At 34.0% G+C, this 72,089-nt stretch overlaps 1 protein-coding gene and 1 long non-coding RNA gene across 2 annotated transcripts; both read right to left on the reverse strand.

Moving 5' to 3' along the window:
* Positions 1–12,681: 12,681 nt before the first annotated feature.
* On the reverse strand, positions 12,682–15,411 carry LOC137624855 (antifreeze protein Maxi-like). Its single transcript, XM_068355806.1, has 3 exons — positions 15,326–15,411; positions 14,812–14,849; positions 12,682–13,585 (listed from the first exon to the last, which is right to left on the reverse strand). Exons 1-3 carry the CDS (start codon positions 15,363–15,365, stop codon positions 12,893–12,895), a joined length of 771 nt encoding a protein of 256 aa, XP_068211907.1. The 5' UTR covers positions 15,366–15,411; the 3' UTR covers positions 12,682–12,892.
* Positions 15,412–40,362: 24,951 nt separating this feature from the next.
* On the reverse strand, positions 40,363–59,067 carry LOC137624856 (uncharacterized). The gene is made up of 3 exons (XR_011040765.1): positions 58,954–59,067; positions 43,411–43,646; positions 40,363–40,508 (listed from the first exon to the last, which is right to left on the reverse strand). It is a non-coding gene; the product is annotated as an uncharacterized lncRNA (long non-coding RNA).
* Positions 59,068–72,089: the final 13,022 nt, after the last annotated feature.

Consider the following 72,089-nt stretch of genomic DNA (forward strand, 5'->3'; position numbering starts at 1 on the left):
GAATATGTCTGAGGCGTTTGTCATAAAGTGGATTAGAAACGGCTGCATTTGTTGTTGTATATATATATATATATATATATATATATTATATATTATATATTATATATATATATATATATTTTATATATATATATACACATATATATGTGTCCTAATTCTTGTATGAAGATATGTGTTGTACGTCAAGGTAAATGAACTCTATAATCATGAGAATTCCTCAAAATCTATAACTCAGCATGTTGTTGTAGCAAGATTGCATTTTGATAGCAAGGGGTAGTTATTTGCCTTTGTGCTTTCTCTGAGACAAGGCTCTCGCCTGAGAGTGTCTGTTGTTCAGTGTACTTACGAACCTTTTGTAATAAAGTGAAAAAACCCATGTTCCGATGTCTCATTATCCGTGGACATAGGACATATGTATGTATGTATGTATGTATGTATGTATGTGTATATATATACATATATATATATATATATATATATATATCCTATTGTCACTAGCCATACATTGAAATTATAGTCGGTACTGATATTTACTCATGCATATTTTTTTTTACATATGAAATTTGTATAATACGTATCATTCTTATTCCGTTTTTGTATTTTGTTTTACAGTATGTAATGTAATATCTAAGCCATGGCTATGAATAGAAACGTCCTAGGTTAGCTATTCCGAACGGGCGTGATCAAAGACATATTTTCTCCCCCAGGAATTTAGCATTGTTGAGGGATCTGGATAATTCGTTTTGTTTTGGTGCTTTCATTCTACAGTTTGAATAACACATTTCACATGTATAGATTATTTAAAGCTTTTAGTTCATTATGTGGCTTGTAAGATAGCTTGCAAGAATGTGCGAGCTGGCTTGAAAATAGATAGTAGTTCATTTTTCATTTCTTATACGCTGAGAAAAAATTGTGGCTGTTATGCACTATACTTAATTTTTTTTTAATGAGGCGCATTTGCACCTGTTCGCAGGGGTGCCATTTTAGCTCGGAAAAGTATCCCACTAGCTGATTAGGTTGGAATTATTTAGTCCAACCAATCAGCTATTAGGAAACCTTTCCGAGCAAAAAGGGCACCCTAGCGAGTCAGTGCAATTGCACCTCAATAAAAAAAGTAACTATAGTGCAATTTAATGATGGATCATTACTATATTCTTTTCCTCATCAGTGACCTTGTGGTGGCCTATTGGAAACGTCCCTACCTGGCGACCTGTTTGACGGAAATTAAAGACACATTCAATCTCGCTAGATTCTTGCTGTGTCTGCAACCTCACCATCCATGTGAGCCAGGGATGGGGGGATTTTGGGGGAGCCTATAGGTCTACCTTCTGAGTCATCAGCAGTCATTGCCTGGCCCACCCTGGTCCTAGCTTGATGGAGAGGGGTTTAGATGCTGGTCATTAAACCTCCTTGTGTTTACATGGTCAGTCTTTAGGCGTCTAGGACATTGTCACTGTCCCATGCCTCTGCCATACATGGGTGACCTTTAAACCTTTAAAACTATTTTTTAATCCTTTTATGATGATTCATCTTCCCTTGATTACTGTCAATCTCAAATAGCTTTATTATCTATTCTATTTTCACATCTGCTTTGAGTTTGGCCTAGAGAAAGCGCATTTAACCTATAGGGACACTCAGTAGAGCGCAGACCTCCTCCGCGGCAGCCTATTTCTCGACCATTTGCTTGACCTCCACCTTGACCTTTAACCTTGACATGTATTAGTTGGCTTGGATTTACATACATACATACACTCAAATATGAAACAAGACTGAAGTCTCTGTGACAACGATGTCCAAACTTATGGCTGATTACGTGAATTGGACATTTTGCTTGACCGTGAACTTGCCTTTGAAATTGACCTTCCAAAATTTAATCATTTCCAGCTTTTTACATAACAGCCAATCTATGCAAATTTCATTTCTCTACGATTAAAATTGTTGCCAGGAAGCTGTTCACAAACACACACAGACACACGCACACACACGAACAGGTGGTTAAATATAACCGCCTTCCAACTTCGTTGGCGAAGGTAATTCAACAAATAAGTACATTCGAATAGAGCTGGTGAACCTTCCCCTAAGAAATTTGTCGTATAGTTCAACTCCGTCCTTTCTTCATTCTTTTTAACGATCAGTGTTTAGTAAACATTTTTTTTAAACACATTAATTATCTTTCGCTTTTAGGATGTATAGAAAGGATTCACATCTTTATATTGTACAGAATAGGATACGTTCGAAAAAAAATCGTAGGTAGGTGTATTCTTTTTAAAGCCAGTGGATTCGTTTCACTTTCTTTACTTTGAGAGACGTTATATCATTCAGTATAGATCAGCACTTCTGTCTGACTCTATCTTTCAAAATCTGTTTATATGTAAACTGATTCATATAGTTGAATGTTATCTGTATTTAAAATTTCATTTTATCAAGTATGATAAACTACTATAATTTTTAAAGGCTATGGTTTGGGTTATATTCTTGGTAAAAGAAAAACCCTAACTATAGGGTTGCTGTGTCCTGATTGGTAACGTCTCTGCCTGGTGTTTGCCAATCGGGGGTTCGAGTCCCGCTCAGACTCGTTAGTGCCATTAGTGTCTGGAACCTTACCATCCTTGTGAGCTAAGGTCGGGGGGTTTGGGGGAGCCTATAGGTCTATCTACTGAGTTATCAGCACCCACTGCCTGGCCCTCCCTGGTCCTAGCTTGGGTGGAGAGGAAGCTTGGGTGCTGATCATATAATATATGGTCAGTCTCTAGGGCATTGTCCTGATTGCTAGGGCAATGTCACTGTCCCTTGCCTCTGCCATTCATGAGTGACCTTTAAACCCTAGGTTATATTTACGAAGTATATGAGATCCTCTGCACTATTAAAGCTCACAAGATTTATAATGATTAAACACATATGACTCCAGAAATAAGATTACAGCTTCCACATTGAAAGACAGACTTACTGTGCTGAAGTTCATTTACTTTCTAATGTTTCAAACTTATAGTATAAGAATTTATAAAAGTCTATGACGAGTCTATCTCTACATGCAAAGTCTATGCCAGGGCATTTAATCCTGGAAACCCTGGGCTTATTTACATCATTAAAGTGCTCGTTCACTGAAAGAAATTCATGCCCAAATAGTTACATTTCCCATAGTATTCAATATTTCTCCGTAAATTTATATATATATATATATATATGTATATACATATATATATATATATATATATATGTATATATATATATATATATACATACTCACACACACACACACACACACACATATATATATATATATGTATATATATACATATATATATATATATATATAGTGTGTGTGTGTGTGTGTGTGTGTGTGTTATGTGCAATTATTGCAGAGTAAAAGGTTGTTTTGCTTAATTATGTTGTGATGACTTTGGAAAATTGTTTATTATTTATTGATCCATTAGCCATAGTTGTTTTGGTGGTTTCTGAAGTCTTGATTGATATAGCGTTGGTTTTGCTACCTAATGGGTGGGGTGGGGGGGGGGGGTTGCTAGTTCCATGAGAGCCCCACAATGTTCTAGAAAACCATTACAGATTGTATATTAGTTGAATCGTGTAGACACGAGAAGTTAGATGCTTTCAAGTTATTGGACCAAAGATGTAGAGAATTAGATGGTGAGATAAGGTGAAGGATGATATGGAGAGAAGAGGTTTGGTGGAAGAGGATGTTGGAGCATCAGAAAAACTAATAATCAATCCTTAGCCATCATATACAGACATGAACTGTGTATTAGAGATTGGTTGAAAAGTCAATCTATTTGTATTGTTATTTTTTTCCATAATAATATATATATTAATCTAATTTACTACAAGGGCTGGTTCTATCACACAAGGAACCCCTACGCACTGCAAGACCTACTCAAGACCTCTTTGTCGTTTACATTCGCAGGCATTTGGAGTATCACTCAGCATATTTCGTGTTAATTGTCAAGTATTATTATTATTATTATTATTATTATTATTATTACTTGCTAAGCTACAACCCTACTTGGGAAAGCAGAATGCTATAAGCCTAGGGGCCCCAACAGGAAAAATAGCACAGTGAGGAATTGAAACAAGAAATATTAAAATATCTTAAGAACAGTAACAACATTAAAATAAATTTTCTATATAAACTTTAACAAAACAAGAGGAAGGGAAATCAGATAGAATAGTGTGCCTGAGTGTACCCTCAAGCAAGAGAATTCTAACCGAAGGCAGTGGAAGACCCTGGTACAGAGGTTATGGCACTACCCAAGACTAGAGAACAATGGTTTGAATTTGGAGTGTCCTCCAAAGCTCTTAGAAAACTAGAAAGTCTTACACTTTTTGAAAGCCTTAATATCTTCAGGCTTTCGGGTGTCCCGAGCCACATATTTGAAATCTCCACAACCCACGGTAAACATTCATCTTGGTTTCAATAATTTGACACCATCTGTAACTATTCTCTTATCTGACGATTTGAGGGGTGCACGACGTGTTGCAATTTCCTTAAGTATTTTAAACGTCTGGTCCTGAGAACTTTATGAGTTACAGTGAACCCTCGTTTATCGCGGTAGATAGGTTCCAGACGCGGGCGCGATAGGTGAAAATCCGCGAAGTAGTGACATCATATTTACCTATTTATTTAACATGTATATTCGGACTTTTAAAACCTTCCCTTGTACGTAGTACTGTTAACAAACCACCCTTTAATGTACAGAACACTTAATGCATGTACTACAGCACCCTAAACTAAAACAGGCACAAATATTAAAGGCGATTTTATATCATGCGTTTCCTAAACACCTAAAAAGCACGATAAAAAATGGCAACCAATGTTTTGTTTACGTTCATCTCTGATCATAATGAAGAAACAAACTCATTTAGTGTACACATATATGTATAGGTTAGTTTTTGCATCGATTATATTGATTATACAGTACTGTATGTTGATTTTTTTATTACCAATGTTTTAGTTTACGTATTTTTCTTAGGACTTCCAAATGAAATCTTTTTCTTTATGACGCCGCCTGAAACGACGGCGTGTACGCTCAGTAAACAACCACGCTCAGAACAAACAAGGCATTTAACGCGCATGATGATAGTGATAAATAATGATACAGTACATACAGTATTTACAGTAAAAGCATTTACAAAATATGTTACCTTACAAATATAAATTATACAGTATTGTACGTAGCAAAGCAGGAAAACAATTTACGAGAGAGAGAGAGAGAGAGAGAGAGAGAGAGAGAGAGAGAGAGAGAGAGAGAGAGAGAGAGAGAGAGATTGTTTTACGTACGTAAATGTAAATTTTAAACAAAAAATATATGATAGGTTACAACATGTAGACTTTTAAAACCTTTCCTTTAACTTAATGCATACAGTACGTACATTACTAAACTATAAAACAGGCAGTAAGAATATTAAAGTAAAAAATAAAGATTGTTACTGTACTCACCACGAAAGAAGTTGAAGAAAAACTTGAATGGTGATGGCGATGAATTTGCTGCACAGTAGAAATGATGATGATGAAGCTGATGATGTGTTCTACTGTGCAGTCAATGATAGTATTTTACGTCTCTTCAGACGGAGGTGTCTTTTCCTGGGACACCTCTTCAACTTCTTCCTGGGAAACTTCTTCAATTTCTTCCGAAGGCGTACTAGCAGGAGGAACTGGCTCTTTTTTGCGAGGCTGGAAGAACATTGTGATCGGAAGTTGTTGCCGCTGCTTCTTTTTTCGATCCAAGAGCATCCTGTAGGGAGTCATGATGTCATCGACCTTGTTGGAGAATTGCATCGAGCGAACCATATCCTCGTCCCACTCTTGTAACATTTCTTTCGCCTCATTGATATGGTTGCAGAACTTGGCAAGCCGTTCTAATGTTAAGCCCGTTTCTTCGACATTTTCTTGGGTCTCTTCCTGGGTATCACTCTCTTCCTCACTTGCCGATTTCGTCAGGTCTTCGAGGTCTGCGTCAGTTAGGGGCTGGGAATGGCAGTCCAACAACTCGTCGACGTCTTCAGTCGTCATGTCGCCAAACCCGTCACCTCCAATTATGGCAGCCAACTGCACAGATTTCCGTATTGCAGAGTGTTGGATTTCCGACGGAGTAAATCCCTTGTCGTCGTAAACAATATCGGGCCACAACTTCTTCCAGCTCGCATTCACGGTTGCAGGTTTCATCTCTTGAAGTGCCTTCTGAATATTCTGCAGGCACGTGGCTATGGTGTACTGCCGCCAGTACGCCTTCAAGTTGAAATCTTCATCCTCGTCATCTTGGGCAGCATCCACACACGCAACGAGGTCCGCCAAGGTATTCTTCGTGTAGAGGGCCTTGAACGCCCTGATAACCCCCTGGTCCATCGGTTGAATTAATGACGTGGTGTTGGGTGGCAGGAACTCAACCTGAATGCCCTCATGCGACAGGTCAGTTGCGTGTCCACCAGCGTTATCCATAAGGAGAAGGATCTTGAATGGCAAGCCCTTCTCTACGAGATATTTGCTGACTTGCGGGATAAAACACTGGTGGAACCAGTTGGAGGTCAGCATCTTCGTAATCCATGCTTTTTGATTATGCATCCAGTACACGGGAAGGAGATTCTTATTTTTATTTTTCAAAGCGCGAGGATTTTTCGACTTATAAATAAGCCCCGGCTTTAACAAAAATCCAGCAGCATTGCCACACATCACGAGGGTAACGCGATCCTTGAATGCCTTAAAGCCAGAGGCTTTGGCTTCCTCTTTGAACAGGAAAGTTCGCGACGGCATTCTCTTCCAAAACAAGCCAGTCTCATCCATATTAAAGACTTGTTCCGGCTTGTATCCACCTTCGGCGATAATATTCTTGAACGTCTGGTTCACGTAAGTTTCAGCAGCGGCAGTGTCAGCGGAAGCAGACTCCCCATGCAGGGAAACGCTTTTCAGGGCGAAGCGTTTCTGAAACTTCGCGAACCATCCTTTGCTTGCGGAAAAACGTTTCTGAGGCTGGGAATCAGTGGATGTCCCTGGTTGAGGATCATCTGCATCATCATCATCTTCAGCATGGTTGCCGTCGTCGTCTTTAGGTTCCTTTGCAGCAAAATTCTCATATAAACTCAAAGCCTTTGTTTGGATGGTGTTCGTATCCAACGCTATGTTCTTCTTCCGGCAGTCGGCAATCCACACAGCTAAAGCACCTTCCATGCGTACGATCGTTTTATTACGCGTTGTAACGACTCGCTTCGCTGATCTGCTAAAGGTGATTGCAGCCGTCTTTCTAATGTTCGCCTCGTCCTTTTTGATATAGCGAACGGTGGATTCGTTGATGCCAAAATGGCGGCCGGCGGCCGCGTAACTTCTACCATCTTTTAACATGTCGAGAAGCGTAACCTTCTCAGCTATCGTCATCATCCTTCGGTGGCGTTTAGGCTCACTACCAGCCTTAAGAGAAGCAGAACGCTTGGGAGCCATTACAGTAGGATTTACGTACAGTACTGTAACAAAAAGTTCAACTTAAAAAGGTCGCACACAGCACAGATTAAACTTCACAAACTTAAGAACGTCTACTCAGCGATACGCGGTAAGAGAAAGTGAACGATCCAGCCCCGCGAGAACTTTGATGCTGCGGGTAGAAGATGCGGGCAAAACACCAATCACAGGCTAGATAACAAAACTTGAGTTCTGATTCGTCATCTATCAGCGCTTGAACCAATCACAACCCGTCTTACAGTACTATGATGCGTTGGTTACTCATAGAAGATGCCCCGCGCATACTGAACGTACGTAGATTAAGTACAATACCGTAATAATAATAAATAATGATAATAATACTGTACAGTAATAATAATAATAATAATGATAATAATAATAACAATAATAATTTTATCAACAACAACAACAATAATAATAATAATAACAATAATAATAAAAATTTACGTACGCTATTTTACGCCTCTCTCTCTCTCTCTCTCTCTCTCTCTCTCTCTCTCTCTCTCTCTCTCTCTCTCTCGTACGCTTATTCGAAATGTGATTTTTGCAACAAAGAATATTATTGGATGCAGTACTGTACTACGTACGTATACATACAAAAGATTCATGGAAAAGAAGCACATCCATTACAGTACACACCATTCTAATATGGTATGACTGCATCTGATTTGCGTTTCATGTTCGATTTAATTTTACTACGTACTGAATTATCGTATGATCACATTCTCTTTTCGTGTTTTATTTCTTTCTGTGCTGAATTATATATCATATGTAATGCAATGAACAATCAGTAAGAGCAGATATTACTAATTACAGTATTAATGGAATTACAGGTAACAAAATATCGTATTTGGGGGTCTTCAGATTTCGCGGTATTTTCGAATTTTCCGGAAAATCCGCGATATGTATATATATATGGGTTATGGAAAAACCCCGCGAAGTGGTGAATCCGCGATTGTCGAACCGCGAAGTAGCGAGGGTTCACTGTATTGCACATATTCTAACTTTAATAGGCAGCCAGTGTAATTCAATAAGTATAGGCGTAATCCTTTATTTTCTGAGTGGGGCACCTTTTATCAGAATGGTTAAAAATCTTTTTAAGAGTCATACATTACATTGCTGAAATAAAATGGTAGTTCACCATTGACGTAGGATAACTTAAGCCCAGTTACTGAGTTATCGTACATTTGTATTTTACGTCAGAGAAACCTCCATGTTTTTATTGACAAATATAAAGAATTAAGAAATTCGATGTATGATATTAAATTTTCATAGAAATTATGTTTAGTACAAGAATTGTCCAAAAGTACACATTTATGATCATATTAAGTATATGGCTTTAAAATGCAACCTGTTGGATTGAACTCTTGTTACAAGGGAACAAGCTGTCGTTAATCATTTTAGGTAAAAGCATGAAATGCTTTGTAAAACTATGCGTTGTTGCTGTCTTAGTTATGTTACCATTATATTCGCAAGTATTAAAACTTTCAATTCCCTCTTTTGAGAGAAAAAGCTTCTTTAACATTTTTTTTTTATAAACATCTTCCATATACTCATAATTTTTTTTTTATCTTTTTTTTTTTTTTGCATATCGTTAAATCTTAATCATTATATGCAACACCAAATAAGACTTCGTTAGAAGAGATTTTATCTTTACGTTCCAACACTATAAATATGAGAATCATGAAAGAATTATCTACTATGTTTTTCTGTGCATTAGATTTCATACTATTTGTAGGCAGTCCCATCTTATCCATCATGAAAAGCAACAATATATAATAAGTTTTTAAATATTTCCTTGATGTATTGTCGTATGGGAGATATGTTTTATTTGACTTGAATGATATACTTTGTTCAAGACTGGCAAGAGACTGTTTAAATTATAGTAGCATCGTTTGATGATACGTACACCTCATAATACTTTCGTGTAAAAAGTGGTTTGCAACATATTGTACTTGCTAATTTTATTTAACATAAACGTTGCGTTCAATTTGCAAATATGGAGAATAACATATTGGCGATATTTATAATTTTCACGTACCGCACCATAAACGGTGCGTTCAATTTGCAAATGTATTAGATTTCGTATCAGCAACTGCCTTTACTCTCAATTACCATACAATTTACGTTCAATTTGCAAATATGGAGAATAACATTTTGACAATATTTTTAATTGTCATGTACCGTACCAAAAACGTTGCGTTCAATTTGCAAATGTATATAACTTCATATCAAAAATTTCCTTTACTTTTATTACCATGAACCTTACGTTCAAATTGCAAATATAAAGAATTTCTTATTGACAATATGCTAATGTTCGTTGGTATCTGAAAACTAGACATTTTGAATTTCCATGCAAACTGTAAACCACATGTTTCTAATTTATTCGCATAGTTCCCGTTTCTAAAACTACCCTCTGCTGGATTCCTGAAAAAATCATTCGCATTTCTGTTTAGATTTTGTATCAGTGTGTTGTAAAGCCGAACATTCTTCTCTCCAGAAATATTGCATTCACTGGATAGCCTGAACGGCTCTTCTCATATCCAATCCGTGACCATATCAACTGGGGAAGTTATCTATCTTATCTACCAAGGCATTCTTACAATTTTGGGGGTAGCCGACTTAAAAAAAAAAAAGAAAGAAAGGGGACTTTTCTTCTCTTCGCTCCTCCCAGCCTGACGAGGGATTCAGCCGAGTTTGGTTGGCACTGCTGAGGTGCCACAGCCCACCCTTCCCCGTTATCCACCACAAATAAAGTTTCTTAGCTGAATCCCCTACTGCCGCTACCTCAACAGTCACAAAGGCGACCAGAGGAAACAGCAGGCCCTACTTTTAAATATCCTATCGCAAAAGATAATGCTTTTGTTTTAGCTACGAAAACTTAGAAAAGTAGCCTTAAGTGAAATTTCTTAGTCGAAAATGGGTAAAGACAATTAAAGCAAAATAGTTCATATAAACTTAGGAAATTTCAAACATACAGTACTACACAGCTAGAGCAAGATTGAAAAAAGCTGTCCCACCTCAAAAAAGGATTACTCCTATACTAATTGAATTACACTAGCTGCCTATTAAAGCTAGAATAGAGTTTTAAGATATGTGCAATGACTCAAGTTATCAGAAATGGTCGTTCAAAATATATAAGAGAATTGCTACACATCATGCAGTAAACGAATCGTGTAGACACGAGAATAGTTAGATGGTTTCAAGTTATTGGAACCAAGATGTAGAGAATTAATGGTGAGATAAAGTGAAGGATGATATGGAGAGAGGAGGCTTGGTAGAAGAGGATGCAATTGATAGAAGGCATTGGAAAGGGCGCATCAGGCGACAGACTCCTTAACAGTGGGAAAGAACGTGTATGTCTAATGTAGTTTCTAGATTTTTCAAAATTGCGTTCCCAAGAGGCGCTAGGTCAATTCGTCCCTGGTTAATTTGTCGTTGATCAATTTGTCTTCGGTAAATTCGTCTCTGGTCAATTCGTCCCTAAGTTAATTCGTCTATGGGCAATTCCTCCCCCAAAACGACACTAGGTTTGAAAACAAAGGTTTTTACTCAGATGAAATTATTCTCATAGAATACGCCCATTCAACAACATGGCTACCTGCAAGATTATAACTTCTGAAAAAGGAAAAAACAAAGTGGTTGACTATACAAGCTCCCAGTAGATATCTGAAAGACTAAAAAATATAAAGGACTTAAAGAATAAGATGAAGACTTTCCTGTTTTCTAAGTGTTTCTATAATGTGGATTTGACAATTGACGTGAAATATGCTGTATGATACTCTAAATACTTGAGAATGTATATGACAAACCAATATTGTAGGTCCTGTAGGGCACAGGGTTTTCGTTTGGGACAGGACCAGGAAAACAGCCCTTGAAGTAAATAAGTAAAGTAATCAATCAGTCTCTATAGGATTATAGGATCCGAAAGAATATATGCATAATGGCTGTATTCGCCACAGAAAAAAATCTTTTTCTCATAGATAGGGACCACAAATTTCAGTCTATCAAAACTACATGCATTGAATTATATTTATATATCTTGAGCTGCTAGTGACATATCTGTTGCAATGTGGCATATGTTTAAAAATGACCAATAACTTCTCCTATATATTCTAGATATAATTATCAACACTATTGTAGAAGCATATAATTATCAGTCATTGCTTTTGCAAATAGTTCCTTATTTCATCATCATCATCTCCTCCTACGGCTATTGACAATAAGGACCTCGGTTAGATTTGGCCAGTCGTCTTCATCTTGAGCTTTTAAATCAATACTTCTACATTCATCATCTCCTACTTCACGCTAATAGTCCTCAGCCATGTAGGCCTGGGTCTTCCAACTCTTTTAGTGCCTTGTGAAGTCCAGTTGAAAGTTTGGTGAACTAATCTCTCTTGGGGAGTGCGAAGAACATGCCCAAACCATCTCCATCTACCCCTCGCCATGATCTCATCCATATATGGCACTCGGGTAATCACTCTTATAGTTTCATTTCTCATTCTATCCTGCCATTTAACTCCCAATATCCTTCTGAGGGCTTTGTCCTCTAATCTACAAAATCTGTTGAATATTGTTTCATTGTCATACTACGACTCATGTCCATACAATAACACCGATCTCACTAAACTGATATATAGCCCTATTTTTATGTGATTTCAGGCGATTTGATTTCCAAATTTGCTTAACCTAGCCATTGTCTGATTTTATTTTTTCAATTTTTCATTAAACTCAAATTCTAAAGATCCTGTATTAGAGATCATAGTTCGTAAATATTTAAGCAATTCCACCTCATTAATCCTTTCTCCCTCCAATGATGTTTCAACTTCCATTGCATATTCCGTTCTCATCATCTCTGTCTTTCTTCTTTTCATCTTGAACCCAACCTCTTGTGATATTTCATGCATTTTGGTAAGCAGACTTTGCAAGTCCTGTGGTGTTCTGCTAATAAGGACAGCGTCATCAGCATACTCTAGGTCAGCTAATATCCTGTTACCAATCCAAACCCGTCCTTTTCCACCATCCCAACTGTTCTATGCATTACAAAATCCATGAGGAGGATAAACAACATGGGTGATAACACATTCCCTTGGAGTACTCCACTGTTCACTGGAAATTCATTTGATAAGACACCACTAACATTAACTTTGCACTTGCTATGCTCATGAACAGACTTAATAAATTTACATATTTAAGAGGAACTCCATAATACGCAGGACTCTCCATAAAAATGGCCAATGCACATTATCCATACCATTCCTTTATTTCTTATTTGTTTTACCATGAACTTACAATAACAGTATGATTTTTATTTGCATTAAGGATGTTTTATTAAATTGCATTATATGTATCAACCGTAGTTTAATATCATAACATAATGGTTCGTGTTTACACAGTCTTACTTATATAATTACAAAAGTCCATGCATATTTAATGTCCATAGCCTCCGTGGCCACTCTTAGCCTTAGCAATGGCCTTTGAAGCTGCAGCCTGAGCCTGAGCAGCTGCTTGTTCAGCTTCCTGCAAGTCGTTGAGAGATAAACTCTGCTGCTGGTTGAGAGAGTTGGCAGCCTGCTGTGCTTGCCAGGCCATAGAAGCCTGAGAGGCGCGCACCTGGCGGGCAGCGCGCAAAGCTTGGGCAGTCTGGGCTGCAATGGCCTCTGCCTCAGCTTGAGCAGCTGCAATGTCGTTGGCAGTGGCTACAGCCAAGTTGTAGGTGTTCTCTGCCTCCTGTTCAGCTGCGGCAGCTTCTTTGGTTTTCAGTTCTTCGGCAAATGCAGCAGCCTGGGCACCTTGAGCTGCGATGGTGATTTGCGCGGCTTCAGCTTTCTTGCCAGATGTGGCGGCTAATGCTTTCTGGGCTGCTGCAGAAGCTGCAGCAGCAGCTCTACTGGCGGCGGAGCCATAAGCAGCTTGGGCAGCTCCTGCTAGACCAGCAGCGGCAGCTGTAGCCTGATTTGCCGCTTCGTTGGCAATATCAGAAGCCGAGGGGCCATGGCGACCGGCTCCGCCAGCTCCAACGATGACGTATCCACCTCCACCACTGCTGTATCCACCACTTCCGTGACCTCCGCTTCCGTAGCCTCCGCTGTAACCGCCGCCAACGCCAACTCCTCGTTTCTCCTGTAATTGCAGTTAATAAGGCGAGATTTTATTTTATAAGTATTTCTTTGCATAAACATCTTTGCAATATTTTTTACTATATTTCCTTGAAAAACAAACATGATACTTAAAATCAGTATTCTATGTTCATGAAACATCTATAACATCCTTTTGAGGTTAAATTACTTCCTACTGATTCTTCTGTCAAATTATTGTTCATTCACAAGCAGTATAAGTTATGCTTAATGACTATATCCAAGTTTAAATCTAGATAGTTGGATCAAGAGTTATGGTAATACCTACCACCTCTTTTCTTCATATTCAATATAAACTTATCAACATCTGATTGGTAAAAGTCATAGTATCCCTTTCAAAATGTTAAAAACACTAATTATGCCGATGACTACTAATCATTGATTGAGATGAAAATATACAAAGGACTTTTCTTTAAGTGATTAAAGCCAAATATTAAGTCAGTGAGTTAACGATAAATCGCTATCAAGTGAAGATGATGGACCAATATTGTTACTTTGGCGGCTAGTTAATGATGAATGTGCTTTTTGTGAAGAAAATTAAGCATGATTGGGAAAGAAGCGAGATTATATTGTAAAAACAGAATTGTATTCCCCGAGGAAGGACATTGATGGCCATTTCATAAGCTATGTTTGTACTATTGTATTGTATGGATAGCAAAAGTCAACGATATTCTTAAGACGCTAGGAAATAGACTGGAAGTGCTTTGATATATAATTTTTATACGATGCTATAAGGAATAATTCATTTTGAGTTAGTTTCCTTTTCGCACTCCCAAAGAGAGATTAGTTCACCAAACTTTCTACTGGGCTCCACAAGGCACTAGAAGAGTTGGAAGACCCAGCCCTACGTGGCTGAGGACTAGGAGATTATGAATGGAGAAGTATTGAATTAAAAGCTCAAGATAGAAACGACTGGGGAAATCTAACCGAGGTCCTTTGCGCCAGTAGGCGTAGGAGGAGATGATGATGATGAATTACAACTTTATGATAATAGATTTGAGACACTTAATGCTCTTCTTCGACAAAATGTCTATATTAAAATTACCCTTAAGCCTGTTTTGGGTTACCGAAGTATTTCTTATAAAAGGAATGACAGATCTATTATTTTTCTATCGTCTGATGACCTATTCAGCAAATTCGTTCCTTCTGAAATTCCTTAATATTTTTTATGTCATCTTGAATTGACTTAATAATCCACTTCACACAACTTACTCTTTCAGAATCTTCCACTTCCTGTGCAGCAGCAAGACCTGGAATGATAATAATAATAACAAAAATAATAATAATAATAATAATTTAAATAGTTGATATGACCAGTTACATAACGAAAATATAATCAAACATAACAGCCCAATAGATAACAGCGTAAATTTACTGATTTGTCTTAACAAAACTATATATATATATATATATATATATATATATATATATATATATATATATATATATATATATATATATATATATATATATATATATATATATATATATATATATATATATATATATATATATATATATATATATATATGCATATATATATATATATATATATATATATATATATATATATATATATATATATATATATATATATATATATATATATATATATATATTCAAAGTATTTAAATAGAATTTAAAATACATTTCAATACTTCGACACAAAAAATGCGGAATACTTGTACAAAGCGATGGCCGCCCAACAGCCAACACTAATACTCACCAAGGAAGAGGAAAGCAACGAAGATCTTCAAACTGACCATCTTGAGAGGCTGTTAGAGACTGAGTGATCCAGTTGCACGATTCGCTTCCCTTATATACCTCAGCCGATTTTTAATCCGTGGCGCAATCCGGCGCCGAGACAATCCATTCGGACGAGTGAATAAGCGACTTTCGGATTTACTTTCTGTGGTATTTGATTCTTTGAAGCGAATGAAGGTTAGGATTGAGTTTGAATTATATATTAATTATTTATTCAAATTTTGTTGTTTTATTTTTATGATTCTTATGAATGAAATTAATTGCTAAGATGTCGTTAAAACCGTTCTTCAGTTTACTATGTTGATGGTCGTTTGATCATCGTAGGCTACTAGAATATGAGAATTTGCTGAAAACTGACAGTCTGTATACAAACACACACACACATATATATACAAATTATATATATATATATATATATATATATATATATATATATATATATATATATATATATATATATATATATGTATGTATGTATGTATGTATGTGTGAATGTATGTATGTCAAGAAAGGTACCCCATAAAATATAGAATAACAAATACATTTTATTATCAATCGTTCGTGTATGAACGGAGAGAGAGAGAGAGAGAGAGAGAGAGAGAGAGAGAGAGAGAGAGAGAGAGAGAGAGAGAGAGAGAGATTCTTTGATGGCCACAAACGTCCATCGCTAAGAAGTTTGGGAAAAAGAAAGATTGGGTCAGGCAAAGATTTCCTGATTGTTATGGTTTGAGGGACAAAGATAGATTTCAAGATAATTTCCACAGTCCTTAAAAGAGAATTATGCCTAACTAAGCTTTTGCCACCGGATTTACAGAACAGTATTCATTCTTGAATGACTCAAACGAAACTTTCAGCGGGAGAAAAACATGTGGAGTTGATATTGCCTAACTAGGAGGACTCTCTAAAATCAAACCATTGTTCTCTAGTCTTGGGTAGTGCCATAGCATCTTCACCATGGTCTTCCACTGTTTTGGGTTAGAGTTCTCTTGCTTGAAGGTACACTCGGGCACATAATTGTTTTTCCTTATTTTCATTTTCACTGGGCTGTTTTCCCTATTGGAGCCCTTGGTCTTATAGCCTCCAGCTTTTCCAACCAGGTTTGTAGCTTAGCTAGTAATAATAATAACTCATTGTAATATAGGTATACCCCAGTATATTACAATTAAAATTTATACAACATAAAAAAAGAAATTATCTTCCTTATTCACGAAACTTACACGTAGTTTAAGGAGAACTCAGTCAGATAATGGGACAATATTTATCTTGGAACCAGTTGCTGTCTTAACCCTTAGCGATCCCCGGTTGATAGCCAGTACCCCATAAAACAGCTTTTGCAGGGAAAGTAATTAAGTTTAACTTCATGTTAGTATTCAACAATAAAATTTGGCTATATGTCACTTGAACAATTTTATTTTATATAACTTAAGTCAGAAATAGTTTTATATATAGGAATTCTTCCTTTGGAAAAAAAGAAAATAAACATAGGGATTCCTTGAGTAGTAAAATTTCGCCAAACTAGTCAAAATCGGTATTTTTTTTGGCTACTCGAGTAGGCAATTCTCACTCTCGCTCACGGTCCAGATGTATCTGTACCGTTCTCTCGCTTTAAGCAGCTAATCCTGGGCAAGTTTTATAGGCCTTGATCGTGGCAGTCTATACACGAAGTACCAACCACCCTGGTGACCCAGACTACACTGGAAGCTGTGACAGGATCCCGTAATTGGGTACTTACATGACCTATCCTCAGTAAAGCTCTTCCCTACAGATGGCTTCAAACTATTGGAACCTAAGTAAATGTCTACTGTAGGCTCCAGAGCCTTAAGATATGCAGCCCCCAGATTATATAATAAGCTCCCACGAAACATTCGAATGATTGAAGACATTAAGACTTTCAAGAGGAAACTGAAGACTTTCTTATTTCATGAGTCTTTTGACAGTGACGATTTAACAGTAAATGAAGAATACGAGACGAAACGTCAAATACTCTGAACGAATAAGGTAAAATGACAGTGGAGGTCCTGTAGAAAATAGGGTTCTCCTGCTGTATGGGACCGGAAAAGCAGCCATCAAAGTAAAGTAGGTAAAGTAGTGCATCCAGAAAATTGCAGCTCCTTTCATTCCGTTTTCGCAGAGCAACAGAAGAGTCACGAGGTCAGGCCAAACAAACTAAAAATTCTGTCCTCTTTGATACTCAGACTGAACCGCACCTGATCCATTTGAATCTAAATCAAAGTGAGTTAAAATTATCAAGTGTCAACATGCGAGAAGATTTCCTCTTGGTTAAGACTTAATTTATTACCTGCGCCAACGAAGTTGGAAGGAGGTTATGTTTTTTCTCCTGTTTGTGTGTTTGTTTGTGAAAAGCTTCCTAGTCACACTTTTCATCGTAGGGTAATGAAACTTGCAGGGATTAACTTATGTAAAAAACTGGAAATTATTAAATTTTGGAAGGTTAATGTCAAATATCACGGTCAAGCAAAATGTCCAATTCACGTAATCAGTCATAAGTTTAGACATCGTTGTCACATAGACTTCAAACATGGTTCATATTTGACCAAGCCAATTAATACATGTTAATATCAAGGTCAAGGTCGAGAAATAAGCTGCCACGGGGGAGGTCTGCGCTCTACTGAGTGTCCGTCTAATTTAATTATAGATCACTGACTGATTTAGAACCATCGGGCGTGCGTGTGGAATTCTTTGTAATTTTTATGTCCATTGGGACGTTTGAATTTCTGTACTGTATTTTCTTTTTCTTTTGTTTTTTTTGATAATCTTGATAGACATCGAACACTAACCCTTTTATTCAGGGAATAATAGAGCATCTAAGTAGATCTCTTTATGTTTTTTGTTATCTTGAGTAACCCCTTATTTGGCATTGAACTCGGCACATCCCGTAAGATGACCTTATAGAAATAATATAATCTGTAAGAATAGAGGTGTGAGGTAGGTTAAAGGATTCTCCGATTTTGCTTAAACCCATTTTGATTGCATTTGCTTTTTCAATATGATATTAAGATTCTAAATTGATTTATCAGGAGAATTTCTAATTTTACTTTTATACACTCATTTGAATTCCTTCTTCAGTGGCAATTAAAATAATTACAAGCTATTATATTATTCAAAGGTTTTTTAGTAAAGGAAACCGATTAATTGTTGGTTGGTTGTAAACATACAACAGAAATGAACTCTGAAATGCTAGGTATGGTCAAGAAACTAGCTAGGAATGGATGCTGGATTTATCAAGAACAATATTTGGAAGAGGAAATAATGCCTAAAAACTGAGAGGAGAGTCTAATGGTATATACAGTGAAGCATTTGTTGACCGAATATCCCACATATAGTAGTGAAAGAAATAGATATCTGTTTGAGGCTCGAAGTGAGGATGGCAGGTTCATCCTTGCCAAGATTCTTGGGCAGGATGTGTATTACCATGCTAGTGGTATTTTTAGCTTTATTTCAGAAGCAGGTCTTCTGAAAGATATTTAACTTTTGAAATGACATCTTTGGTTTTATGGTTTTAATTAAATATTCTTTTATTTCTTATTTACAATAAACGATATCGGCGTCAATGACCTTAGATGCCTGGATGCCAGAATATCTCAAATCAGTCAATCAATCAATAATGGTATATATGTTTAAGCAGAATGGCGATTTCATGGAATGTGGTAACTACAAGGGAATTAAACTAACAGAGCATGGTTTACAAGTTTTTGAGAGGCTCTTAAATGAGAGACTGAGAGAGATTGTAAAGATTGGGAAACAGCAGTATGGATTTATGAGGGGTAGAGAGACTGTGGATGTCATCTTTATAGTAAGGCAGTTACAGGAAAAGAAGCTAAAGGGAAACCAGAAGCTTTTCTGTGCTTTTGTAGATCCAGAGAAGGTTTATGATAGAATACCCAGAGAAGTGATGTTTTGGTGCTTGAGGAAGAGGAAAGTCCCAGAAAAGTTGGATAGAATAGTAGAGATAATGTACAAATGAACAAGGACGAAAGTAATAACAGCTGTTTGGTTAACAGAAGCCTTTGAAGTTATTCTTGGATTACACCAGGGGTCAGCATTAAGTCCTTTTCAGTTGTGGGGGTCTTGGATGTTTTAGTGATGAGATTTGAAACGAAAAGTTGTGGGAGTTGCTATATTAAGATGATTTGGCGATTGGCGGTGAACATGAGGAAGATTTACAGAGAAGGGTTGTCGAGTGGGAAGAGACTTTGGAGAGGGTTATGGTGAGCAGTAAGGAAGGTAGGGACAAGATGGCCATACATGAAAGTAGAGGTTCAGTTATAAAACAGGTGGAACAATTTAGATGCTTGGGATCTACTATAAGTCAGGAGGGAGGATATGAGGCTGAAGTTGGGAATAGGATAAAGGCAGCCTTTGGGGGAAGTATAGAGAGGTAACGGGAGTGGTATGTCTTAAGAAAAGGCCAATCAAGGTAAAAGTCAAGATCTATAGCACAATAATAAGACCATTGTTAATGTATGCATATTGTTAATGTATGGATCGGAAATGTGGGCTCTAAGACGAAAAGAGGAAGCAAATCTTAATGGAACAGAGATGAGAATACTGAGGTGTATTATGGGAATATCACTGCTTGAAAGATAAGATTGGAAAATGATGAAATATGAAGAATGGTAGACGTTGTAAAGATTACCGAGATGATAAGAGTGTCACAACTGAGATGGTGTGGGCATGCGTAGAGAATGGATGGCGGGGAGGGAGTGAGGAGGGCTTGGGAGGAATCAGTTAAGGGGAAAAGATCTAGAGGGAAGCAGAGAACTGGATGTTCTATAGTGGACTAGTAACGATTGGATATATATATATATATATATATATATATATATATATATATATATATATATATATATATATATATATATCTATATATATGTGTATATATACACACAGACACACACATATATATATATATATACATACATATATCGATATATCGATATATATATATATATATATATATATATATATATATATATATATATATATATATATATCTATATATATATGTGTATATATATACTCACACATATATATACATATACATATATATGTATATATACATACACACATATATATGTATATATACATATATATACACAGTATATATATATATATATATATATATATATATATATATATATATATATATATATATATATATATATATATATATATATATATATATATATATATATATATAAATGAGAGAGAGAGAGAGAGAGAGAGAGAGAGAGAGAGAGAGAGAGAGAGAGAGAGAGAGAGAGAGAAGTAAATACATATTCAGGTAATTACAATTGCCTTATGAATATCAATCAACTAGGATTTTTCCCGTACTACTCGACTACAGTTGGCCACGTACCCATTGGACCATCCAATGACTAATTTGTTAATTCTATTATACTCACAATAGACTTGGATTTTCAGCTTTTTGTAAAACAGTCTGTAACAAAGAAACTTTTTTTGAAACTTTTTTTTTTATTGAGTATCGCGGTAAGTTTCCATTTCTATATCATACTTCAATATCCATGAAATAAACAAATCAATAATATTAAGCTCATATTGGAAACATTATTCACAAGGAAATATAAGATGTATTACTGTTTTGTCAATCACCAAAGAATTGCTTTTTCAGCTTTTCGTAAAAGAGAGTCTAACAAAGAAACTATGTTTTTTATATTAGTATCTCTACACTTTTTCCATTTCTATATCACACTTCAATATCCATGAAATAATCAAATCAATAATCTTAAGCTCATGTTAGGAATATTATTCAAAAAAATTATAAGACAAGTATTCCTGATTGAAAGTAGATGAAAAGAATTAATTGAAGTCGTTGGAAACGTTTTTGTGAATGTAAAACATTGTGGCAACTTTTCAGTCACTCGCTATTTACAATAGAGCACATTTGTGTTTGTCACAGCCACTCTCAAGAGTCTCCTAAAAACCGAAAAGAAAAAGACCGGAAAGAAAAAAAATAATGATAATGGGTGAGGGTTCACTAGTCCAGTTTCGTTTCTGATCTATCGTCTGTATGTTGTAATCACTTTAGATTCTGGTACACTTTCCTCTCCGTCAATGCCATGTCACATTAAATGCCTTCTGTTTCAGTGGACTTTATTTTCTTTTATGAAAAGGTTTTAGCTTTCAGGTCGATGCGTATAATGCTTTACATGCTTTGTGAAAGTAGGATTCTGTTAGGAAAGAACCTTGACAAAGAGCATTGATCTTGAATGAAAGTTTGACAGTATGTGTATGTAAGTGTGTATGTGATTATAAGAATTATTACTTGTTTCCTTAGCTACAGTAAGACCTCCTTTCTATATTGAAAAATTGTGGAATAAAAGCGGGAGAGAGAGAGAGAGAGAGAGAGAGAGAGAGAGAGAGAGAGAGAGAGAGAGAGAGAGAGAGAGAGAGAGAGAGAGAGAGAGAGAGAGAGAAAGCGTTACAAGGATTTTGAATGTCTCAAAGACTTTTTAGTCCAACATCACGGGAGACTCCGTTTGCTCTTGCGTAGAGCGATTTAGTTTAAACGTTTAGAGAGTTCTTAAGATCTTGATTAACTTATTTTTGAACTCTTTTATTATTATTATTATTATTATTATTATTATTATTATTATTATTATTATTATTATTATTATCATTCTACAACCCTAGTTTTAAAAGAAAGATGCTATAAACCCAAGGGCTCCAACAAGGAGGTTGTTGGATCTTTGACAGTTTCTGTGCAGACCGCTGACAACTAGTTTGACCTAAAGAAGGCTTGGGCCTCCTTAGGTCTTTCAGGTAGGTTCTCTATGACTTTGTTGAGGGAGCTGGTAGCCTAGGCTACCTCTCCCCTAGTGTCCCCAGTGCCAGTGACTAACGTGATAATACCAGTGGTGAAGGTTGTTATTATGCCAAAAGTGTCAATGACCTCAGTGATGTCCCTATTTGTTTCCCCCTCCCGAACCCAAAAGGACTGTTTAGGCACTTGTAGGTGTAAGACCTAAGATTAAGCTAAAAGTGCCTATTGCCCCATGCCAGGTGTTACCCTAATTATCACACTTGACCTGGTCGCCTGTGTTAGCCACTCTTCCCCTGTGCTTGTCACTTCAACCCTTGTGCCTGGAGGTATAGGGCCAATGTATGTGGTTCCCTCTAGGCCTGTAACCCTGACTGTGTTTGTGTCACAGGCCATTGTGACAGTGTTCCCCATTAATGTGGTTCTTGTTGGAGTAACCCGTGTGGTTTTTCCTCTTGGGAGAGCGTCGTCTTCGTCTGTTGATTAGACATCGACTCCTCTACTTGTAGAGCCTGAGGGAGGGTTAGAAAGAGGAAGAAACATGCATGTTTTCTTTCTCCCTCTCCTCTTCATCATCCTCCTCTTGGACTTCCGACCTTAATACTGACATTTTTTCTTCTAAGATGAGGAGGAGGTCAATGAAATCCAGGAATGTCCGGCACAATCGTGAGGCAAGGGCTCATTAAGACACACACACACCTCTTTTGGAGGGGATAAATGGGCCACAGAGCTGGTCACACCCGCGCTCCATGGTCCCCCAGAGCCATGGCCCGGATTCCATTGGCTACCCCGGTAGCTAGACAGGACTGAAGCACATGGCCCCATACACTTTCTGTTCCCCAGTTGATAAAGGAGCTTTGGCAGCCTCCATCACCCTTCCTACCTGGAAGTTGGACACCTGCTCTTCCCTCAATCTGAATTACTTTAGTAGAGCAAGTTGAAAGGATGGCACCACTCAAGGCTGTCATTGCACACTTATACGCAATAGTTCGGGACAGAGGGACCTGGGACTGTGGGGGTTCCCCTTCCCCGACCAACAAAAGGAAGAATATGAGCTACTCCTTCCAACTCTCCCGTGATCATTGTGGGGTATTATCCACCCCCTGTTGTCAGCCTTCCTAAGTCCTCGATTATATTCCCACTTATGTCCTTAGGGCAAAATTATTGAATTCGCAGGGGGAATGAATCAACGGAGCAATCTGCCACACCTTCTACCCCAGCTGGGTATAAGGGTACTTGGGAGTAGTCTCCCCTTGGACTGGTGCCAACAGAGGCAGACAATCCCTAGTGAGGGTGTTCCTCAATGGTTGGGGGAGGTGACCTTTGCACCGCCTTGGGGAGGACCCCGGTCATTGATCACCATTAACATTTTCCTCAATTGTCAAGGCTATCCTTGGAGCTCCCCTTATCGGATATGGCTGGTTTGGCATCTGGATCAAGTTGAAGATCTGAGAACTTTCTCAAATCCAGCCAGCCAAACAAGAATTTGTCCTATCATTTTCGAGGCAGAGAAGATTTTATGCACTAGACCATCCAGCTTAATCTCTCTTAGCAGGCCAACCCGTCAGTGTGCGCTCTGATGTGTGGGACTCTCCATGGAAAGACTCAGAGGCTAATACTGAGTCTATGGCCATGGAATTGTCTGCCATGGCCTCTCTAAGCTGTTTCTTGGTTTAACTAGTCGGCAGGTGCAGTTACTTACTTCACAAAGTCAGCGGGGTTATCAACTCTGGAATCTTTAGAGAAGTACAAGAATCTCCTGCTATATAGTGGGAAGGCAGTAACCTTCTCAGCATACCAGTCATGAAACCAGAGGGCCAAATGGGTTTTGAAGAGAATGGATGCTTTGATTTCCCATTTCTCAAAATAAGATTACCAAGAGGTAACTCACTCTTCTAAAGACTCCCACGTGGGAGACAACGTCTCTCCTTCTGAGGAGTTGCTTGCAGACAGCAGAGGAAAAAGGGAATACTGTTTCACATGACTCCCTGATCCAGTGCATAGTCTTCTTCAAGGGTCCTGGCCCTTCAAAGGGAACTGTGGTCAAAATCTTGTGTTCGGACGTGCCTGCGGGATCCGGTGCAAGGAAGTGACTTAATACATCATCCACAAGGGAGCCTCTGCATGCACAGTCCTTTCAAGTACCCCAACAGAGTTCTTTTACGAAGGGCAATGGCATGAACAAGGGAAGGAGATGGAAACGTTAATGCTAGTATTCTCCCTCTCTTGCTGCCAAGTGGGTCATCGATTACTTAAATTGGTGAAATATTCTAAAAAAAATCGTAGAGTTATCCAATGAAAACTAATATTTGCATCTAAATGAAGGCGGATGCTGGTCCAAATAGAAAACGTTATAATGCAAAACGGTCACCTAGATGTACTCTGCAAAACCGGTCGCTGCTAATTTTTACGTATAATATTAAACATGCATAAATAATTCCTGGTGCGTGGAATGTAAATTTACAAGTAATTGTCATTGTCACATTTAATATACCATTTGAAAAGACATTCTTTGGGTTTTTGCATGGTATATAGTAAACTGTAAAAATATGAATATTTCTATATTATAAACTATCGTAAATTTAGTTTATAAAGATGTAATTTTATTGCTACAGAATTTCTCATTATTTTTCCAACAAAACCTTTATGTTTTTTATGGATTATATAAGAAATTTATTTGGCTTTCCATTGCAAACTTATTTTTTTCATAGAATTATTCATTACTTATTTATTACACAGAATGGTAGAGAATATATGTTAAACGAGAATTTTACTCATGCATAGATCATTTTTATTTTCACGTTTGTACATTTGATGATAGTTGCAATAGTCATGATTTACTTACCATTTAAAAAACAAAACTTTTCTGACTTGTTATAAGATAAAATGTAGAAGTAGGAACATTTATATATAAAAACTTTATCATAAATTTAGTTACATACAAATAGAAATTTTGTCAGTCTTTTCTCTACAATTGATCAATTTTTTTCATTTCAAAATCTATTAATTCTATTTATGAATTATATAGGATATTTATTCAGATTTCCATTGCAATATTTTTTATGGTGGCATTTTTTATTACATAGTTATTACGTAAAAGGCATCATTGATATGATCACTGCAAAAGCGGTTAATGACCGTTATTACCTGTAATATTAGCATTTATATTATAATTTTTTTTTACATGGAAGTTGTGTATTAGCAAATAATTGCGATTGTTATGATAAGCATACCATTTGAAAGGGAATTATTTGAGTTTCCATGTGGTATAGAATACTGTATATATATATATATATATATATATATATATATATATATATATATATATATATATGTATATATATATATATATATATATATATATATATATATATATATATATATATATATATATATATATATAGATGTGTATATATATATATATATATATATATATATATATATATAGATGTATATATATATATATATATATATATATATATATATATATATATATATATATATATATATATGTGTGTGTGTTTGTGTGTATATATATTATAAAAGTCTTTAACGTAAATTTAGTTACATATAGATAAAAAAGTTATTGCTTGTCTTGCTCTACAATGGAGGATTTCTAATACAAATGTATATTTGAGATATATGAAATTTATCCAGCTTTCTGATGCAGTTTCTATTTTCATTTTATCTTTATTCCTTACTTAGTTACGCTACGAAACGTGAATGTAAGTTGGTTGACACATGATGTCATTGCCCGCTGTACAAAATTTAACCTCATAATCAATCAGGGCTTATCACATAACCAATTTATAAAATCATTGTTAAAGAGTGACAAATCATATATCTTTTTTAATATTTTTCATATAAGATGAGGTCACCTAATGTAATTATTACATTCATTATGAACATTTTAATAAGCTATCTATAATTTTTTTGCATAATTTTAACGTTTTCTATGATTTTTTTTTTTTAATAATCTTAAGCATTGCAAACCTATTTTGTTTACATCATGGGAAGGTTTAGTCTTTTCTCGACACAATGCGACAAATAATTTCATATCTATTAGTTTTATTCCATCTGTGACCAAGTTGTGGAATGATCTTCCTAATCGGGTAGTTGAATCGATTGAACTTCAAAAGTTCAAACTTGCAGCAAATGTTTTTATGTTGAACATTTTGACATATGGATTTTTATAGCTTATTTACAAAATATCTGTTTTGATGTTGTAACTGTTTTTAAAATTTTTTATTTTAATTGTTCATTATTTCTCAGATCGTTTATTTATTCCCTTATCATCTTTCCTCCCTGGGCTATTTTCCCTGTTGGAGCCCTTGGGCTTATAGCATCTTACCTTTTCAACTAGGATTGCAGCTTATCTAGTAATAATAATAATAATAATAATAATAATAATAATAATAATTATTATTTTTCCCCAGTTGGCTATTTTCTCTGTTGGAGCCCTTGGGCATATAGCATCTTGCTTTTCCAACCATGGTTGTAGCTTAGCTAATAATAATAATAATAATAATAATAATAATAATAATAATAATAATAATAATAATAATAATAATAATAATAATAATAATAATAATAATATAGTTTGGCCATACTAAGGAGTAGAAAAATATCTCTCATCGGAAGAGGCACTTTTCCTCCTAGCCAAAAGCGACGAGCCTGTTAACGTTTGTGCTATGGGTAGAATCCCTAGTGGTTAAAAGGCAGTTTTAAAGTCTAGAAAGTTCTCATACGGTTTATCTTAGTAGCACCTGGCCGTGAATAATAATTTTTTTCTGTTTTAAATAAATTCTTAGTTTCATTATCTATAGTATAAAGGAAACAAGATATAGTATCATTTCCTTTACAATTTATGCAGCTCAAGTACATTTTATTTAACTTTGTATCTCTCGTTACTTGTCATTGGCATTTTTTGGTTCATCCTCTAGCTTTTCAATGATTTTATATATGGACTATGGGCTGCAGATTTGCCAACAACCATATTTAAAATTTGGCTGACTGCCAGGGTCCTCCTTCTCTATGTCATCTTTGAGTCAGTTTCTTGATCCAAGTCACCAAGGTTGCTCACCTTAATGACTTCATGAAATGATGATGTACTCATTATTTTCCAAAAAAAATTTGTTAATTTTCTCACGAAATTTTCATGAACGCTAATTTATCTTGTTATCAGATAAAGTAACTATTGCATCTTGAAGATTAGCTTTATGGATATACTTTGCTATCCCTCCAACTTTTTTATGTTTCCAATAGTCTTACCATATAAAGATGAATAACTTTTCCACATTCATGTGATACAAAATGTCAATAAGCAAAACAAAATATTCTCTCATTACTTTGGAAATAACAAGCCTTTCAAATCATACCTCCATATCCTGTCAAAAACAGAGTTGCTTGTTTCTTTTCTATTTAAACTGTGAAGATATTTTTTAAGTTTGTGTTGTGCTGGGTCGGAGTTTGACGAACTGATACATATTTTTAGAAGTGCTGATTATGAACATTTTTATCTCTCAGCAGGCTATATCTCCTCGGGTTCTTTTTTATCTATCATCCTAAGGTATTTAAAAAAATAGAATTGTGACCAGCAAATATCCCCTAAGTCAACCACTGCGTACAGTCTCCAAGATTACCTACCTAACGACTTTAGAAAGTGGCGATATCTTAATTTTTTTTTCTTCTTAAAACTTTCATATATTAACTGCCTCACAAAAGTGCAACAATATTAGTTTCCTTATAATAAGAATCAGTATTATTTCCATCACAAGTACAGGCTGCAAGAATATGCTCTTCTATATCTTCACTCTTTTCACTTACAGGTTTCCAATTCTTGCTCCCTGTAATCATGAATGTCAAAACTAAACGAAAAACAATATACTACCATTACTTTGAGAGTATTCAAGTTTGAGGGCATTTTTAAAGTTTGGGTTATGCTGGGCCTACGACTTTTGATGATGAATATGCCTATACTACATTCAATTTTATTCGATTCATCTTTCTTATTTGTGATCGGATTACTAAAATACACGCTGCCACCAGAGAGGGATTCATCTTAACTGCTGAAAACAATACTTTACACTTTCTCCAGTCTTCTCCATCTCACCTCTTAAGGCCAACTTCAAATATTCCTGTAAGAGATTTTTATAAGTGATTTGAAATTTGTGAAACTGTTGGGGTTCATTTTAGCCTCTGTTAGAAAAACGGGAGAAATCTGTCAAAACGTCACTGTTCATAGGTTTCATGAGTCACTAAAGTTTCCGCATAATGTTGATTTATCTAGATAGGGGAGAGGGGAAGTGGAATATGTTACAATGAATATTGGGTAGACGTTAAGTCTAATATGCTGGAGAAAATGTGAAACACAAACCATGCTAACATGCACACACAGAAACATTCTAAGAAAACATGATACTAGTAGTTTTTAACACAGTCCCTCATGGGTATGTAAGATTGCCTGTTAAGAGTACCGTGAGGGGTAGAGCCATTACATATTGCGGGCTACATGACGTACCAAAAACGATTATTTTACGTATATTGCTATTGAATATGATGTGAAAACAAGAGAAGTAATATTAACCTTTGTAAAAAGTATCTGGCCAGAGAGTAACTGAGAAATTACTAATGGAAATTACATGCATTTAATTTAGTTACATTTTTATTCAAAGCGGTAAGTAATCATCTATCTTATTTGAGACCATAATTCATCAATATTGAAAAGTTTTGTGTGTATTTTGCACGTAGATATATATACGTGTTTGCATTAATACACTGTAGCAATAAGCCTAGAAGTGTGTATATATCTGCAACATATTTAATGTGTTAAAAGCTCGGTTTATACTACCAAAAGACGTCTAGTCTTATAGAATAGTTACTCATAAACCCTATTTTACGTTTTCTGTTTCCCATTTTAAAGTTTCTTCGTTTTCTTCTAAGTAATACTTTTTTTAAAGCAGCAACTATGATGTATTGACTACAATCATTTTAGGGTAAGAAATCACACTATTATACAAATACGACGCATTCTACGTTGTTATCATTATGTAATTTGGATTACTTAAACTTATATAATCTTTGGAAAATAATCTGCACATTTGAATTAGTAAAGATACCCCCAAATAAGCGCTCGTTTATATATTATGTCATTAAACAGGATGTCTACAATGAAATTTGTTATGACATTGATGATACTTTTTACATGGAGGTAATTTTGCGAAGATATACAATCTGTTATTTACGTTGTATTACTGACCATTATACCGTATAGTGTAATTACAGTTTAAATTATTTTCACCTTTCTTTAGCGATCATTTAAGTCCTAAAGAAAGTTGTTCTTATATTGTTTCGGAAATTCCAGGAAAAATATAAGAAACGGTTAATCATCGGGTGGTTTTCTTTACCTAACGGTAAAAATCAAGAAGTATAGCTTCCCAAGATTCCTTAAGACTTAACTGTCATGATTTGAAATACTTATTAATATTCAATGACAATTATTTATTGTCATATAGATTTTCATGTACGTATGCCTAATTATTTGTTTCCAATGAATACTGTATATATACCATTAACCATGTATGTTGACATTTATTCTTCTCGCAATGTATATGCATATACCTATAAATATACGTCATTACAACTATCAATTGTTTTTTAGTAGGCCAGGAGAACACAGATCTTTATAAAATTTTCACTAGAATAAAAGCAAGAGAGTATATAACGGTGTTTCTCGACCTTTTGTGTACGTTGCTTATTTGGCCAACGTTTTCTATTACGAAATGTCTGCTAATTCCAAAAGTGAAATAGATCGATCTTCTGTATCAGGGCAGTGAAGCAAAGAAATCGGGATTCAACAATAAAGGAAGTAAGTATAAACGGTCGAAGTCTTTTTTAAACAAAAGAGCTTTCTTGTAAATGTAAGTTGAGCTTTTGTTTATGTTTGGAAAGTATTATTATTATTATTATTATTATTATTATTATTATTATTATTATTATTATTATTATTATTATTATTATCCAAGCTACAACCCTAGTTGGAAAAGCAGGGAAAATAGCTCTGTGAAGAAGGGAAATATGGAAATAAACTAAAAGAGAAGCTTAAGAACAATATCAATATTGAAACAAATCTTTCATATATAAACCCTAAAAACTTCAAAATAAGAGGAAAAAAAAAAAGATAGAATAGTTTGTCTGAGTGCAACCCTTAAGCAAGAGAACTCTACTCTTTCATTTGTCTTTATTTATATTGCATATATGTCTACGTGCAGTTGCAAATGTTTAATCAATGCCTATGCTTATGTTTATATATATATATATATATATATATATATATATATATATATATATATATATATATATATATATATATATATCGGTACCTGTATGGACATTGGACATTGAAACACAGGACTATTTCTCAACACGTGTATGCATTCTCCAATGCTTGATAATTTTGTGTTATTGTATACTGCAATGGTAAATGAATGAAAGTTATGTGTGCTATTTCATGTACATTATTGCATATTTGAATGATTTTTGCAATGTATTCACATCTGTTAGGGTGGAACCTAGATATATGTCTACTATAGGCTCCAGAGCCATTAAATATGCTGCCCCGAGACTATACAATAAGGACCCCCCGAGACATCCGAATGATTGAAGAGGAAACTGAAGACTTTCTTATTCCGTTAGTCGTTTGACAGTGACGATTTAACAGTAAATGGGCAATACGTGATATGAAACGTTGTACTCTCTGAACGTACAAGATATAATGACAGTGGAGGCCCTGTAGAGAGTGGGGTTCCCCTGCTGTGGGGGACCGGAAAAGCAGCCAGCAAAGTAAGTAAAGTAAAGAATCTCTATGTGGTAAAATGTGAATATCTGTGGGCAGTTATATCTTATGAGAGTGTATTACTGAATGTATTTAAATGGGAGTTTTAAATGGATGTGCACTGTATGTTTGTTTGTATTTGATTTTTAATGCTCATGTGCTTTCACATACACACTTAGAAACACATGTAGGCTACAAAAATATGCACACATGAGCATTTGAGCTCGTGTGTGTTCATAGCTTTTAGTTTTTTTTATGTCATGTTTACATTTGTTATAATAAGATCAAAGGTATTATTAAGTTTAAAGATTTAAAGGTAGATCATGAATGGCAGAGGCAAGGGACAGTGTCATTGCCCTATTGAGCAGGACAATGCCCTAGAGACTGATCATATATAAATATAATCAGCGCCGAAGCCCCCTCTCCACCCAAGCTAGGACCAAGGACGGCCAGGCAATGACTGATGATAACTCAGCAGATAGACCTGTAGGCTCCCCCAAACCAACCCCTATCCTTAGCTCACAAGGATGGTGAGATTGCAGCGATCAAAGAGACTAACGAGAATGAGCGGGACTCGAACCTCAGTCTGGCGTTCAGCATTCAGGGACGTTACCACATCGGCCAGCTATTTAACTTATCGACAAAAATAAAATCTGGAACTATCTTGCAACTTTTCCTGTCTCTATTAAAATGAAAACCAGTTTTAATAATTGTTGATTTATTATTGACTTTTGATTTAATTAAAATACTTGAATATTATTTCTATAAACTCGTTACTTCGTTTTTTTTTATATATCAAATTAATTCTTGAGAGATTTATGGGCCATTGTAAAAGTATTTTTCTTTTACCGCGAATAATCGAATTTACAATATACCTTGTTTATGGTGCTAATATTTTTTTTTTCATATTGCCAATATTTTGGTATCCTCCTAAGAACAACAGGACAAGCAATGAAGAGAGAGAGAGAGAGAGAGAGAGAGAGAGAGAGAGAGAGAGAGAGAGAGAGAGAGAGAGAGAGAGAGAGATGCTGGTGCCATAGTTTTTTTTTTATTAATAATCAGATAACCTTTAATTGCACTCCGTATTTGTTAAGAAAGCTTTAGTTGCTTTTTTGCTGTTATTTGATTTATAGAATTTGAAACCGCATGTCCCTACGCTGGGGCCGGGAATGCCATTCAGCTTTGAGGTGTAGTTGCACTATAATGTAAAAGGGATGGAATATTATTTTGCTTTTAAATCTTAAAGATCCTTCTGCTTGATATAATGTTCTCATTGACTTAAACAGGACCATAATCTATTTCCTTTGAAATATTTATTATATTTTCCTAATTGATTAAAGGGGGGAAATTGATAATTTTATATTTATAACATCACACCATAGGAAAATTTATTTCAATTGAATTTATAAAAAAAATATTGGTTGCATTTTATGCAACATGCTTCGATGATATTTTGACAATCTGTGTCGTCTTCACAAAGGTCAATATATTCTTAACCATCTGTTTTTATTATATACTGGGGACCATAAAAATAATTTCAAAGCTATTTTTATTTATTTTATTTATATTTTGACATTTATTTTCACAATTAAGTTAACTAAGACAATTTTGGTTAGTTCACTTCGATGATGGAAAGTAAAGCAAAACATAACATGTAGATGGCGCCACTTTTTTTTTCAAAGGCACAAAATTTCCATGGATGAGTGTAGTGATGTCCACCACCTCCTCATTCTTGGGTCCTTGAATTTTCCAAAGCCAATGTTGGAAAAAATTCTGGAAAACGGATTAGTGTTGCTTCCGGGTGTATTCTGCATACTTAATACTTCCTTAAGAATCTGGAAGATAAGGTAAGCTACTATCATTCTGGCTTGGATAATCTTAGTTTTAATATATTCATTAATTGTGTCGTATATTTTTAGAAATTGTGAGCGACATATGCGAGTTTAGTGTAAGTGTCTTTGTAAACTGTTGACAAAGTTGACCTCTCTTGGTTTACTTACTTAATTACTTTTACTTTTAGGGGTTTATTTCTCGCCCTCCATCAAACACTAAAGGTCTGTTCAGGCGGGCCTTGGTGTGTGAAAAAATAATTTCTTTCCAGTTAATATTTTGCTCTGTATCGTTATCAGTTATTTCGCTAGCATTTGTATTCAGGCTTAATAGTTTTCAGGTTACTATTATAACACTTTCTAAAAAGATAAGTCTTCAGGTTTTTCTTGAAAGCTGCCACATTATTGCTATTCTTGACATCGAGTGGAAGGTCGTTAAAGACGAAACATTGAAAATCAAATTAGCGTTTTGAATTTTTTTTTTTCTTGGCCTGAGGCCAGAGTATTCTCATAAGTGTATCTTGGATATAGATAAACCCTAACCCATTTAATGTAGATTGCCAATATAGCCAAGTCGATGTATGGAGGTAGTAAGAAAAAGATGTGGCCTTTTTTCTTGTAAAATTTTACAAAATTGTAATTCGTTAATAAGTTGAGCCTTTCCATCTTTGAGGCTTATTATAATCTGAGTTTATTGGAAGTCTCGATAAGAAATATTAAAGAGCGGAAATTTTATTGAGATACTGGAATTTTGTAAGGGCTTTCAATCTAGAATGAATGTAAAAACTGTCCCTAGGTTTTATTAAGTTTAGTCTTCTGTTGCTGGATTGTCTATACTTTAATTATTTTGTTAATTTCTATCCCTTTATAATTGGCCCCACTTAATTTCTCTTTAGTGGGAAGTTAAAGAATTTATTTTAGTCAATTGATGTAGCAATTATAACACCTGAAGACTTAATACTGATATTAAATGGTTTAATGTGGGTAGTCTAATTATGATATATTAATTTTGAACAAAACCGAAATTCACTTGGAAATGAAGTGCTGACTGTATTGCGTTTATTTTAACTTACGTCTGGGGCATTATAACTTGAGTATCAGGCGACTAAAATGAGAATACTACTGCCATTGTCTTAAGTACATTGTTAAATTTTGAGACAAATGGTGGGTTACTGTGCATGCATTCTTGGCAATCGCATGTGGAAGTTTTTCTGTTTTCTACATATTAGCTGGATGTTTAACCAGTTAAGAGCTTAAGCATGGATGTATACGTTCCTGTATGTTTTACAACAGCCTTTTCATTTCCCCATTATTTCATTTATGACTGTCGTTGTAAGTAGTCTCCAAGAGAAGTTCCATTTCGAAATTATTTCCCTTTTTGGTAATTAGGTTTATGATACACCATTTCGTTATATAGCTACTGATCGTCTTGAATAATTGTCACCGAAACAATGACTTACATAGCGTGCTTATCATATCCATTACCTCTTGCCAGTTGCATAATAATTTATAATTATTTATTTCCTAGCGGAATGATACGGCGAAACAGTCAATTGGAGAGATATGACATTAATCATAGATATTTTTTATAATTCACACCATTTACATGAACGATATACTCTTCAAACTAGTTATATTTTTTATCCATTTCTCGCCATCTCGTGTTTCTTTTCCCTAAAAAAAAAAATCTGTTTCCACTGGGATCCCCGTAATTTATATATGGGTTGTGGGTCTATTTACTACAATATTTATGGTAAGAAATGGATGAAGCACAAAATAGTCGGAAAATTTTTATGGCTCGTGTATTTGACTAGAAATAAGGTATGGGTTTACTGTATTTACCGTAAAACAAAGTACTAACGGAAATATTTAAAAGATGAACAAAGCTTCATGATTATAATACGAGAGATTGGTGAAGATTTGACGAATATCCTGTTTCTGTAAATCCTTAAGTAATTTCTTGTTCTGGTGCAACTCATGGTTTGCCTGGGTTTGGTGTTTTGGTAATGCGAAATTTAAACTTTAAAGTACTGGTTGATTTGGTAAATAGATAAAATTCTAACCTCTTTCATTGAGTGACTTATTTAAACTAGAATGTGGGCCCCTAATGAATATTTCAATCCTAAATGTTTAAAGGGGTTTGCATATTGGAATTCAAGTAAATGTTGAGAGAACCCTTTAATTTTTGTGAATATATAAACTCAGCATTTTATTATGAATTGCAGGTAGATGTACATAGACTATATAGTAAAGGTTTAAAATATAAATTTCAAGAATATTAATTCTCAGATGTAAGAATCCAGATTATTCTTCAGAAATTTAAAAGTAACTTCCTTTCAGGTCAAAAGCCATTGCTGCCAGAATCAGCCCTGAAAAGATATCACTGAAAAATTCTAGATACATTGGGTTGGACTAGATCAGTGGCATCGCGCTAGCAAAACATTACCATGGACAGCTGACTATTTGTTTGTGCACCAGTATGGGAGTTACACTTGCCACCTGAATTTTCGATGAGCACCTCTTCAGATAAAATGGGAACTGAAAGGACACCTTTAATATCTTCTCGGTGACTTGGAGAGTTACTGACCTTAAATATTTCACATGTAAGTAGTTTTTAAGTTTTCTTATTTTTAAAATAACATGTTAGCCATGAATGCTCCAGAAATGTGGGTAAAGGGAAATATGAGGCTCCAGCAGCCGTTGTCAAATGTATAGTCAATGTCGTAAGATGAAAGTAGCATTATGATGATTATAGGGCCTATAAATATAAAGTAAATTTGGTAGTTTAATTGAAAAAAAGTCTGATTATTAAAGTAAGGTATTCTATTCAAGAGATTTAAGTGTTGGTCGAAGTTTTGCCTGTGGATATTTGGAAAACGTTTCTAAAGTCTTAAATTGAAGATGTTATGTTAGGTTTTGCCAGGCAATGTATTTAGCTCTCCATAGTTGCCATGTGGTTTATACTAAGTTTGTGATTGTAAAGAACTCGCCAGGTATTAGCTAGTGATAGTTGCCACTTACAGCATTGGCAATTGTTGGTTTTACCAGGTGTGAAACTAGTTTGCCTGTTATATTAGCATTCGGGCTTGTGGAGGTCTTAATATATTTTATGCTAGTGATGATATTGAATTGTCTAGGTTTTCCCAGGCGTTCAGCTAGTTTGGGTTATACCCTATAGAATTGTATTTGTGGTGAGGGCCAGTGCTAACGTATGGCATTGGGTTGTGCAATTCTAGCCTGGTTTGAAGCTAGCTATGGCTGCTGTGTGTGACACCTCTCTCATAGCATTGATGTAGTACTTGCTAGGTAATTTAAGTGATGGCATTCCTGGGGATGAAAACACATTTGTTGAACGTGTAGACCTGAAAAGTTTTGATAGTGCTCTCCTGTAGCATTGATTGTGTAGTTATTTCATTATATTTACCTTAAGATGATTGTCACTTGGTTCTATATCATGAAAGCATTCTTGCCAGGTTTTAAGCTGGCGTTCGCTGTCATGTGGCATATAGTATTAGTGATTGTGATGGTCTGCCAAGTATTTCGTCAATGATTGCTGCCATAGGGCTTATAGTGTCCGTGATTGTGGAGGTCTGACACTGCTTTTAGTTAGGGATGGCTGCCATGTGGCTTACATTTTAGTTTATGTAGGTCTTGTCAGCTTTGGAATTAAGATTTAGCTACCGAGTGACCAATAACATAAGTGATTGTGTAATCCTTACAATTCATTTAGCTAGTGGTGACTGCTACGTGGCCTATATCACAAGTGTAAGGTTTTAAGCTAGTTTTGCCTGATAGGCAGCTTATAGCACTGATTATGAACACACTCACAGGAATTAAGCTAGATTTGAGATTTATGGAACGTTGCTCTTAACATTTTGTCATTGGTGATGTGCCACATATAACATGTGGGATAAGTTCTCTTACCGATCATCATAAAATGTTCTTTGTTATCAGTGTTAAGCTAAAACTTATATTCAGATATTCAAAAAAAGTCATAATCACAAAGGTAAATAACTACATAATTAAACTCAACCATTTAATTAAACTCAACCATTTAATTAAACTCAACCATTTACTTAATATATCAAGCTTTTCATTGATAAAACTTTGATGTTCGGTGTTTGATATTACCATGTTTCTCTGTATTATCAATGTTTGAGGCAATTCTACTTTGGTGTTTTGCAACTCTTCAATTTAACCTGTGTAAAAATTAAACCTGTGTAATTAATGTACATAACTTTGCACCATCTTTAAATTCACCTTATGATCACATTTTAGTTTCCCAAGAATTTAAAGAAAAACTCATGAAAGAATGTCCTGCAAACCATATGTACCTCCTCATAGTAGCAATTTTATCAAAGCTTTAAAAATACCCATTTTAACTTTAATTATAGAAACTAAAATATATACTCTCCCAACATATAGGATTAAACTAGGCGTTACGTTAACTTGTTAATTTTGCAAATTTAAAAACGAAGGGTAATAAACAAAAATGTGATGAAGGGTAATAAACAAATGTGAGCTTTACATGTTTTTATTACAATATTATACATGCATATATACAAACGAAAGTTAATATATCCTGAACATTTGTATTTTTTCAGGGTTTAAAAACTCCCCAGTCATACTACCAGTGCAGCAGCAGCTTTGTGCTCGACAGCATTAATCTTCAAAAACCAAACATTCAGAAGGGGTGGTGTCGAGGTATTGTTGCAACTACTGGGTATTGAAGAGCTTAGCTCAAGAGCATACATCTTGAAAAGGAGAATGCAGCAGCTACTAGGTATTGAAGAGATCCTGCTCAAGAGCATACATCTTGGGAAGAGGTGGTGGTGTTGCGTCATTACAGCAGCTACTGGGTATTGAAGAGTTTGTTTAACAGCATACATCATACATCTTGAAGAGGAGAGGTGATAAATCTTAAGCGCAGCTGCCCCAAGCTAATCAGCATTATCTTCAAGAGGAAAAAGTGTTGTCTAAATGTTGTCTATACGGCAGCTTGGAAATTATCTTCAAGAGGAGAAAGTGTTGTCTAAATGTTGTCTATACGGCAGCTTGGAAATTGAAAGGCTCCTGCTAAACACCATTCACCTTGCAGATGAAATGTTGGTATAGAGTCTTTGAAGCAGCAGGTGGGGATTGAGAGCATTAGATCTAAACCTTATTCACTTTTAGGAAGAGTGTAGTACAGTAGTTATTGAGTATTAGAGGGTTATGCTAAAATATCAGCATCTATCTTGAAGAAAATCAATGAAACTGAATATCACAGAGGTGGTGATGTTGAATCGATGCAGCAGCTACTGGGTATTGAAAATCATCTGCCCAACAGCATTCATTTTGAAGCGGTGGTATTGTTGTTGCAGCAATCATTGCAGCTGCAATAGTTTTTTCACCTACAAGAAAAACATCCCAGCTAAACAGCATTCATCTTGAAGCAGCTACTGGGTATTGAAAAGCTCCTGCTAAACATCACGAAGAAAGTCTCCGCAGTTCCTGAGTATCGAAAAACTATTTCTGCTATACAGCAGTCACCTTGAGTGTGTCTTTCCAGAAGCTAAACAACATACGGTATTCATCCTGAAGAGGAGGAGATGTTGATTCGTTGCAGCTGTTACTGGATACTGAAGGACTCCTGCTAAACAGCCATATCTCGAGGAGGAGGAAGTGTTGTTGGGTATTGAAGAGCTTCTATTCAATAGCATACATTTTGAAGAGGTGTTGTCTTTACAGCAGCTTGGAAATTGAAGAGCTACATTAAACAGCATTCATCTTGCAGATACGGTGGTGGTATTGAGTCTGAAGCAGCTGGTGGGGATTGAGAGTAGATCTTAACAGTATTCATCTTGGAGATTCTTAACAGTATTAATCTTGAAGATGAGTGCAGTATTAGAGCTTCTAGAAGAACTTCTGCAGCAATCATCTGCATCTTGAGGAGGAAGAGTGCACTATTAGAGCATCTGGAAGAGGAGTTGGTAGTGTCTTCGCAGCTGATTATCGAAAACCTTTCTGCTAACAGTATTCATCTCGAGTCTTGCAGAAAGCTCAACAGCAGCAGTATACATCTTGAAGAGCAGGTAGTGTTGAATCGTTGCAGCAGCTACTGGGTGTTAAAAGCTACTGCTATACAGCCGTAATCTTGTAATCTTGGAGAAGGTGTTATGATGTGTATAGAAAAAATTCTGCTAAACAGCTTTCATCTTGAAAGGGTGGTGGGTTGTTTAATCTTTGCAGTAGCTGCAGGGTATTGTCTTAAGAACAGCAGCCTAGTTTAACACCATTTATCTCGCTTTGCACAACACCATGGATGTTTTACATTAGAACAAGAACAGCAAAACAGTAATCTTCTGCTCAACAGCTTTGCCTTTTTTTTTTTTTATCGAGAATTTGCTAAGCAGTAGGCCTGACTACTTGTTCACCAGAAGGAACCTAAATTTCCATTATATCTCTATCTCCAACACTAGCAATTAATTGCTTTCTTCGATGTTACCAAGGGTGCAGCATAAGCTTGTTCTCCTCTTAGATTTCTCTACACATGGTTCAAGATATTCCTGTAAGTTCAACAATGTAATAAAACTTTTACAATTTAACTGCTAATTGTGTTGAAAATAAATTCTAATCTAAATGGAATTGTTTATTTTCACAATGTAAGATTTAGTAGCAATTAAATCTAAGTTGTATTAGAGGATAACACTTGATTTTTTCAAATATACTGCTTAAGAATTATATATACCCCCCCCCCCGTTTAAAAATTCTATTCAATTGTCATTTTATCAATCTTTGGCAAACAAAACATTTTAAAAAAAATAATTCCTTTTTGTGCTTTGGTATTGTTTTTACTTTCAAACTAGCTAGAAAAATTGTTCTTTTTAATTCTAAACTTCAACGAAACTTAATCTACGGTGACAGTTCTAATAAGCCTTGTCTCATACATTGCGGGGAGTAATTCATACATTGCGGGGAGTAATTCAGATTGGTCTTCATAAGTTAATCGTTGTTATTCTGCAACGGTCAATTTCTGAATGTAACAACTAAACTTTGAGGTCCTGGAGACTCATGATTATCACTATGCAAAACTTGCTCATTTACTAGAACATTTAGTATACTACATTAAGTATTTAACGTTTCAGTTTCGGTATTATCGTGACCTCAGTTGCACAGTTATTGCAGAACTAAACTAAAATACCTTAATGGTAACCCTGGGCGATAAAAGGAACAATTTTACGTTAACACTAACACAAGTCAGTTTATTTTCTTATCGATTCAAGACTATCAAGCATCAATAAACTGAGTATAAACCGAGTATAGTTTCTTATTGATTTAAGACTATCAAGCATCAATAGAGTGAGTATAAACCGAGTACAGTTTCTTATTTGATTCAAGACTATCAACTATCAATAAACTGGGTATAAACAGAGTATAGTATCTGTTAACCTACCTGTCACACACAGTTGGAATGATTTAGAGTTTTTATGAACAGTTCGTTTAGATCTCGTGAGGTGGTAGGGCAAGCTCGAGGATCTTATATCAGGTGACCAGCTGGAGTTTTCCATACATTCCTTTACTAATTAGGTCTTCTACCTCCAAATTATGTCCTCTTCCACCTCCATATCTCACCCATCACGATCAAAGCGTAGCAAGAGGTAGACCCCAAAGGTGCTGACTTTTATCGAGTCATAAGAACCTGAGTAAACGAGGTTAGATTAGTTTATTTCAAGTGACACGATTAGAAAAAGGTCATTAACAATTTCAACATGCAAACTTCATCGATTTTAACTAGATGATATCAGAGAACCAAAAGTTTAATGAATTTTTATTTATTACACGTTATCAATACAGGGAAGAATGAAAAAATATATTCAAATTAAGTTCAAAGCATACAATAAAACCTACTTCAAGTTATAAAAAAAAAGAACACTCCGGTAAGAAATATGATCACTGATCACTCATTTAGAATCTATTAGCATCTAATAAGTAACAGTTTCTATGCTAAATTTGAAAGTGTATATTTGTCAAATATATAAAACCAAGCCAATATCTGGCCCAAAATGTATTTAGTAATGACCTAGTTTGTCAGCTAAGCTGCGGTTTTGTGAAAGCATAATTATCTATAAGTATTTTGTACTATTTTGCATACTTCAGTGGTTTACATGAAATATATACAACTCAAATGACGGCAAAGTGCTCATGTCCTGAATTTAATTTACCTCAAGTTGATTTCCTTAAATGACATACATTTTTAATCATGAAAATGATAAATGAACAACAACAGCTGTAGAATGACCGGATAGCAAGACAAATAATGACCGAAATAAATGAATTTTTACCAAATTTCAAAATGCATTTTAACCCCCTGTGAAACAATTCATTACGTCAGCAGTCATGGCAAACTTTTAGGTTAGTTGAGGGGTAGAGGGCGGTTTTAAAACAACATCCGGGAACTCCTAAATCTCTTAATTGGTTAAAAAAAAAGATATAAGCTCCCAAGAGCGATCGCGAACAACGCATGCACGTCATCATCATTATCATTATTATCATTATCATCATTATTATCATTATTACTATCATTATTTTTATTACTAGCTAAGCTACAACCCTAACTAGGAAATGCAAGATGCTATAAGCCCTAAGGCTCCAAAAGGGAAAATATCTGAGAAAAGGAAACAAGGAAATGAATAAACGATATGAGAAGTAATGAATAATTAAAATAAACTACTTTAAAAACAGCAACAATAAATTATTTCATATATAAACCATAAAAAGACTTATGTCAGCCCGTTCAACATAAAAACTTTAGTTTCCTAAATGAAATGAACAGAAAGGCGCTGGTGTTCACATTTTAGTCTATCAATACGAAGTTATGGAGAGCACCCATTAAGGGAAATTCGTGATTGGCTGGAAGTTAAATCATGTCGAACTTTAGGGAACCTTCTCATCTCGAATTAAATCTTGATTTCTCTCGGAAATTAGTCTAGTTGGAGATTTATGGCACGTTGTAGAGTAACAAATGGAAAACAATAGGAAAATCAGGTTTTTTTTTTTTTTTTTTTTTTTTTTTGTAGAAAACCAAGAGTGACTGGTTTGCTTAAATGCTTAAATCACGATTAGTTGGAAATATATATGGTTATTTTTTGGCGTCAAATTGAAGTATCAAAACCTAGATTATAATTTATAAAACTAAATACTATAAACTATTAAAAAAAACCGATGTAACCGTTAGGTTTTCCTGAATAGATATCAGTTGGTGTTTGGGCTTCAAGTGGACTTTTCTCTCTGAATTAGCATCCACAGTACATGACATCTTAAAATTGACTGATACACTGCCGAACTAAAAATAGGTACTCAACTGCTCGTCATTAAAAAAAAAAAAAAAAAAAAAAAAAAAAAAAAAAAAAAAAAAAAAAAAAAAAAAAAAAAAAAAAAAGGGGGGGGGGGCTCAAATTCGTTCACTTTACAGAAAAATTTAGAGTTAAACTCAGTCAACATAAATCGGACTTAAGTCTTCTGTCTAAATGTTTTGCGAAATTTACGTTAAAACTCTGAAATTGTAATATATTGCAGAAGCTAACAAAATAACCAATTAGGTTTCAGCATTAACCCCGTTCCCAAAACTATGAAAAAAATTACGGTCTGATTTTCTTTCACACAATGCATTCCAATAACCAGATCGAGATGATTATTTAAGATATAAAAACTGCTACTTCTTCCATTAGTTAACACCTATATTGATCTGTGATAAAAAAAAAAAAAAATCACTCAAAATTTATATACATATGCTCGTAAAACTTTGCTAATGGAGACTACTTAAAATCACTCCTTTAATCTAGTAGTAAACTTTACAGTAACAGGGATTATGTATATTTAAATAAGTTCAAAGTTTTCTCTTAAGTTAGGCTACTTTTAATTAAAGTGTGGAATACAAATAACTTGGAAATTACCCAAGTCCTTTTCAAAGATCGCTAACGACAATTAGAAATTTAGAAAACTCAAACTAAAATTCTTATTGATAATGAAGGTGGTTTTATGTTATTGTCAAGACAAATTTTACCTTTAAGATAGTGGAAACCAACGAAAGAAACAAAGAAAATTTGTTGTATTCTTTTGTTAGTTCAAGGTGGGAAGGCCAAATACTGGTGCTATAAATTTCTATTGAACACAAAGTTTATAGCAATTGTGTTACAATTTATCAACGTATTTCATTACATCTGCTATTAACAGACAAAATATCCTTCTGCTTTTAACTCATTAAATCACAGAAGAGAAGTTATGTATGCATCTTAACCAGCAGGTGGTAAATAATTTAAGCTTAATTTTTCTTCAAATTCCACAATGTTGTATAGCTCTCACTTCCCCCAAAAGATTCCAGCACAGAATAAATCTTGAATTTAACTCTTCAAAAGTAAATGTTACAATTTACAGCATTTCCATTTTCGGTGTAAAAGGCCACTTAACTTATGATTGCGAAATCACACCCACACAAAGACCGGCAGTAACAAATTTCCAAAGAAATTAATCGTTCACAGACTACTGTTACCTATAACACAGTAAATGCGATAAAAATTGCAATACTGCAGATTTGAACTTACCGGAACGAATGCTTACTTGGGTGAAGATATTTGAAGATCACTTAAAGTACTTTAGGCACTCTCGTCAGCGTAACTGGCCCGCTTACCGGAAAATTTTCCAACTTTGGCTTTGGAAAATCCAAGGACTAAAGAATATGGAAGTAGTCTACAACAGCACAAGCATTCTTTAGAACGGCTCCCACTGGAAGATAAGTGGTGCCATCTACAAGTTGATTTTCTCCCTTTACTTGGTATACCTGACGAGAATAAACTAAATTAGCCAGTGCTACATATACTGTCTCCGTTCTCGAAATTATAGTAGAAAAAGCAATAATAATAATGAACACTACAGCAACAACCAACACACTACTACTATTATTACTTCTAATGATAATGATAATGATAACGAAGATGACAATAATAATAATAATAATAATAATAATAATAATAATAATAATAATAATAATAATAATAATAATAATAATAATAATAATACACACAAAATGTATTTATGGCTTCATTTACAAGCTAAATGTAAATTTTTACATACATTTCAAACATTATGTGTCATACATTCATATCTAATGACATAGGCTACATCAATACACAATTCAGAAACGCTGTGTATGAACGTAAATGTATGTTAAGAATTCATACTTGAATGCGTAGGCGCACAATGGACTTTACTCTAAACAATTGTAATAATACTGCAAGAATACTGTACATACACATGCATGCACTCACCTAGTATATGCAATACTTATATAACTATTCCCTACACACATGATTAGTAAAAAAAAAATATGGATACTCAATTTTGACCAAACAAGTATGTTTGCATTCATACAGTATAAATGATTAAATACACATTTTGTAAGTAGGCCTGCATACTTTATTCTTATATATACGCAATCATTTACGAAAACTGACGTGCAAAAACATATATCAATACTCTATCAGTACATAATTCAATACATATAAATTTATTACATGTGTCATAGCTTTCTATGACAATATAGTTTCCACCATGATATTATGCAAATTTATGCACACATAATTATTCTAATTGTTATGGATAAAATTCCACAGATGAAAAAAATATATACATAGAATACATATATTCATACACATTGATACATTATAGATTTATAATCACAAAAGAAATGGTGATATTCTTATTAAAGATTAAAATAAAACATAAAAAGCTATTTGAATGCTGCAAAAAATATCTTCGTGCTTAACAAAGAAAACGGCTTTAGCTAAGAAATCTATTAAAAGAAAATGTAGTTTAATTTTTCATGAGTAACTCAATCATTATACCCACAAGTTCTTGTAGAGATAAACCATTTATCTTCATTTATGGGCACATGTGTACACATTAAGAATGTATGTGTTTATAGATGAAGATTTGTAAATATTGGCATACTTGTAAGTGCTCATAACACATGAGTTCATAAATGTTTTAAAATCTTATGCAATGACTCAGAATATCATATGGAATTTTGCATATAGGTTATACAGTATACATAGACTATATTTTACAGAATTATCAAAGAACATTTGAATCAGTAAAATTAAGTAAACCTGTATGTACACACTGATATAGGAATACAAAGACTCAGGCCAATATCCATTACTTAGTATGGAAACACATGATTAGTTTACATACACTTTTATAAGCTACATATGTTGCCTATACTATAATCTATATACATAGACAGAGGAGTTTCAATGTATATAAAAAAACTTATAATATCAAATTTTTATGTATGTGAATAGACATGCATGCAAATAGACAAAACCTACAGTTCTTAAACAAATATTCAATTGAACTTGCACAAACATTTACAACACCTGCATTCGTACAAATGGCTCTATGAGGGAAACAATACTTTCCTAAAACCTTAATCTAGCAAACAGTATTTTTATATGAGGATATCTAGTGTTTTCTTAATAGATTGGATCATTATTGGTTCCCAAACTGTCGTGGCAGCCTGTATTCGAGGAATGACATGTCTATCTAGTCTTTTTTCTCAGATCATTGGATATGACGTCATCTGTGAGCATTGAAAATGACAATTCTTGCCAAGGATGGTAAAGGTAAAGAGAACCTTCTGAAAAGAAACTAAAGTTAATTTATTTTAAAGAATCTTTTGAAAAATATATTGACATTCCTTTGAGGTTTAATTAAGTAAGTTAAGGAGAGCTACGGGTTTCTATCATTCATATATTTCCTTTTATTATAGATAATGGTTTTTGGAGACTTAGAGAATTCTGCCTTACTTGGTAACACTTCTAGTCCTTCCCTCCGATAAGCGACATCAAACCTGAATAAAGCGACAAACTAGGAATAAACGGAGAGATTTTTCGTTCATATAGGGAGCGTATTCAATTATTTTTTTGTATAGGTATATTTAGTTAAGAATACATATATTGTGCAAACATAAGATTGTGGGATGAAAATCAGTAATTAGTTATTGAGACCGGAAGATTTTGGCATCAATCCTGTAGGTGTATTGTATGAAAATCTGTCTGTTCGATGAAAAAAAAAGGCGTTTGTAATATATTTTGAGCACTGCTTTTCGTAATTTTCTCTCTCGGTCCTAGCTTGGGTGGAGAGGGTTCTTGGGCACTGATCATATGTATATATGGTCAGTCTCTAGGGCATTAGCCTGCTTGATAGGGCAATGTCACTGTCCCTTGCCTCTGCCAATCTGCCATTCATGATTGCCCATTAAATCTTTTAAAGGGTTCCAAACGTACGCTGCGCTCCACAGATTCAGAAGCCTCACAGAGAGCCCCATAATCGAAACCCTTGCATAATGCACTTCTAGTCTCTCTATGGCACTAAGCTAAGTTGTGAAGCAGAAGGCCTATTATGATCGAAAAGAGGGATGAATAATAATTATTGTCAAACGTTAGTAGATTCAATACTAAAAAGGCTAAGAAGTGCTATTGACAATGATGGCCATACAAAATTTTAGACTTACCTTTTCTTAAAACTATTTATGTTATAAGCTACAGCTTAACTCATTATGCAGATAATGTATAGTCTAATTAATTTATATAAAGAATAGAAACTTGTTTACTGTTATACCAACGAAATATAAATCTATATCATACCAAAGGAATATATATTTCCTATTACGTGTTTCATGTTCACTATCATATTGTGGGCCAAAACATTCTATTATTCATTCGAATAATTACATTTTACTTGAAACGTAACAAAATACGAATTACAGCCATGAAGTTCCTTCGCTGTCTAAGCTCGATATTATAATAATATTACATATTCGGATACCGAATATTAATTGCGTGTTACCCAATAGTTCACTCAAACCAGCAAACAGAATTAGTCAGTCGTTTAGAGAAACTGTAAAGTTCATCCTACTCCTTATGACGTCCCAAAGACGTATTATCCCTAATAAAAAAAATGATCTGGTAATCTGAATTTATTCCTCTAAAAGAATATGTTATAAAGAATAATTCTATAAGGGCTGTCTACATATTTTAAAAATATATCACTAATTCATTTAAACAAATGATCTTTAGCTCCGTCCCCAGTAGGTAGGGCAAGAGAATGTAGGCTAATCTTATCGAAATTCGTGTTAGTTTGAGGAGCAGCAACACATATTTGCTCGAAATTCCATTTAGGGGGTACATTCCAATCCTCTGATTCGCTATAACTTCCTCAGCCACGATTGGTTATTGCCTTTGGTTACTATACACACACACACACACACACACACACACCTACCATCGCAACAAAAACAGTCAATTATTCCTTCGAATAATTTACATTGTACTTGAAAATCTAACAAAATGCGAATTACATCCATAGCCTATGCTGCAATTACTTCACTATACAAGCCTAATAGTATTGAATTGAAGATCGAATATTAGCCACGTGTTACTCAACACTTCATTCAAACCAGCAAACAGAATTAATCAGACATTTAGACAAGCTTTTAAAGTTCATCCTGCTCTCATGACGTCACAAAGACGTATTTTTCTTAAAAAGATTTGGTAATTAGAATGCATCCCTCTGATAAAATGTGTTATTAAAACATCTTATAAAAGACTGGCTTCACATATTTTGAAGAAAATATATCTTTAATTCTTAAAAATAACAACGAAAAAAAAAAACCTTTAGCTAGAGCGTTTAACATCGATTTTATGAAAATTCGGGCAGGTTTTTCTAACAGCAACTCATAAATCCTCGAAATTCTCTAAAGGCAGGATATTCCAGTCCTCTGATTGGCTGTATCTTCTCAGCTGTGATTGGTTGTTGCCTTTGTTTACAAATTCCCACATACACATCTAACATTGTAGCCATAACTCAGTAAATTATTCCTTCAAAAATGGCATATTTATCTAGCTTACACATTTGATAAAGGGCCAATATTAGTTTTAATATAAAACTAATATAATATCTTATGTTTGTTTTAATAGGAAATTAATTTTTTATCTTTAATTTATTTACAGTAAGTATAGGTATTTTACCTCTAACCAGTTGAATTCATTCATAAAATACGAGATTATATGACGTCATATACAACCACCAATCACAGCAGAGGATGAATCAGCCAATGAGATGCCAGATATTTCCCGCTAAAGAAACTCAAAGTGAGAGGGTTCCTTGGCCCTATTGGCTACTGTTGGCAAACGAGTCGAATCCACAACAGATAGATAGATATTTCGTCTAAATTCTAGTTAAAAGGGATATTTTTATTGATCTACACATACATATACATATCCAACAAGGATATTTAAGATCAATTCTATTACTAAATGATAGATTTCAGTTTGTTACAAGAGAATTTGCCGTTTTAATTCATCATTTACCTGAAATAAGCCTATGTATACTGCTGGGATTTTATCCCTACACTATATGAAGACATATTTCTTATATGATCTGGTAATAGTTTGATCAATTATATTATGCTTGAAATGTAACAAAAATTCGAATGAAAATTACTTAGTTGCTTAACTAATTAAGCGCGATATAATTATAGGTCACTCAATCCAACAAACAAAAGCAAAGACAAAATGTATAATTCATCCTACTCTTGATGACGTCGTCACAAAGACAGACGTATTTTCTGAATAGGAATAATAATTGAGAATTGCAGTTTCATAGAGGACACCTGATATATATATCAAATTTTATCGTAGTAATCAGAATCTATCCTGCTAAGGAAATATGTTGCCAAAACTTTCATAAGGGATTGATTCTATATATATTGAGGAAAATATATTTCTAATTAATTTATAAGAAAAACAAATCTTCAGCTCCATCCCATAAGTTAGAAAACGATTTTATGAATATTCGGGCAGGTATCTCGAATTACTTAAGACCCGGAACTCTTGCTTGGCGGTAAATTTCTGTCCCCTGATTGGCCAAATCTTCCTCAGTTGTGATTGGCAGTTCCCTTCACTTACTATAGCTTCATACACACACACACACGCACAAACGCAGCTATTCTTTCAAATTTGACGTATTTATTTAACTTATTCCCTTCAACAAGATTCATTATTTTTCTTACCAAGTTATTAACCATTTAAGTGCATTACGATAAAAATAGAAGCCTAAGTCATAGATTTATCTGAAATATCTATAAATATTTAATTGCATGACGTCACACACAACAACCAATCACAATAGTGGACGAATCAGCCAATGAGACTAAAGATATTTCCCGCTAAAAATGTATGGTCTGCTGTTGGCAAACGAATCAAAGTCACACAATGATATGGTTTTTTGAGTTAGTTTCCATAAAATTTCCAATTTTTTAGTCGTAGTTTATCTGAAATATGTATACTGTTGTTATGTTAACTCTTACAACAATGTATTACGTAATAAAGATAATGATTTGTTAATAGTTAGTTCAATTATATTACACTTGTAATGTAACAAAATAGGAACTAAAATTATGTAGTTCCTTCACTATTAACTTGATATGATAATAAGTATCTATCGATATCATAAGAAGTATCTATCATGTGTTACTCCTTACGTTCACTCAACCCAAGCAAAGCAAGTTAGACAAGCTGCAAAATTCATCCTACTCGTTATGACGTCACATAGACGTCTTTTTTCACTATTGATTTGGCATACAAAAATTATCCTTCTAATATAATATTCTATAAAACATATTATAAGGGACATTTTCTATATATTTCGAAGAAAATGATATCTCTAATTCCCTTAAGAAAAAAAAAAATCTTCAGCTCCGTCCCTTAAGCTAGAGCATTTAATGGAAATTCGGGTAGGTTCTGCAAACAGCAACTCATACGTCACGGAGCATTGGCAGTGAATTCCAGTCCTCTGATTGGCTATATCTTCCTCAGCTGTGATTGGTTGTTGCCTTCGCTTACTACAAACAAACACACGCAAATCTACATCGTAGCCAGAACTCAGTCAAATATACCTTCGAATATGACGTATTTATTTGATTTATAGACTTCAACAAGATCTATTATTTATTTAATATCATATCAGTAATCATTATAAAATAATTACTTTGGAAATTTTAGTTTTTTAGTCATATTTTATGTGCAATAAATATAGGTTTATTACTTATAACCAGTCAAATTCATTCATAAAATACGATGGCATGACGTCATACACAACCACCAATCAGAGCTGAGAAAGAATCAGCCAATGAGACACCAGATATTTCCCGCTAAAGAAACGCACGAGGTGGGAGCGTTTCTCTTGTTTATGGGCTGCTGTTGGCAAACGAGTTAAATTCTCGCGAGGCATTTCGTTGTTCAAACGTTAATTTAAAGGTTCTTTTTTCCTAGTTCATTTATGTACACATAACGATGATATATGAGTAGCCTAGTAAGAATATTTTCTTATTTCTCATATATTTTAGAAATCATTCAAAAGTTATCAATTGCATACAGACTTTCCCTTCAGTAACCACACCTTTCTTTTCTTTATGGAGTGAGAAACGCATGCAATATGATTAATATCATTTTCATTATCGTCCTAATTTCTACCACATTATTATTATAATTTTGAATATTTTGTGAGATAAGGTCGAGAATTTTGAGTTCATATTTATTGATTTTATAAAAAAAACTACCCCACGTCAGAAGTCCAAAAAGAATACATAGTAAATAGCAATATATACGCTATGTATAGGCCTACATTTCTCTTTTATATGTTTGTTTTGTTATAAACAGTAGCTTAAATACAGAATACAGTAAATTTGGTCATGTCAGCGGAAAAAATAACTTTCAGAAATTCATTTGGCTATGGCTGAAAGCAATTAAAAAAAGCTTGTTTTTTTTTCAGTTTCCTTTATAAACTAGATTAATTGATATGTTCAAAATAGCATTCGCCTCTTTCCCAAATGTACTGCATGATGGGTAGAATGACAATCAACTTGTCAAAGTTATCATCTGGTATTATCCGTCTATTAAAGGTTTAAAGGCCACTCATGAATGACAGAGGCAAGGGACAGTGACATGGCCCTATCAAGCAGGACAATGAATGTCCTTGAGACTTATCATATTACATATGATCAGCGCACAAGCCCCCTTTCCACCCAAGCTAGGACCAAGGAGGGCCAGGCAATGGCTGCTGATTACTCAGCAGAGAGAACTATAGGCTCCCCAAATCCCCCAGTCTTAGCTCACAAGGATGGTGAGGTTGCAGTGACCAAAGGAACTAACGATTTAGAGTAGGACTCTAACCCCAGTCTGGCAATCACCAGCCAAGGACGCTACCACCGGGCCACCACAACCCTGTGCGAAAGTACTTCCCTATCGCCTGAAACCACATGTGTGGCATCATTGCTGAGAAAGACCATTTTGTTTCTTGACTAAAACATCTGCATTGGAGGCAAGCTAATTGGAAACGTCTCTGCCTGGCAACCGCCGGACTAGGATTCAAGTCCACTCAAACTTGTTAGTTTTTTGTTGTGTCTGCAACCTCACCATCCTTGTGAGCTAAGGATGGGGGTTGTGGGGGAGGCTATAGATCTACCTGCTGAGTTATCAGCAGCTATAGCCGGGTCCTCCCTAGTTCAAGCTTGGATGGAGAGGGGCTTCAGCGCGGATCTTGTATACATATAGTTAGTCTCTTGGGCATTTTCCTGCTTGCTAGGGCAATGTAACTGTCCCTTGCCTCTGCAATTCATGAGCGGCCTTCGAACATGACAATGCCAAGATATTTCCCAAGGTCAATGGCATTGTGCAACTCCATGGATATGCCAATGGTGTCTGCTGCTCCTTCTTCGTGTATTTTCCATAATCATTTGTTTCTTCCATGATGTCATAGAGCAGCTCTGTCGTGAGAATCAAGTTGGAAGAATTAAAGAGAAGTGGTAGGTATGAATCCCATCATTGTTGGGGTAGCACTGAAAGAATATATGGGAGATAGTGTCGTATCTTCACTCTTACCATCAACGTCATTTTCGCCTCTTAGTCCAGGTAGCTTCGGAGGTAAATAGGAGTAGAAGGCCGACCTGTGCCAACACCTTGATTTTTTTTTTTTTTTTTTTTTTTTTTTTTTTGCAACCGCCTAAGTGACCAATGACACTATAATCGCTTCGAACCATAGGAAGTCCCAAGAAAACAATCTCTCTATACCTTTGACTTCATCACTTTTAACCCCATCAGGATAAAAATAAGTCACTGGATAAATCATTCACTGTAATAACCTTGTTTTCAACTCCTGTGTTATCTACCTCACTCGAATCTTCACTATTTCACCATAAGTTTCAATAATCTGTTCATCGTCTACTTGTTCACTTCCATTCTTTTCTTCTTTACAATAAGGATTTTTTTTCACTAGTTCTTCCTTTTTGTACTATTTTCCTGTTTTTAAACAGTTTTCCTTTGGAAAACTTTTTTTTCCTCGTTTCTTCACCCTTTACTCTCTTCAGCTTTATTCTCGTCTTTGTCCTCTCCCTCTTCAGGCCCCAGCTCCTTTGCAGCATCTTCAGTCTATATCAAAATGAACTCTCCGCTGCTGTAATGAGGCTTGGTTTTCAAGGGGTAATCCTAGCACTTCTATAAAATCATACTTTTGAGACATATCTTCCTGTATACCATGATTTGTTGATGGCTTCGTTCACACATGCTCTCTAGAATCACCAACATCACCAAAATCCCGGTGCCTTATCATAACCTCACCCTTGGGCACGGTACCACAAACCCCCTTTGGCATTTAGAATTTATCAAGAAACAATAGTTAAACTATTAAAAAAATCAACCCCAAAAATCAACCAAAAGAGCATAAAAATAGTGGATATAAGCAAAACAATATAACAAAGTGGGACACAGATTCCACACAGCATTCAAAGCAGAGATTTGAATCAGACTAAGTTCTTTGTGTTCTACCAACTACTCTGGGTTATTCAGTCGAGTTATACTAATGCTGTGCCAACGAATCAACATTTTCAGGCATGCCTAGACCCTTTATGTTCTCTATATATGTCTGAAAAAAGTTCTTATGAAACTCAAATGGTTAAATATCATTAAAGGCAAGGACAAAGCAATATGAATTTTCCTCAAATGAAGAATAATAGAATCATTATTCACAAAACTAGTTGAAATGCAGGAATCTACTTTCATATGCAAACTTACACACAGTAGCCTATAGTTTTTTTTTTTTTTTTTTTTTTTTTTTTTTTTTTTTTTTTTTACTTATAAACGTGTTAGTGTACTAATAGATAAGAGTATATGTGAATTTAAATGTCTAAGTGCTTACTTGTAGACACTTGAAACAAAAGAATAATACACTACGTGCAAAATCTTTTACATTCTTGTATCAATTCTGAATAACTTATTCAATTACACACAGGCTACATATATACCAGCTATACTGGGCACATATATAAGTAAATTTTCATTAATGTCAACAATTGAATGAATTTTACACAACAATGGACAGATACATAAATGGACGTGTAATTCCTGTCATTAATACAGATACAATATACCCAACACCTAACGCAATGGTGCATGTATAGTCTAGAATATATGCATACACATAATAGCAGATGTGTATACTATGTACATATAGGTAGGCATATAGGTAAATGTTTAGGTAAAAATATACATCAAATACACGAGATTCATTCATTCATATGCAAATATTAAAATTAGGGCATGGTGAGGGAATAGAAGGTCTTTCTAGTTCTTATTTGAGATCGGTGGCTATGACGTCATTAGTAAACGTTTACCTATGGAGACAATTTTTACCCAAGGATCTTGAAGACAGACATCTGCATTCTAAAAGGAAGCTAAAGTTCATATGATTCAAAGAAGCTTTCGAAAAATTCATTGGAATTTTTACAGAAGTTGACTCAGTAGATTAATGTAAATAACAGGTTACTATCCATTCAAACCTTTCAACAAACTATCAAAAGAAATTCTGGTGTCTCAAGAAACTTTCGCAAAGTTGGTAATAGTTTTTTGTCTCTTCGTAGGTGTAAACGATGCTACCAAGCAAAAGTGTGACTAAGTAGTAATAAATAGAGTATTGTTTAGCCAAATGAAGAGCAATGTTGATTTATATCAGAATAATTAAGCATACAATTTTAAAAATCACTCGTAAAATTGCCAATTTATTGGACGAGAATCAGTAATTAGTTATAAAGTCTGGGAGACTTTAGCATCATTTCTACCGGTTTACTGTCAGAAGTACTAGTCGTTCAGGGCAAAGTAGACGTTTGTAATATAGTTTTCAGTAATGCTTCTCAATTTTCTTTTTATCGGAGTAGTAGAATACTTCATAATGTACAAAATGATTATATTTTTATCGCAACTGATATTTTTAATTAATTAATATGCTAAACAGTTATATTTTAGCTGGAACTGTGTCTATACAATTAGCATTGTGAGTACTGAATTATATGTTTTACGATTATATGAATATAGTAAAATACCAGGTAAAGGGATTTCATTATCCAATTGAATTAAATAAGAATGTATCAGTACATTAGTAAATGATTATCAAGTGAGGAAAATAGGGTGTAAATATTGAACATCCTTCCATCTTAGCAGTAGTGACGAAATGATATGGAAAGAACCAATACTTTTTTCTTTACTCCTCATTTAGCAGCAGTGTCGAAATAATATTGAAAGAACCAATACTTTTTTCTTTACTCCTCATTTAGCAGCAGTGTCGAAATAATATTGAAAGAACCAATACTTTTTTCTTTACTCCTCATTTAGCAGCAGTGTCGAAATAATATTGAAAGAACCAATACTTTTTTCTTTACTCCTCACTGTTTGGAAAGTTAAATGAGAAGCGTTTGCTGTATATTTGTTTGAACTCCCGATATTTTAAGAATGAAGTCGCTTCTTGGACTCCCAATGATAGATAGATATGAAAATTACGTTCTTTAATTCAAAATAAACCTTATTCACAATTCATTGCTATTTACATGGATAATATTTTGAAAGACAACTATACTTATTGTTAATTCAGGATTGAAATAAGGTTTTAAGGTAATAATGTGAATTTGAAATTATGTCAATTGTTGTCTAAAGAATGCATTATCGTAATCAATAAATATGACGTATATGTAAAATTAAAAAGAAAATTACTCAGGGTTTCAAAATAGTTCGATAAGGAACATAGAATGGTTATATATGGAATGATTGTAATATATTTTTGCTGCTCAAAATAAAGTAAAAAAAAAAAAAAAAAAATTACATTCGATTGTAAACAATTAAAAGGGATAAATAAGTGAGTTGAGACGTTCAATGAACAAATTATATTGCCTAGCATTAATATTAAGCAATGTTTACAGACTAATTGGCATATCATCTGTATTCATAACTCCTTATCAGTCAAGCAATTGAAGTGATATCTTGTCATTATTAGCATAACACAGTTATTCATTTCCAGCCAAAATATACTCTCTCTCTCTCTCTCTCTCTCTCTCTCTCTCTCTCTCTCTCTCTCTCTCTCTCTCTCTCTCTCTCTCTCTCTCATAACTTAATTACTATATAGATGTAATCAATATTACTGTTACCATGTACTCAAATGTCTGACGCCAATGGGCGCAATAAATCGAGCAAAACAAACATTTCTCTTGTATATAAAATTTATGGATTTTAATAGCTATGTGGTTATGATACACAGAATTCTATGAGAATTTCGAAACACTAGTTTCTATAGTTTACACCGTACCTCCCATAAGCCCTTCCCAAATAACTTGAGTTTCGTAAGAATTGGACCTTGAAAGGATTTCGTAGGAACTCTCACAGTCTCCAAACCATCAGGAAGAGTAGATTAGCTTTAAAAAAAAAAAAAAAATGTCCTTTCACAATGGTCCTTCTTATCATTATCATTAAAGGTTTATAAGTTTAAAGGTCGCTCATGAATAACAGAGGCAAGGGACAGTGACAATGGCCATGCCCTATACACTGGCCATATTTAGTATACATATGTTCAGCGGCCAAGCCCCCTCTGCACCAAAGCTATGAACAAGGAGAAACAGGCAATGGCTGCTGATGGCTCAGCAAGTAGACACTACAAGAAACTATCGAGCTTGAGCGGGTTTCGAACCCCAGTGCAGCAGAAAGCTAGGCAGGGATGTTTCTAATGGGCTACCACAACCATATCATCATCATCAACATTATTATTATTATTATTATTATTATTATTATTATTATTATTATTATTATTATTATTATTATTATTATTATTATTATTATTATTATTATTATTACCTACTAAGCTACAACCCTAATTAGAAAAGCAGAATACTATAAGGCCAACGGCTTCAACACGAAAAAAAAAAAGTCAGTAAGGAGAGGAAATAAGGCAATAGATAATAAATTAATAAAGACTATAGAACAGTTTAAGATCAGTAACAACATTAGATCAGATCATATGTAAAAAATGAAGAAAGGCGTATCAACCTGTTCAACATAAAAACATTCTCTGCAAGTTTAAACTTTTGAAGTTCCACCGATTTAACTACCTGATTAGGAAGATCATTCCACAACTTGGTCATAGCTGGAATAAAACTTCTAGAATACTGTGCAGTATCGAGCCTTATGATGGAGATGGCAAGGCTGCTAGAATTAACTGAATACCTAGTAATACGTACAGGATGGTACAATCGAAAAAAAAAAAACTATGGTAACGTGCTTATAGAACTAACTGAACAACAGTGGCAGATATTAATATCAAGATTAGGATTAAGGAATTTGATAGACTGAAAGTTTTTGTCCAACAAATTAAGATGAGAGTCTGCACCTAAGAAACAGACAGAAAAAGAATACTCTAGACAAGGAAGAATGAAAGAATATTTCTTCAGAATAGACTGATCACAGAAAATTTTAAAAAGGCCCAATAAACAAGTTTTTTTTTTTTTATCTAATTGAAGAAGAAACAGACTTAATATTTTTCTCAAAAGTAAATTTGGAATAAAGAATCTCATTCAAAATTGTATAGTTGTATTTAGTTAAAGAAACATTATCAACGCAGAGATCTGGATGCTGATGAACCACGGTCTCCAGCCTACTTACAGTCATACTTCATGACATAATTTGCACCATGTACTAATTTTATAAGATCTATATTAAGGGATTCAGCAACCCCAGATCTACATTCAGGAGATGGAATTAATACAGAGAGAATTGCATCATCTGCATATTCACCAAGTTTGTTTTCTAGTCCAGATCACATATGTGTTTATAGTACGAAAAGTAATAGTCCAAGAACACTACACTGAGGAACATCAGGTATCATGTTCCTATACGCAATATGGTGCCCATTAACAACAACTCTTTGTAATGTTTTACTTAAAAATTCAATGATGAGAATGCTCACATACTTTCAACTGTTTGAGCTTGAAAACAAATGCCTCGGGATTAACACCGTCAAAGGCAGCAATAAAATCAAAGCCAATCATGCGAACTTCCTGACTACAATAAAGGGCTTTCTGTACAGCATTAGAGATTATAAGGAGGGTATCACATGCTCCAAGGCCTTAGAGTATGCCATATCGATTTGAACGTTATGTCATAAGACGTTCAGAAGCTTTAGATAATATAGGAATTATGGACATTGGGCGGTAATCAGCGGCGCTAGAACTACTACAAACTTAATGGAGTAATATTACCAATTCTCCAACAAGTGCAAAAAGAACCTCTTCTTGGTAACTTGCAGAAAATGATATACATTAGTATGTTTTATAAAAAATGAAAACTCCCATTTGGGTCTACACCTCCATAAGCATCGAGGTCCAACAAGAGTGTGTTAATTTCACGGGATCGGAAAATAAAAATGACAATAGTTTAGTACATTACAAAATTAATCTCAAACATATATTTTCCAATTGCCATAAAAACATTTGCATACACCTGTGAGTTATATGCAAGAATATATGGGTAGGTATGTATCGATATGTGTATAGAAGAATACTTAACAAAATAAATGAAACCTCTGCACATATATTGATACTTGTTTACGATGGATACAAAGTTCACAAACGTTTCTCTAAGATAATGTCCAATTTTCATAAGATCATGCGGTTCCTGCCAGGGATTCAGATCGAATATGCTTATATCGTTTAAATTCTTTTATAATTCTGATGCAAACTATGCGGAATATTCTAAATGAGTGAACAATAATAGTCTAGAATAGTTTTCCCTAAATACCTCAAATGTGCCGTGCACAAAAGAAAGAAAACGATGCTGCGCTTGGAAATCAATTCATAGAAAACGTTTCCTAAATATATTTCATGGGTAACAGATGTAATATTATATAACTATATCGCCCGGATAATCTTAATTGAAAAAATATTTTCTTTCCTTTTCAGGGTATTCTTGGATCAGTGTATTTTTTTTGTCAAAATCATCTCCATTAATCTTCATATCTCCATTTGAATTTATAGAATTACGTAATCATTATAAACAAAATCATATTACATTAGGGCCTCGACATACAATGTACCACTGTTCCTCGAATTGAAATTAGTTGGGGTGCAGAAATTATTCTTGCATTTATACAAACGCGTAATATGTAGATGTGGACATACAAACATAAGCATTTGAAACTGCATATATACGTATATATTACCTTATAAGTACATACAAACACGCAAAATCTATGATTAATTGTTATCCATATAAAAGCATTAATTCAACATAACACATGAAACCTTGACTGTACATAAATATACAAAAGCATGCGCATAACTATAAGTAAGCGTATTTATTTTATTATATAAAGGCACATGGATAAATGTACATGCATATCTCCTCATTAATATAGAAACACACATATAATTAGCTCATATATTATGCATAAGTATATGTATACTGTATACTAAGCGACATATGCATAGGCATTGGAGCATTAAAGCTTAATTATACGCCTATATGTAGCAGATCTATAATTATTAAGGCATAGGTACAAATATACATAGATACAAGTACACAAAACATATGAGTTCATGCGTACATTTGACACATACTTTTATCAAGCAAACATTTATAACGACTACATACTCGTACATACAAATCGCTCTAACAGAAAAGTAGGCCTACTCATCAAACACGGATCCGAGTTAAACTTACCTTCTTATGGGGAAATCATTTGTAGTATTCACTTGCAAAACACTAATCGTTATCACCTCGTAAACTAGATGTAAATTATTTCACACACAACACTCCAAAAACAGTGGTTATGATACCATCCGTAAACCTTGACAATGGCGAAGATTTTCACCAAGGATCTTAAAGAGTATGTACTACATTTTAAAGGGATGTTAACGTTCGTAAATATTTAACAACATTTAAATATCCATTGAAATCCTAATATATTTTGAATGAGTAAATCAGTTTTGACAATGAGTTGTTACCATACGTATTGTCTCTTGTATTTTCAAAAAATTGTTTCTGGACACTCAAGATATCTTGTTAACTAGGCTATCGCCCTGGCCTCCATGTTTACGTAGCCTAAACATCTCGAAGTAGAGAGAGATTAACTAGGCATTAAGAAATAGAGAATTTTATAGCAATATGAAAAGCGCATTCAGATTTTATAGTCATATTTGATCATGTAAAGATATCACTAATTTGCAAAATCACACAATTATAGGATGGTAGTCATGATTTAACGTTTCTGAAAGAATTTATCAATCCTGTCATTTCAATATCAGAAATACTGATCGTTCAGGGCGAAAATAGAAGTTTGCGAAATATATAAAAGTTTCTCTCTTGCAATTTTCTTTCACCATAATAACTGAAAACATCTCATACCAGTAAATGATTTGGATTATCACTATTGGTAATTATCAAATTAATCTCATGTGCTACGATTTGATACCATCTTATGAGCTGTAACAAAACGATTAATATGGTGATTATGTAGTTGATACATGTCCAAACGATTATACCTATATAATTCAAATACACTGTCAACATATTCCCTTATTCAATGGAAAGAAAGTGTACGGTATGTGGCTTAACAATTTATTTCATAATGAGTAATTTGGATTTAAATATTGAAAAGCTTTCCACGTTAGCAGTTCTAGGGTAAACACAGCGAAAGAACTAATGACTTGTTCCTTATAAACGTTTACTAAGGAGAATCTATAGAAGTTTGCCATATTTTCATTGAACTCCCCTGATAAAAAACGAAAAACAGTCCATAGGGCTTCTAATGAGAGTATAAAAGGATGAAATTGAAAATAGTTACATGAAATTAGTATTCTATACAATCACACTTTTGTACATATGGAATAGAATTGGTATTTTTAATAAATGGTACGCTAAAATAAGAGTGATTTTCATTGGCGATCCAAATACTAAACAGCCTGAATCGAAAATTATGCTCACTGTTTACAAAAGTCCTCCAATATAACCAATATCCAAAACTCTTGACAGCGTATGTAATTAAACTACATAAAATCAGAAAAGATTTTCTAAAGTTTGTCATTATACACCACAACTCCCAAAGTCATTCCCAATGAGCTTCAGCCGCCAAGGATTCCGTAAAAACACTGCCACGAGAACAGGACACAGAGACCAAGAAGAAGAAACTTGAAGAAAATAATGAATCAAAGATTGAATTTCATTAAAAGCAGAGACTCTGATTCACACCATAGAAATAGTTGAACATGTTGCAATTATGATGGAACTTGGAAATGAAGGGAATCCGTGAGATAAATAATAAAACGCTTCGATAAAAAACCTAAATGGAAAAAGACGATATAGTATGAAGATAATGAAACTATAAAAACAATGAGATTATGAAGATATTACCGTGAATAAAATGTGACCAGTAACAAAATATTATCATTATTGTTAACTAAGCTGTAAATATTTAAAATAGGGGATTGGTGCAACAGGAAAAGGAAGAAATGGTGAATACATTAACATAGAATAATAGAAGAAATTTTATTAAGATGAATAAGGATTTCCATAGAATTGAGCATTGGTATTTAATGGCAGGTTAGAATATTATCGATCACACTAAAAGATAATTGTAAAAGATGATAGAACATTTTAATAAAGAAAGAATAAATGTAGGACTGAAAATGAATAAGAATAAAACTAAGATATTGTTCAATAAAATGCAGAGAGACGACAAATATGGGTTATGGATGAACCTCTAGAGTCTAGAGATTGTTAGTGAATATACGTAGCCTGCTTAGGACAGACAGCAAGTGTTTCCACAGGACATGAGGCCGAAGTTAAAAGGAGGAGGATAAGCATAGGATGGAGAGTTTTTGTTTTGGTAAACAACATGATATTATGAAAAGTAAAATGGTACTTTCTCTAAAAGAATAGTATTTAAGCAGATGGCCCTACCAGTATTAACTTATACATTAGAAACTTAGAGTCTTACTAAGGCATTAGAACTTAAACTAGTCACAACTCAAAGAGCTATGGGAATAACACTAAGAGACAGAAAAAGAGCAACATGGGTACAAGACCAAGCTAATGTAGAGGATATTCTAACATCATGTAAAAGTGAAATGGACATGGACATGACATATAATGAGAATGGCAGTTAATAGATGGATATCAAAAATAACAGATTGGGTCCCTAGAGATTGAAAAAAAGCAGGGGAAGGAAGAGAAGACGATGGATTGCCGAACTAAGAAAGTTCGTGAGTTTGGACTGGCATAGGAAGAGTATAAACAAATGCAAGTGGAAGGATATGTTCAAGGCCTTTGTTCTGCAGTGGACTAGTAACGGCTGAGGATGATGATGATGATGATATTGAATTTACAATATATATTTTTCACACACACAAACACACAAACAATCACACACACATGCATATATATACATATATATATGCATATATATATATATATATATATATATATATACGCACACACACACACACACACACACATATATATATATATATATATATGTGTGTGTATATATATATACACGCACACACACGCACACAAACACACACACACACACACACATATATATATATATATATATATATATATATATATATACACGCACACACACACATATATATATATATATATATATATATATATATATATATATTTATATATATATATATATATATATATATATATATACATGCACACACATATACTGTATGTATGCATATATATATATATATATATATATATATATATATATATATATATATATATGTATATACATGCACACACATATACTGTATGTATGCATATATATATATATATATATATATATATATATATATATATATATATATATATATATATATATATATATATATCGATACCATATAACACCAACATATTATTACTAATAATTGCATGCTTACACATTTGTAGAACATTTACCTCTTTAACCATAATAGGAGGCTGTCACATTGAAGAAGCGAACCATCTTTTTTTTTTTTTTTTTTTTTTTTTTTTTTTTTTTATAAGGAGGCAAGCAGCTATTTCCATCTTTTAATTTTTGGGACCATCCTGAGTAACGTCTTTACTTCAAGGTCCATAACGACCGCATCAAACTCCATATAGAGAAGGAGTTTCTACAATGTTTTGGTGACATTTTTTACTTTCTTTATCACTCTATCACCTCCGCCAACGAAGTTGAAAGGTTTTGTTTTACCCCCTGTTTGCTTGTATGTGTGTGTGTTTGTTAGTGAACACCTTCCTGGCCGCAATTTTAATCGTAGAGTAATGAAACTTGCAGGGATTAACTGTTATGTAAAAAGCTGTAAATGATTAAATTTTAGAAGATCAAGATCAAAGGTCAAGGTCATGATCAAGCAAAATGTCCAATTCACGTAATCAGCCATAAGTTTGTACATCGTTGTCATAGAGACTTCAAATTTGGCTTATATTTGAGCGTATGAAAACCCACGCTGATTAATACATGTTAAGGCCAAAGGTCAAGGTCGAGCAAAAGGTCGAGAAATAAGCGGCGTTGGCGGAGTTCTGCGATCTACTGCGTGCCCCTCTAGTTTTAGGTGACAAGACCATACTTTTTTCAGTAGTTTATAGATCGTTGGTTTTCGAAAGGAATTACATCAGTCTGAAAACTGTAATATAATTTATATATTATTATATGACAAGGTCGAATCTACCTATATGAAATGTTGTTAAAATATTAAAGATTAATAACTTTTTTGTAAGACTTAATCCAGTTGAAAAGTTGGAATAAGATCAATATATTAGAATATGAAAAGGCTTAATCTATCTATCTGAAATTTTGTTGAAATATCAAAGATTAATAACTTTTTAAGAAGACTTAATCCAGTTGAAAAGTTGGAATAATATTAATATATTGGAATATGAAGAGGCCGAAGCTATATATCGGAACTTTCGTCAAAATATTAAAGATTAACAACTTTTATGAATTGTTAATTTACTAATTATTATATAAGATTACTATTAGCGATTTTATGTCTTACTTTAACCATTGCGTGTTGATTTATTTTTAATGCAAACGAAAAAAAAAATATATATTTAGGGATGCCACAAGATGAATTTTTTTTGGATCATGATAAGTTAACGAATTTTAAAGAAATTGTTGTGATTAATTTTATGTTCAACCACTAAATATTAAGTCCAGCTAAGCTTTTTAAAGTTTTCTTCAGTTACTGGGTTATCATACAGCAGGTTAAGATTATGTTATTGCATAATAATAATAATAATAATAATAATAATAATAATAATAATAATAATAATAATAATAATGATAATAATAATAAAAATAATAATAATAATAATAATAATAATAATAATAATAATAATAATAATAATAATAATAATAATAGGTGCCCGGAAATAACAAAAATAATCACAATTAAAGAAAAATCGAACTGGTTTGATAATGAATTACACAAAGAGAAAAAAAGAAAAAGAAAAATGGAGGATAAATGGAAAAGAAATAAAAATAATGAAAACTGGCAACATTAAAAAGCAGCTAGAAATCGCTACAATTACCTTATCTTAGTTAAAAAAAAGGCCTATTATAAAAAAGTGTGCAATGAAAATGACCCACGGAAAATACATAAAAACCTAAAGAAACTATTAGGTCTAAAGACAGAAATAGTGTTGCCTGACATAACTAATGATCCTAAATGCCTAGCAAATTATTTTATTGATTATTTTGAGGAAAAAATAAATTAAATCTGCTCCAGTTTTCACAACATCGGCACAACAGAGCGAAGGAATACATCAGCAACAGGTGTAAATAAGCTAAGGGTATTCAAAGAGTTAAGTCAGAGTGATTATATGAGAATAATAAAGAAAGTAAAAAAAAAAAACCTACTGCGGAAATTATCCATTTCCAATTAATGATGTAAAAGATGCAGAAAATTTCACCAGACTACAAGAGACCTACCGAAACATGGTAAATATGAGTCTAACACAGGCAGTTTTCCCTGATTGTGAAAAAGTTGCATGTATCAAGCCTGTGTATAAAGGAAAAGGTGATGCAGACAATTTAAGTTCATATAGGCCAATATCAAATCTGTCATATTTTTCGAAAATTATTGAAACTGCTGTACACGAACAAACCTGGAAATATCTGAAAAAATCTAATGTCATACCTGATGATCAATCTGCATACAGAGAAAATTACTCCACAGAAACAACAGTGTTAGCGATAAAAAATGACATAACAGAAATTATAACAAATGGCAAGTGTTGCATTCTTGTGATGCTTGATCTAAGTGCAGCATTTGATACTGTAGAACATACATATCTGATGGAGGACCTTAAAGCTGTGGGCATTGTAGAACTAGCACACGACTGGTTTGTGAGTTATCTTGAAAACCGCAAAGTTAAAGTAGTAATATCAAATGTTGAATCTGAGACAAGAAAACTAAGCAAAGGGGTGCCTCAAGGCAGTGTATTAGGTCCTCTCCTGTTTGATATTTACACGATTGAACTGGCAAATATACTTGAAACTCACAGAGTTAAGTTTAAAATATACGCTGATGATACACAATTCTATTTCCCAATAGAATCAGTTGATGAAGCTAAAAGAAAGATACATGAAATAATGAATGACATTAAGGCTTGGATGTTAACAAAAAAAGCTCAAGCTCAATGAAGATAAAAGTGAATGTATTATTTTTGGAAATGAAAAAGATATAAAAAGAATCGAATGCTTCCAAAGAATTGAAATAGGTCAATCGATCATTGACCTAAAGAAATCTGTCAGGAATCTTGGAGTAATCATGGATGATAGACTGACAATGAATGAACATATAAATAATATGGTAAGAAATTGTAACTATCATATTAGAAACATAGCATTTATTACTAAATACTTAGATGAAAAATCTATGGCCATACTCATTAATCACCACATATTTTCAAGAATTGATTACTGCAACTCACTGTTCTATGGCTTACCAAATTATAAGCTGAAGAAAATTCAGAGAGTACAAAACAGAGCCGCTAGATTAATAAAAGGACTACACAATAGGGATAGAGTTACCCCTGCACTAATTGGGTTACACTGGCTGCTGGTAAAAGCGAGAATTGAATACAAGCTACTCTTACTAACGTTTAAGATACTGAACCAAAATGAACCAAAATATCTAAAAGAATGCCTGAATAAACTAGAACTAGAAACAAATGTTAACACAAGACACATGAGTGACAAACATAGGCTATCTGAACCAAGAACAAATAGTAAATTTGGTGAAAGGGCTTTTAGCTACTGTGCGCCTAGACATTATAATAAACTGCCAACTGAAATGAAGGACCTTAAGGGAGAAATTGAATTTAAGAAGAAACTAAAGGCATTACTTTTCACAAGATCATATGATTTGGAAGATGGTACAATCAAAGAATTGTATAAGTTATAATGAAAATGTTTCGTTAGATGATTAATATGGACCCGCCCGAGAAGTAGAGGGTTGGATTTAAACCCAAAACAAGTAACAAGTAACAAGTAACAATAATAATAATGATAATAATAATAATAATGATACTACTACTACTACTACTACTACTACTACTACTACTAATAATAATAATAACAATAATAATAATAACAATAATAATAACAACAACAACAACAACAACAATAATAATAATAATAATAATAATAGTAACACCACCACCACCACCAACAACAACAACAACAACAACAACACCAACAACAACAATAATAATAATAATAATGATAATAATAATAATAATAATAATAATAATGATAATAATAATAATAATAATGTGATTTAAGAACACATTGGTGTTACATAACTTTAAGGGCCGTTTTCCTGGTCCCATCACACAGGGAAACCCTGTGACCTACAGGATCTACAACATCTACAGGATCTGTTTGTCCTATACATTCTTAGGTAAGCCAGAATATCACACAGAGTATTGGGTTAATTACCAGATCTACATTATAGAAGCAATTCGAAGCACTTAGAAAACAAGAAAATCTTCAGATAAAGAAATATTTTCTCATACAATCTCATTCTTGTAATACTTTTGTTTAAGTACACATAAAAATCGGCATTAAAAAACGGGAAATGTCTGGCAACATTTATTCCAGGATTTTTACTGTTAAAAAAAACTGATATTTTGACGTAAAAGAGTGAGATTGCGGTCACCAACCCGAAAAAGATAATAACGAAGTAAGGTAAAATTACGGTCGCCCGTATTTGACTGAAATACGGTTGAGAACAGTGTATTTTTACGGAGAATTTCCGATTGAAATTACAGTTTTTTTTTTTCTAGCAGTGTATCCACAGGAAAATAGCATATATATGAGAAATTAAAGCATTATTGCAGATTTTATGGATGCACACGGTCTGGTGAGCAAAAGAATGTTCATGTTTATGTATGTGTGCTTGGGGGAACTTTTCCTTAACTTATAAGATGGGTTGGCTCATTCTAGATTCGGGCGGTTAGCAACGAAGAAACTGGTTTCTACCTTCGACCACTTGAGGATACAAAAAAAAAAAGAAAGAAAGAAAAAAAAAAAAAAAAAGTCGGGTAATCTGTGTTCTGGGGTCCACACCCAACATCCTTAACCAGATTATTTTTTTGTCTTTTAATCTCAAGGACAAAAACTAACCTCCACACCCAAGTTTCGAAGCTATTTCAAGATGAGGTGTATTCGGTTCAATCTTTCATTGCCAATCTGTTTCTAAATGTTATAATTTTCTGTATATGAAACTGATTTGTGTGATGCATAAGCTTATTTATATATTGCTTCATTTCCACTTAAGTAGTCTTAATTCAAGAGCGAAATTCCAGATCAAAGTAGAGGAGTTACATAAATCTCTTAATTAGATCTCTAATTTCTCTTCCTCTTGTTTTGTTAAAAGTTTTTATAGTTTAGATAGGAAATATTTATTCTAATGTTATTACTGTTCTTGAAATATTTTATTTTTGCTTGTTTCCTTTCCGTACTGGGATATTTTCCCTGTTGGGGCCCCTGGGCTTATAGCATCCTGCTTTTCCAACTAGGGTTGTAGCTTAGCTTGTAATAATAATAATAATAATAATAATAATAATAATAATAATAATAATAATAATAATAGGATACAGGCGACTATAAACAGAATTCAATGAAATGTAAAAGATTGGGGAATAAAAATCATGAAATATTATCAAGTACAAAAACACCACTTTACGACATATCCCTAATTTACAAAATTATAAATAATTATAGTTTTTTTTTTTTTTCAGCCTGCATTACACTAATCCTTTGTTGGAGGAAGAGTATTAAGATTTATCAAAGAAAACATAATATATTCGTTTCTAACGTTGTTGCTCGATTATTAAATTGTTCATTATGAGTTCAACACTCTAAAATCACCAACCATCCTATTAAAGAGAGAGAGAGAGAGAGAGAGAGAGAGAGAGAGAGAGAGAGAGAGAGAGAGAGAGAGAGAGAGAGAGAGAGTCGTCTGAAAGATGCTATACAATCTTCGAACAATAACATGCAGAATATTTTATGTAGTACTTATGAACTATGCAATACTTTTCACATAAAAGATTAGCATTGGACATCCATAAAATTATCCCTAAATACCATTATTCTTGCCGTATCATCTTTCTCGGTAAAAAATGACGAGAAATTACCTATAAAACCTTTGTTACTCCAATCTGATAATTCTTTTCAGAGTCTTACAAGAGTTGGGCATCCAATTTTCGCCTGTTTTTGTCTTAACAAATTTCAGTTAAGGGAACCTACATGCTTTAATAATTGGATTATGGGACGTCTATATTTTAAAATTGGTCTTCCGTTTTAAGATTAAAATATTAAGTTTGACGAGACATAAAAATAAAATAAAATCTTATGTTATAAATGATAGATCACTCCTTATATTATAATATTGAATTTATTATATCATCAACGCTTTATATCAATTTTGAATCTTTACAATCTTATCTGTATATCAAGAAGAGTAGATTTTTATATAAATTTAAAACTAACATTTACTTGAGAACCCAAAAGAAAAAAAAAACGAAGCATTCTATTTAAAAATAAAATGGTATGTATTCATATTTTACATAATAGCGAAACCCATTAGCCTACTAAAGTCACTATATTACCCTTTTAGGAACATATTTATCTATGGTAAAAAAATAGTTAAAAGTTAGCAGTCAATAACCCTTGATTTAAATGTTTAAATGCCACTCATGAATGGCAGATGAAAGGAATAGTGAATTTGCCCTAGAAAACAGGAAAAGGCCTTAGAGGCTGACCATATACATATGATCAGTTCCCAAGCCTCTTCTCCGCCAAAGCTAGGACCTGGAAGGGCCAAGCAATGGCTGCTGATGACTCAGAAATTAGACCTATAGGCTCTCCCCAAACACCATATCCTTAGCTCACAAGGATGATGTAATTGCAGACACAAAAGGAACTAACGAGTTTGAGTTTGAGCGGACTCGAACCCCAGTCTAGCGATCACCAGGCAGAGATGTTACCAATATGCCTGGACATACAAGAAAAGTGCTGCAGGTGGGACTATCCACTACTTGAAATGTAATCCTGAAGTTTGGAAGAATATTCATGATAGTGGTGTCAAAGTTATGTTGCATTGGGGTACTTATGACATACACGATAGGTATCATGTGATCACCTGCTACCACTCTCAGATGTTTGGACATTTTGAAAAAAAGATTGCAAGTTCAAAATTGAAGGTAAAGTGTGTGGGAAATATTCAGGAAATCACAACAGATGAATATATATAAATCTCTGTAAGTTGAACAAACCTTATTGTCTATCACATGATGAACTTAAATCCATGGTCACTTTTTACTGCTAATTTCTCCAAGTCCAAATCATTAGCTTTACAATCTCTTAAATGTTTCGTTAAGGTGGATTTGACAATAAACACCGGTTACGCAGTGTGATATGCAAAATACCTAAGAATGTATACGATAAACTTATTTCGTAGGCTCTGTAGAGAGTAGGGTTCCCCTAAGTTATAGGATCAAGAAAGCAACCCCTAAAGTAAGTAAGTAAGTAAGTTAAGACTGACCGAACTAAAACTTTTTTCGATCACGTTCCATTCAAGTGTTCACTATCGCGTATGCCTTCAATATTCCGGTTTCATAAATTATTTTCTCTGAAATTCCTCATGTCAACGAACTTCGGTCTAATTCTATAGAATCATCATTACTCTCAGGCTCCGTATGATGTAAAGTTATATTCAATAGTGATTTTAGCCTTCTGGAAGTGTTGTAAACTTTATAGAGGCTGACTGAGCAAAGATCTGGCAGCGATTTTTCCTATGAACAGTGGAGTGTGCTATATTCAATTACGTATTGCTTGAATTTAACCAAATGCGTCATTGAAACAGTCAGTAAATCTGTCTATCTTAAAATATGAATTTACAATTCCACATTAAAAAAAAAAAAAATAGAACATCAAAAGAATACCATATCGGTCGTTTGCTTATTGCTTGTCATGCTAAATGCCTCGGGGGGAACGCCGGAGCCGAGGTCTGTCCTTCGCAAAGGTCAGAAGAAGAAGACTTCTCCAACTTTAGACGATTTTGTCACCCGAAGTTCATTCAATTGGTTTCTTATCAACATTGTTTTTCGTTAATCTCTGAGGATTCTTTTGTCTTCTGATCCAGAGGAATTTGATTTTGGCCTCATTCATTCGTTTTCTCGTTTATTGTATCAACTTTTTCATTATTATTTCTTTTTTTTTACGTAATTCTTTTCATTCTTTTCTGATCTTATAATTTCCTGCTTAATATTTCCCTTTGTTAATCTATATTCTTTCGTTTCAATTAATTTTCAATTTTTCTTAACATTCACTGACTCAGATTAGAATTCGCTCCTGATAACTTCCTTGATTTTAACTAATCCAGTTTTAATTAATTTTCAATCTATTTTCTTTTATTTTTATCTTACTGATCTTGAATTAATCATATCAGAAAATTTTGCTATACAGTCAATCCTTCCTTTATTCATTATTCGTCTAGGGCTCATTCTTTTATGGCATATTAATCACCTTAAACTTTGAATCTATTATTATACATCTGATTTCTAATTCATACACTTCTACATTCATTTCACAACCCATTCAATTATCCCATAAGCTTTGCGTAGCTATTATTTTTGTCAATTTTATTTATGATTATTATAATGAGCACAGATAACGCAATATGTTAAAGAGAATAACGTAGTCGCCATAAAGTCGAAGATTGTAAGTAAACGTATACGATAATCTACCGTAAGGACGAATGTTATTAATTCCATCTTGTCGTGGAAACCGAGATGTGTATTACTTGACTCATGACGTAAGGATGGTGCATTCCGAAGAAAGTATCCTACATCATTTGCATTATGTTTATGAGTATTATGTAAACGTTTGCATTTGATTTCTTCTACTCTTCACTAAAGTATTTTAGGGCTATTGTTAGTTCCATAAAGTAATATATTATACTCAATATCGTAAAATATAGTTACTGAACAAAGGAAATAGTCAGGTATTTTCAGCTAATAGGTTTTGAGATAAATTTTTTTTTAAATAATAGCCATTCAATATATCTGTTTAAATCAAAAACTACTCACGCTGTCTATTGGATGAATAATTCTTGAGATGTGATAAGCATCATGATTCATAGAGAAATTGTATAATTGATTGATTACAATTATCATACATAATGTTATTGCCAGAACGGAAGCAGGTGTCCAAGCGTATGCAATTGCTAACTATTCTAAAAAAAAAAAAAAAAAAAAAAAAAAAAAAAACCAGATTGCGACTTTATAAACCTATAGATTGTCTTCATTTGCTAACTATCTAGTTCTGCATTGAAGTTATATAAGAAGATATTACAATCCCTTAGATTTATTTTAGAATTAATACCGTACTTTTTTTTTTTTTTTTTTTTTTTTTGCCATCCTGAAAATCTTTCAATACTGTGAAAATATGTCTATGCTCACTTTGAGATTTCTACTAATTACTAACCAAACAGACACACACCAATATCACCAAGAATTTCCCTGATTCACACGAACTTATTATTTTGTGTGTTTCGTACTACCAGCAGTTTCTATGAGTGATTATTAATCGAAATAATCTCAACTCTATAATCAAATAAATCTTAACCTCAGAAGTACTCCTAGAATATACTTTCAAAAAATTGATAGAGTGCCCAAGTGCACCCTCAAGCAAGAGAACTCTAACCCAAGACAGTTGAAAGCCATGGTACAGAAGCTATGGCACTACTCAAGACTAGAGAACAATGGTTTGATTTTGAAGTGTCCTTCTCCTAGAAGAGCTGCTTACCATAGCTAAAGTCTCTCTTCTAGCTTTACCCAGAGGAAAGTAGCCACTGAACAATTACAGTGCAGTAGTTAACCCCTTGAGAAAAGAAGAACTGTTTGGTAATCTCACTGTTGTCAGGTGTACCAACTGTGTGTCACACGATCGTACATAGTAACGACATTTTATTTTGTGTATATATTATGCTTGTATCTTCACTCTCCCCTCGCACTAAAAAGAACATGAAATAACATGTGTGTTTTTTCTCACCGTTAACTGTTAACCGGTTGAACAGGAAATTTCCTGATGCATTGAGTTTTTGTATATAAAGGTGAGTGTCTGTAATAAAGTTACTCAGTTGCTTTCATCCTGTCCTTGAGTCACAACCTTCTCTCAGCTCGTCACACAGGTGTATGAGGACAGAGGAGCTATGATCAATTGCAATAATGCCATAAGCCTCTGCGTGAGGAAGCAGATGATGGATCGGCAGAAGTATTAGTAACTTTGA

The sequence above is a fragment of the Palaemon carinicauda genome, chromosome 31 (assembly GCF_036898095.1).
Source record: "Palaemon carinicauda isolate YSFRI2023 chromosome 31, ASM3689809v2, whole genome shotgun sequence".
Taxonomy (NCBI): Eukaryota; Metazoa; Arthropoda; class Malacostraca; order Decapoda; family Palaemonidae; genus Palaemon; species Palaemon carinicauda.

Coding starts and splice junctions, on each gene's coding strand:
- LOC137624855 (XM_068355806.1), bottom strand. CDS start 15,365: ATGGTCAGTTTGAAGATCTTCGTTGCTTTCCTCTTCCTTG. Junction 14,850..15,325: donor CGTTGCTTTCCTCTTCCTTG/GTGAGTATTAGT, acceptor TTATCATTCCAG/GTCTTGCTGCTGCACAGGAA. Junction 13,586..14,811: donor AAGTGGAAGATTCTGAAAGA/GTAAGTTGTGTG, acceptor CTGCAATTACAG/GAGAAACGAGGAGTTGGCGT.